Here is a 72,089-nt window from a genome sequence, read left to right on the forward strand (position 1 = left end):
TGCCTGGGACCGCATTTGTGATGAATGCGGGCGCGTTTGCAAATTCCAGACGCGTTTATGTCATGTAGGGACGTCTATGTTCCCTGGCCGCGTTTGTGCATGATGTAGGCACGTATGTGTTCAGAAAGGGTGTCTGTGTTACAGAAGCGCGTTTGTGCAGTCTATAAGTGCGTTTATGAGTTTAAAGCGCGTTTGTGTGTCAAAATGCATGGTTTTGGTCTTCTAGGTCAAATCGGCAGTTCTGTGATGAACATACGCTGTCGATTGGATAAGCTGCTGAGAGGATACACTCAAACAGGTCCTCTAGGAAGACTAGGATAGATCAAGGCACTTTGTGATGAACAGGGAGCACGAAGATAGGCAGCACTTTGTGATGAACAGGGAGTGCGAATGTGAGTAACACTTTGTGATGAACAGGGAATGTCACACACGTAGTACTTTGTGATGAACAGGGAGCACTACTAGGATAGATAGCAACACTTTGTGATGAACAGTGAGTGTCACTTAGGATAGATAACCAGATGCATTTAGATAGCAAGTAGCATTTTGTGATAAATAGTGAATGCCACAATAACTGACATGAGTGATTGGTTGACTGCAGGAGTACTTGCCGATGCTGGAGTCATGGGAGAGATTCCCATCGACTCAGAGGTTGCGACCAGAGTTGTCGATTCAGGACAGGATTGCTATTGAGGAGATGGGCCTCAGACATGTGCTATATGTGCCCGAGTTTCGGGCAAACATGGGTTTGCTAACTGCACTGGCGGAGAGATGGCACTCTGAGACTTGCACGTTTCACTTACCTATGGGGGAGATGACAGTGACGCTTGAGGATGTCTATAGGATACTGCATATACTGATCGATGGAGAGCTGATTCCATATGATCGAGATGGAGACAGGGAGGCGCTGAGACGGGTATTCCAGGATCCTGGTTTGGAGATGAGACCAGGGCACATGGCATGGGATACCATGACCGCGACAAGTTTAGCGTTACCAGCTATGATCAGAGGAGCCATCAGTGGTTTCTTATGTCCAGACAGGGCTACACGGGGGTTGGTAGTGGGCTGGGGAGGAGCACTGGAGACACTGGTGACTGAGCACACTAGATATGCATGGGGGCCATGTGTCTTGGCGCATCTGTACTATGAGCTACATCAGTTTGTCTATCACGGATCAGTAGGACTGGGCTGCGGAGTGACACTCCTACAAGTGTGGGCATATGAGCACCTTCCTATCACACGGCCTATTCATTTCAGGGGCAGAGGGCATGGACGGAGCTTTGTACATTTGTATGATATGATTACGTCACAGCCTCGGATTGGCCGGCTGGAGCACTGGAGGCAGGTTATAGATGATATCGATGTAGTCATCTGGAGGCCGTACCTGGGGTGCGAGGAGTGGGAGGATGATGCCATGGAGCTGCCATACACATTTAGGAGCAGATATCTGATTGGGCGGATGCCCTATATACTGGAGAGGCAGTTGGTTGACAGGGTTGGGAGACAGTTCGGCCGAATTCAGAGGATGCCACGAGGCTCGGGCATGTATGCCCGTACAGTCAGGGATCAGGCACAGTTCGGACCGTTGTTATCATATGATCAGGCCGTGACACAGCTGACAGAGATGATGCCACTACCTTGGGATATGTGGCCAGAGGTGGAGGATGCAGGGATGGACGCCGAGTATGCTGCGTATTGGGCAGAGCATCCGTTTCTGAGGTTGACAGATCCTGGAGAGCTGCTGGAGGGAGAGGTTGGAGGGGATGATGATGATGATGGTGGAGGGGATGGAGGTAGGGGCCGACGGAGGCGGAGGGGAGTAGTGGGGGAGAGGTGGGTAGCACCTCGGAGGGAGGGAGGACAGGAGGGAGCAGCCCAGGTGGTGAGGGGTCGAGGTGGATTGCCCCTGTAGGTACCAGCAGCACAGGGACAGAGGCAGGGACAGGTGCAGAGACAGGAGCAGGTGCAGAGATAGGTATAGGTTCCCCGGCATGTATAGAGACAGGCACCAGTTCAGGCACCTAGACAGGTACAGGGGGAGGCACAGGTACAGGCACCCGCAGAGGGGGAGCCACGGGCAGAGGCTGAGGGTGGAGATCCTAAGGAGGATGAGCTGCTAGAGCTAAGAGAGATCTGCCAGGGCCAGGCAGACGAGATTGCGGAGTTGGAGCGAGAGAGGGATCGCCTCAGGATCAGGCTCCGGGATACAGAGCGGGAGAGGGATCAGGCCATCCAGCGATATACTAAGGCCGAGACAGCTCTGAGGGCAGGGAGGCAGGCGGCAGAGGATGCAGGGGCAGGCTACGCATATGTGCTGCGAGCCAGAGAGGAGATTGGGTACTGGAGGGACCTCTACTATTGTGCAGTGCCAGCGGATCAGCAGGCGAGGAGCTTCCATAGACCATCGCGTATAGCGACAGCTACGGGAGGGAGTCGTAGGAGGCATGCATCTAGTGGTGGGGTCATGGGTCCTCCACCACCACCAGACAGGCAGGGTGATCCCGAAGCGAGTCCATCTACAGCTCAGCGTCCGTCGAGGCCAGGCAGCTCCGAGGGAGGGAGTTCATCATAGCCATAGAGGGCTCCCCTTTGTATCAGTATATGTACCATTTTTGTATTGTAGACACCTGCGGATGATTTTGTAGCCATATGATTTTTGACATCATTGTATCATGACACTTTTGATTATATATGAGATGATTCATCATTTTTGCGGCAGCTATATGCATGTGTACCTTATGTGATGAGATGTTCTTAGGTGATACATGTTTTATGATATGGATGCTTATATGATGCAATGCAATATATTTTTGTTCTTTTATGTTGTATATGTGATGCATGATTCAAATGTGAATGTATGTAATGCAAATGAATATGATAATGCAAATGATTATTTACATAATGAAAATGTGAGATGGGCCAACATATGTTGTATGCAGGATGTGATGCAATTGTGATATCTATATGTATGTATGAAATGCTTATATGTGGTGATGTAGGTGTAACTATATGAAATGCAAATGTTTTTGGTGTGTCATTATACTCAGTCATGTGATAGCGGGCTATGCGGACTCGAGAAGGACAATGGAAGTCAATCAAGAAAGGGGGATGGAAGACAGAAGATATGAACGTGAAAGAGCTTCTTGTGCGTTATCATCATTGAGCTTTATTATGGCAGAATAGGTTATGACAATCGAGGCATTTGTTCGGCCCAGAAAGTCATTGTACCTATTCGCATGGAGATAAGACAGTCACAAATAAGGAATGCCCTAGTTCATACTAGACTCACAGTGTCCTGATATCCTTGGACAAGTCATAGCATTACTAAAAGACAATCCATAGACAGCAAATGCAAATAGGTGACGATACCCCATCCTCGCCTTTCTAGTCAAAGACATCCTGGAAAAGCTAAAAGACATGTCACCAAAAAGATAAAATCAAAAGAAAATCAAGACTCGACACCAACATCCACTGTAGTCCTCAAGTTTAGTGTCTCTTGTCACTTGTATAAGTCTTATTCGATTGTGGTCACAATGTTCACTTTCACAAAAAGGATATGTAGCACTGAACCATATGTTGTCTGAGTCTGTTGAAAGATTTGATTTTGTTGAAGCTCATTGTTGCTGCTATGTCTCATTTGAAACTGACTGAATCCATGAAACTGATACTTTATTGTGGAGAAGATGGAACTTTATTGTGGACTGGCGATGCAGATGTTGCTTTATTGCGGATTGTGCGCGGATAGACTTGAAGGAAGCTGGAAGAAACTGTACTCCTCGAAACATGTGATGTTCTCAGTTCCACACCCATTACTAGACGTAGGATTTGCCTTAGCCACAGATAGGATCTGATTTATTATGGATGGAAAGGGAGTGAAAAGGGAGGGTTATGGATGGCTAACCAATCTTAGGTAGATCAATAACAAGCCATGATGGGAATGGGTAAGTTTATTGTGAACGAATAGGTTGTGAGTGTGTGCAAAGTGAAAGATGAAAGAGAATCTTGAAGGAGAGAGGAGCAAAGTCTCTACGCATGGCGCTAGTGACCCAGTTTTCACCATGGTACTTGCCCAGGGCGCCACCAAAGTGGTTTTCACCGTTGGACGAAATTATTTCTCTTTACTTTTTTTTTGATTTTTCAATTTTTTTGTGTTACAAGGCGCCTGTTTGCCAGGTTTTCACCAAGTAACGATTTTTTTGTTTTATAATTTTTTTTGTATTTTTGAATTAGGATGTTTCGAAGAGCTTATGTGTAGAACCTGCGAAGGTGCATGTTGTTGATAGGATCCTCCAAGGGTTCACCTTCTGTAGTTGAGAGCTGATATGCCCCAGATCCATATACCGCTGTGATGATGTAAGGACCAAGCCAGTTTGGTTCGAACTTGCCCTTCTTATCTCTGTCTTGTTGATTCTTGGGGTTTTCTCTGAGAACCAAGTCACCTACCTCAAATGTGCGAGGCTTGACTTTGTGATTGTAACTGCATTGTTCCTTGACTGAATGATGTGTAGCTTGAGTGACTGTCTTCCTGGATGAAGGAATTGAGATAGAATTACTAGTGTGTGGACTATGTAGGCCCATATGCGTGTCACCTGAAGAAGTCTGGGCATCCCTGATAGCAAAGTCCTTTGAGGAAGCTCCATTAAAGGTCCATGATGTATCACCAGAAGGAAAAGGATGTGTGGAACAAGTGGATGAGTTATGAAGGCTTATGATTGTGAAAAGAAGTGAAAGTAGGATAGCATGATGGAGACTTAGGATCAACAAGTATGCTTTTTGACTTGAAATTTTAGAACTTTTGCCCCCAGTTATTTTGATATTAGGGGAGATCAACTCTTGTTCTTTTTGCTTCATAAGATTTTTATCCTTGACTTTGATTTTTGCAAAGTCCAGTAGCTTTTGATTTTGATTTGGACTAAAGGATTTTTCTTTATTATTGACTTTTAGATTTTTCTGTTCATAGCTTGATTCTTGATCCCCAATTAGTAAGGGCTTTTGTAATTCTTGTTCATCCAAGTCTGGGAGTGGAGTGGAAATGGAATGAGTGGATGAAATGGTAAGGCTATGTGAGTTCTCAAGAGGGTCGGTGATACACTCAATAGATTCTTTGTTGGAACCACTCTTAGGACTATTGATATCAAGAGATGCTTGCACCACTAGAGGAGATTTGCATTCAGACTTAGTAGCCACAACACTAGGTGGTTCACACCCAATTCCTTGGTCTTGCATATTGCTTGTAGATTGTTCTTGTCGATTGAATGTCTTAGGAGATAATGGGAGTTGATCAACATGAAAGATATACTCACCACATCCCATGTCTTTAATCTTTAACTTTTCTTTTAGCTCTATTTGCTTTGATGTAGAAGCTTTTAAGGATTCTGGATCCACATATGCTGAAGATGGAACAACTTCTCGATTAGCTGGAATTGTTATTTCTGATCTAGGTCGCAAATTGTTGCAATATATGAATGGATTTGGATCCGCTTTGATAGTCACTTCAGCTCCATTGTGTGGGAACTTGATACATCGATGATATGTAGATGGTATTGCTCTCATTTCATGAATCGAAGGACGTCCTAGTAATATGTTGTATGTGAGATCAAGATCAAGGACTTGACAAACCACATCCTTTGTAACTGACCCAATTCTTAGAGGTAAGGTGACTGTGCCCTTGGATGAGCGCTCTTCATCATCATATGCCTTGATGGGAATTTGGTTTGTAGAATTCACAGCCTTGTCAGAATATCCCAATTGTTTAATGGTGCTCAATGTACAAATGTTTAGAGTTGCTCCTCCATCTATCAGGACTCGCTTTATTCGATGTTTATGTATGAAAGCTTCAATGTGTAAAGGTGCATTATGTGGCTGACTTATGGAGGCGTCATCGGCTTCTGTGAACGTAAGGGAATGTGGAATGGAAAGGTATCCCACCATGGTGTGAAACTGGTCCACGTTCAGATCAGTAGGAACGGTAGTGTCTCTCAAGATTTTGTCAAGGATAGCTTTATGAGAGGGGGATATACGTAGGAGCTCAAGGATGGAGATGAGTGCGGGTGTCTTCCCTAACTGTTCTACAAGGTCATACTCAGGTTTGGTTGATGAAGAAGAGGTATTTTTAGTGGAGGCACCTGGCAATGTAATTTTACCTTGACGAGTTGTAACATGACATTCAGAGGTATGCTCAGAAGAAGATCCCACACCTTTTAGGACAATCTTGGGTCTCTGAGAAGGATTCTCAGGATTTTTGTTCTTGATAGTAATAGTAGAGATATGATTGTCCATTGAGATGTGATTGATAATAGAATCATAATTGTAAGGTGCTCTAGTGTAATTGGCTTGATCATCTGTGACTTTGCCTTTTCCTTTGTCATGTTTTGGGAATAGTTCCTTAAACACCTCATGTTCTTGATTAGATGAATATCCCTCAATCTCAATATCACCTCTATCAATGAGATCTTGCACAATGTTTTTCAATCGATGGCAATTACCTGTCTTGTGACCCTTACTCTTATGAAATTCGCAATACTCATCATCATTCCACCAATTTGGTTTGACCTTTGGTTCATATGGAGGAAAATCTGGAACTGTGATCACTTTGTTTGCCACAAGCTTTTTGAATACTGATTCAAGTGGTTCTCCCAATGGAGTGTACTTCCTTCGTGGTCTAGAAGTTGTTTGAGTGTTCACCTAATTGTTGGTAGAACTTGATTCAGAAAAGACGAACTTGGGTCTTACTGTATTGGCATCAACAACACCATCATTAACTGTGTTCTTGTTCTTGTTCCAAAATTTTGGTTTGTCCTTTCCTTTAAATTCCTCTTTGTTTTCTTTGAATATCTTAATGACTCCTTGTTCAATTAAGACCTTTTCTGTTGCTAGGCCCTTTTCAATAACATCCTTGAATGTAGACAAACAAGCTTTCCTGAGATCATAGCCAATAGCCTTATTAACATTTTGAGTGAACATTTCTACCATTTGTTTCTGCGGGATTTCACAAGAACATCTGCTAGCTAGATTTCTCCATCTTTGTAAAAATGTTGCGAAAAATTCTCCTTCCTTTTGTTTCGTATTGCACAAGGTAGTAACTGAGACATCTATTTCTGTATTGTAAGAGAAATGCTGAATGAATGCCTCTACTAAGTCACCCCATGACTTAATACCAGGAGGTAATTGAGAAAACCATTCCATAGCTTGATCGCCTAAGCTCTGTGGAAACAACCTCATCAAGTATGTTTCTTCTGCCGCTACCTCAATGCAGGCTGTGAAAAATTGTCTTATGTGTGCCTTGGGGTCTCCTTTCCCTCTATACTTGTCAAATTTTGGCGTCACAAAGTGTGCAGGAAACGGAGGCATTGGAATGCTCTTATCGAAGGGATAAGGACATATATCTCTCATAGTGTATGTTGGTTTTGATGTACTCATGTCCTCCATTTTCTTTTGTAAATCTCTTATTTGTTGCTCCAAATTATTTTTGGGAGGAGATTGATTTCTTGTAGCATACCCCATGTTTGAAACACCCATTTGAGGAGGAGCTTGTTGCATGTATGGATGATATTGATCGTAGACATGTCCATATGGAGGTGTATATTGATGTGGCATATATGGAGCACTTGGCATAACTTCATGTTGAGGGACCCCATATCTATTTTGTGCATATATACCATATTCAATAGGCGTTTCATTTTCCATTGTGTTGCCCCCAATTTTGACATGAGGTCTCCTTGTGTCAAAATTTTGGGGATGCCTTTGAGTATCTACTTGTTTTGATTGATCCATACCTTGAGCATGTGATTGAGCATATCTGTCTGCATAAGGCTTCCATGATGGTCTTTGAAGGTAAGTATCATATGTTTGAGCTTGTGTATGTGGGATCTCTGGTTTTTGAAGCAAAACTGATGGTGACTCAGGCATCATATTCGGTCCTCTATTTCCTCCACTATTTGGTCTCCTTTGATCCATGTTGGATTGAGTTTGTTGTGAGGGTCGACTTTCCATAAGTTGAGACATGTCAAAGTCATGAGGTATTTTAACTCCACTTTGTGCCATCATGTGTAAAAAGTACTGTCGATCTCTCCTCATTATCTCTTCAACCAATCTATTGAAATGAGGATTCATTATGGAGTCTTCTATGTTTGCTGATAGTATTGAAGAGTTGTCCACATTGTCATTGTGTGTAGTATTGTTGTTTATAGTGTTTGCGCTTTCCACATTTGGATTGTTTCTATAAACATCCATGTCTGGTAATGTAGTGTGCTCAGGATTGAAGAATAGATCATTGTCATACTCATAAGAACTCATGTTTGCGGATTCTTGAGCTTCTTTAGCAATTCTCCTAGATTTTTGAAGGCGGGTTTCAACCATGAACTAGGTGTTTGACCAAGATGTGAGAGACTAGATGAAAATGGAAAAGGTATGGAAGACCAAGAGTTGTATGGAGTGTAAATGAATCTTGAGGTGTACTTGCAATGTCCAAAGTGTAAGACCAAGTATGTAAGTAGTAGAGTAGGTGTGACTTCCAAAGAGACGATCGTTTCTCTTGATGAGGTAAGCTGACCTTGACCCTAAGTAAGACCAAATGAGACCCAAAGGTAAAAAACCTTGATGAGGGACCACTTAGCAAAGTGTAGTTGTATGTAGTGTGTTGACAAAGTATGATGAGGACAAGCAAGTGACCTTTTGACTCAAGTTTGGACAATTGTGAATGTAAAATGAGATGTGAAGAAATGATGGACTATGTGAGACCCAAGGACAGGTTGAATGCTAGATGAAACCTGAAGAAACAACCTAGGAAGCTCAAGTATTCCGAAACTGATTTCTTTTGTTTGTTGGACTGTGAAATTTTTCCAATTTGTGAAGTTTTTGGTTGTGACCAAATCTGAATGTTTGACTATTTTTCATGACAAGAGGACACAATGTTGATGAGGACTCAATGTTTGCGAGTGTTTAGACTGACAATGACTCCAAGAAAAGTGTGTTGTTTGATGTAAAATTGTTTTGCATACACTTGAAGACACAAAAGACACAATGTTTTGCTATTTGGTCTTGATTGTTTGAATGTTTAACATAAGTCAAGCACAATTCTTATGGCTGGCCAAGACAATAGTTGTTGATCCCACATGGGGTTTTACCCCCGAGGCTATGCTATTCAGAGCGGATACTTAGATGCTTGACCTCACTGGCTCCACCCTCGGCACTCACTTCTCGGGTCAGCCAAGCATCAGTCCCCATGAAAACTCCCCATGGCAAACTTTGTATCTCTACTAAGAACAGTATGTGTGTGGGCCGCTACTAGAGGTCCGACCTCCTGCCCCAACAACTAGAAGGATTTGGGCTTCTAAAACAAAAAGGTGCTAGTAAGGGCATCCGCTCGTGTGGCCATACATGCGGCACTTTCAGCTCTGTAAATACAGAAGGCTCCTAGCCGATAGGGGTTACGCCCTACAAATGATCAAATAAATTTGATCAAACGGGTTTATGGGGAGACATAGTGTCGGTATGAACTAATCAGCACACGTTATTCATAGTTTTCACCATGAATACATTTGATTATAGTGGTTCGGAAGAGGTGGGTTTTCCTCGCTACCACTTGGGTCGTTCTCTTCTCACTAGTAGTCCTAATGACCACACGGGAAGACAGGCCCTCTAAAGATTAAACAAAAAGAGCCTATTGCTCAAGACACAAAAGACAATGATTCAATTTTAGTGCACCAATGGAAGTGTTTGCTAGTCTATGAAAACAAGGCACACAACAAAACTACAAAATCCTAGCTAAGGCCCTGCAACAAAATTGTTAGTAGTTTGGGTTGTTTCAAATGATAACCCCTTCCTGCAAGCACACAAGTTAGGTAAATTTTAGAAAACCCAAAAGACTTTGTGAAAAAGGGGCCTTCAACAAAAATGTTTTTGCCTCCAAAGCAAGCTGCACAAACCAAGTTAGCTAGATCTACAAGGGTTAGCCGAAAATAAACCAGATCTGAAACCCTAAGTACAAAATCCGAAAACCCGAATCAAAGAAAATTGAAAAATTTGCAAAACAGAAAGCACAAACGCTTCTATACCAGACACAGATGCGTCTGTATTACACAGACGCGGTTCTGTGATACACAGACGCGCTCAGGTAACGCAGACGCCTTTCCCGAACACAGACGCGATAAGATCGAGCACAGACGCGGTTCTAGAAACCTGCAAAAATAAAATCTGGCAAAAACACAGACGCAATTCACGATATTGCAGACGCTTCTGAAACACAAAAACGCGATCCGAATGCTCGCAGACGCGAAAAAAACCTAAAATGTCGTCAAAAATTGTCCGATCTGCAACTTCAAAACTGCGAAATCTGCAACAAAAATGTTAAATGCAAAGGGACAAGGGTCCCACCGGGCGTGCCAAAATGTGTATGGTGAAAATGGATAACAATAATAACAAAATTGAAAGGCTAAATGAATTCAACCACCAAACCCTAGCCTAACAATGAACAAAGATCCACCATAACATATGAAGATTACCTAAGACAGTGCAAATAACTCAAAATCACAAAGATTATACCATCACAATGTCCAATAGGGTTTTGATCTCCATTCTTCCTATCTCCATTGATCTTGCTTGATATATTTGCTCTCAGATTTTTGTATGCACAAGAGCTCAACAAAGAACGGAAGGTGGTTGCAAGTAGGATCGTAGTGTAGCCAAGTACTCCAAAATCAGTCATTAGGGTTTGACAATGAAGAAAGCATCTCCTTAAATAGAAGACACAATAAGAAATGGAGGGTTAAGATTGAGAGGTGTAAAAAGAGAGGTCGGCTAGGATTAGAGGGTAGGTAAAAGAAATACCAAAATAATGAAAGAGGTAGGTAGTGTATGAATTAAGAGATGAATGACATGTGTCATGTGTAGAAGAAGATAATGAATTAATTAAATAAATAAAGATTTATTTAATTAATAGAAGAAGTAGGAGAATTAAATAAATAAAATATTTATTTAATTTAGGAAAGGGATAATTTAAATAAATAAATGTATTTATTTAAATGAGAAATAAGGCTAGAAGAGGATAAATGAATTAATTAAATAAATAAAAATTTATTTAATTAATAGAAGAATTAGGCTTAGATAATTAAATAAATAAAATATTTATTTAATTAGACATGACAATTTTGAGTGTCTACACCCATTATCCTAGGAGATTTATGGTGAGTGTCTTGGGGGTAGATTCTTCCCCACCCTTGCACTGTGATAAAAACAAGTGTTTGGTTACTAACTTGGCTTGGCTTCTAATTTCAAAGGTGTTTAGATAGGGTTTTGTTTGAGTGGTCATAATCAGCACCGTCTTACACTACATTGAGGGAGGTCTCCCAATCTGTAGAATTTACGCTCTATAGATTTTAACGTACCATATAGATACTGAAGGAGGCATAACGTCATTGTGAAAACATGTAACACTAGTCGCACATGATTTTTATCACATACGCATTTGATTATAGTGGCTTGGATTACTTGGCTTTAGTTGTTGGTCACTTAGGTTGTTCCCCTCTCACCGGCCTTAATGGTGCCCTAAGGGCAACTCGGGAGGGCAGGCCTTCTAAAGGATTTAATTGCAGAAAATAAAGGAAAGCATGAAAGAAGAGAGTCTAGTTTTTTTATCACCCATTGAAGGGGAGAGCATAATACCTATCTCCTCGAAGACACAAAAAACAAAGTTCTTTTATAACCTTCCATAGTAATGATTTTCTATTCTAAGTGGAGATGTTACTCCACACAAACATGGTGTTCATTTTAACCAACATATCAACGATGAAAGTTGTTTTGTTCTTTATTAAAGCACCAAAAAGAAGTGTTTCTAAGCTACCCCTATAGAAAAATAACAATGTTAGTCAACACACGGTGGGCTATCCAGCCTAATTTGCAGGTTACTGATGAATAATGATGAACAATTAGTACCAAACTGGTACTGAGAGGGGGGGTGAATCAGTATAGACAAAAAACTTTCCCTAAACCGGTTTGACTACAAACACTACACTTAACTGGTAAACAGTAACACTAGTCTAAATCAAAGCACTACCGGTAAAACACAGTGAGAATGTGAAAGACATAAACCAGTAACTCTTAGATCTCCACACAGCCTAATATCTCATTTCCACTTCACCCTTAAGCTTAAGAAAGTAATACATCAGAAATACTTAAGATCATTGAATCAACTTGCATTACCACTTAACATAAAACACTAAACCATCACATGAAAAGCATCACCCATGACACTGATTTTTCACATGGAAACCCAACAGGGAAAAACCATGGTGGGGATGAATACCCACAAGTTGTTCTTTGAACTCTTCTGAAGTCCGCTCTGTTAGTCTAGCCTAGTCTGGTTAAAAACTTTTACAATAGGTTCTGCTAGGAACCGATCCTGCTAGGGATCACCCGGTTAAGGGATGGCTAAATACCCGGTTAAAGGTTTGAACCCTGTTAAAGGTTACCTCGCAAGAGGATTTGAAGAACTCATTGAATTGAGTCACCTTGTTAAAGGATTTACAAAAAATCCTATTAAAGCTACCCGGTTAAGGGATTTTCCAACTACTAAAATGGTTAGAAGTCAACAGGTAATACACTGATCTGATAACAACACACAATGCCAAGGCAAATCCTCTTTAGCTCCTTTTCTTCTGCAATCACACTCTGCAGGTATCAACATACTTCTCTGGTTTGGCAAGAATCAAGTATCTCTTCACTTGGATACACACATAACATTTGCCAACAACTTCAAAATGAAAAGCATCATCGACCTTATAGGAAACAGATAGGTTGATAGCATAAACCCTAAACCCTAAACATTTAGATTTAACAATTCAGTCGGTTCAATCCTGACTGTTAATCACACTGCATTGAATACAATAGTCTTGAACAGATCTCAAGACATTCTCCAACATTCATTCTTTGTCGCTTCAGGAAGCTGATAACCCATCACGCGCTCTCCACCATTTATAGAGACTTTGCACATTCCCGAGCTAGATAGGATCAATCTTCTTCATGCAAGATTCTCAAGGAAATCCTTCAGGTGCACAAGGCTGATGTGGCAACATGATCTGATCTTCATTACAATGCTAACTCATCACAAGATGTCATTGGTTGAATCACACGGGCTTGGAATGCATCAACTGGAAACCTTGAAGCTGAGACTACCAACCGGTAGTCATGCCAAATGAAACCCCGATACAAAAATTCCCATATACTGGTTCTCATTCCAACATACTGGTTCACCTGAACAAACATACCACTTCACTTTTTCATACATACTGGTTCACATCATCATATCGGTTCTCTTGCCAGTTTGCTTACTTTAATATGTCGGTTCATACATTAGCATATTGACATCAATGACAACATACAATATCATCATGTCATCAAGCTCTGCACATATGCCAACAATCTACCCCTTTGGCATTGATGGCAATATACAAAGATATCTCTCTGCTTCACATCTTCTCCCCCTTTGACAACAATGCCAAAGTGGAGGCATACACATCTATGTTCCACTATGTTGCTCCCCCCTAAGGAGTAGCATCTTTCAACACACCAATCCTGAAAAAGATTTATCAATGCAATACCTGACTGATGTGGAGCACACACCTTTAGTTCACCTCTTGAAGGGGCAGCACCCCTAATTCACCTCTTAAATAGGTAAATGTAGCCATTGGTAGAGGCTTGGTGAATATGTCAGCTAACTACTCCTTGCTGGAAACATGTTCTAATACAACCTCTTTGTTCTGAACCTTCTCCCTCAAGAAATGATACTTGAGCTCGAAGTGCTTGGTTCTAGCATGCAAAACTAGATTCTTGGAAATATTAATTGCACTTGTGTTGTCACAGAATATACTCACCGATTCAGATACATGAACTTTGAAACCACTTAATACATGCTTCATCCAAATTGTTTGGGTGCAGTTCATAAATGCTGCAACATATTTCGCTTTTGTTGTAGACTGAGATACAACTTTGCTTCTTACTCATCCATGAGACTAGTCTACCACCAAGAAAGAATGCACCGCTAGTTGTGCTCTTTCGGTCGTCCACATTACCAACCCAATCTGCATCTGTAAACACTTTGAGGTTGAAATCATTACTGTATGGATACCATAATCCATAGTCAATAGTTCCCTTTAGATATCTAAGAATTTGCTTGATTGCTACCAAGTGGGATTCTCTTGGAGTTTTCTGGAATCGTGCAGTAATGCCCACTGCATGTGCAATGTCTAGTCTAGTATGTACTACATAGTGCAACTTACCAATCATTGATCGGTATTCCTTCTCATTCACCAACACTGAGTCATCCACTTTTGATAATTTACAACCGATCACCATCGGTGTACCAACCAGTTTGTTGTCTTCCATACCAAAGGTCTTCAACACCTCTTTGACATACTTGGACTGAGTGATAAAGTTACCATCTTTCATTTGTTGAATTTGTAGTCCAATGAAGAACTTAATCTCCCCTATAAGTGACATCTCAAATTCCTTGTTCATCTCATCTACAAAATCATGACTCATCTTGTCATCTCCACCAAAAATTATGTCATCAACAAATACTTCACAGATCAGAATCTGATCTCCTTCTGACTTCAAATAGATATTGCTATCTTCACTTGTTATTTCAAATCCAATCTTCAAAAGATGGGAGTGCAAGCATCCATACCATGCTCTAGGTGCCTACTTCAATTCATACAAGGCTTTATGTAGCCTACACACCATGTCACTGTCTTCTTATAGGGAAAACCCATCTGGTTTCTCTATATACACCTCCTCTTCAAGTATTCCATTCAGGAATGCAAATTTGACATCCATTTGATATACTTTGAATCCCTTGAAAGCTGCATATGCAAGAAGCATATGAACTCCTTCCAATCTGGCTACTAGAGCAAAGGTTTCTCCATAGTCTTCTCCTTCTTCTTGAGCATATCCTTTACACACCAATCTGGCTTTATTTCTTACCACTGTGCCATCTTCATTCAGCTTATTTCTGAAAACCCATTTGGTGCCAATGACATTTTTAAGCTCAGGTCTGGGTACCAAAGACCATGTACCATTCTTTTCTATCTGGTCAAGTTCCTCTTCCATTGCCTTGATCTAGTCTTCATCTTTATGTGCCTCTTTAATAGTTTTAGCCTCAAATTCAAAGATCATGCAAGAATTTTCTCTGACCTTTCTTCTTGTAAGAATTCTTGCATCCTTATCTCCTATGATCTACTTTGGATCATGATTCGGCTTTACATACCTAGGAATGATCTTATTTGTTTCCTCTTGCTTTTCTTCGTCATCTTCATCTTCATCAGCATCAACATCTACCGGTGTAGGAGCACTCTTACTAGTACTAGGTTTTTTTGCAACCAGTTCTTAGAAGGTTACAATTGGTTCATCTCCCACTTGCTTACTGTCAGTTTCCTCAGGTTTCTCAGAGGTTTCATCAACTCTAACATTTATACTTTCAACAATTCTCTAAGTCCTATTGTTAAAACATTTGAGAGCTTTGCTCTTTGTGGAATAGCCTAGGAATATTCCCTCATCACATTTTGCATCAAACTTTCTCTGGTGTTCACTCCTCTTGATATAACACTTGCTACCAAACACTCTAAAGTAGCTTACTATTGGAGTCTTACCGGTCCAATACTCATAAGGTGTTTTATCCTTACCTTTCTTGATGAATACTCAGTTCATTGTGTAGACTGCAGTGCTCACCACTTCTCTCCAAAAAGTGTGAGCAACTTTCCCTTGAATCAACATCATTCTAGCAGCTTCAACTACAATCCGGTTGTTCCTCTCTGCTAGGCCATTCTGTTGTGGAGTTTGGGGTGCAAACAGTTGCCTTTTGATGTCGTTCTCTTCATAGTACTTGTTGAATTCACTGAAAGTGAATTCTCCTCCTTGATTAGTTCTTAGGCACTTAATCCTCTTACCACTTTCCTTTTCGACTAGTGCTCTGAAAGCTTTGAACTTTCTAAAAGCTTCAAACTTATCTTTCAAGAATGTGACCCACATCATTCTTGAGCAGTCATCAGTGAGAATCATAAAGTACCTATCTCCCTACACACTCCTAGTTTTCATAGGACCACACAAATCAGTATGCACAAGATCAAGTAAATTGTCTATAGTGAAAGATTTACCTTTGAAGATTGAGGAAGACATTTTCCCCAGTTGACACTCTCTGCACAAAGGATTCTTCAGTTTGCTCAGCACAAGCAATCCTCTAACTACCTTGATCTTACTGGCCTTCACAATATTATCAAAGTTTACATGGGAGAGTCTCCTATGCCATATCTAGCTATCATCAAACTTAGCCATTAGACACGTACTGATATTTGCATTCAGCTAAAATAAGTTACCTCTGGTCTGCATACCAGTGGCCATCAGTTCACCACTCTTTCCTTTTATTTTTCACACTCCATCTTTGAATCCCAAAGTGATTCCATTATCATTCAGCTGGGCAACACTCAAAAGGTTATGCCTAAGACCTTCTACCCAATACACATTATCAGGACTGCTTTTTCCATTTAGAGAAACGAACCCTCTGCCTTTTACCATACATGGTGCATCATTACCAAATCAGACCACACCACCATCATACTCTTCTAGAGATAGAAACTTGCTCTAGTCACCATTCATGTGGTGAGAACAACCACTGTCAATAATCCACTCATTGGAATTATCAAAGCGGGAGACAAGAGCCTTCTTGTCTGACACATCTTCCTTAACTGCTACAAACACAATGCCTTCATTTTTTTCATCTTCCGATTCCTCATCAGTGACACCTTCATCAACTGCTACAAAATAGTTTCTCCTATTTCCTCCTTTGAACTTCTTGAACTTCTCTGATTTGTCCTTATTATCACTATTAGGACAGTTTACAGCAATGTGTCCTATCCTATTGCAAGAAAAGCACTTCAAAGGAAGCTTATCTCTATATTTACCAGTTCCCTTAGGAAGTCTCTTGGCAAGAAGAGCTTCAAATTCCATCAGGATCTCCTCATCATCCATTTCTCTGCTTTGTCTTGGTTCACAACTGGTACTAGCTTCTTTTCCCTTTCTAGATGGTGCAACAAATGCTCTAAAGGCTGATTCGGTCTTCTAAACACTGCCATCATAATTATTTAGCTCATATGTGGTCAACTTAGCAATGATGAAATCTAGGGATACCTTTGTCTTGTCTATAGACCTCAACTCCTGAATATTAGCAACCCTTATTGCATAGACTGGTAACAAGGATCTCAAGACTTTGCAAACAATAATGGAATCATCTATTTTACCTCATGCACTCTTGATGTCTCCAACAATAGTTTTCATTCTTATTCCATATTGTTGAATGGTCTCTCCTTCAACCATTTGCATGTCTTCAAACTTTCCCCTAAGACTCTCTTCCTTAGCTTGTTTCACATGCTCATCACCATCATAGATATTCTCCAGAGTATCCCATACTTCTTTGGGATTGTCTTTATCCTGAACATCAATTAACTCAATGTCAGATAAACTATTGATTAGCGCTTGCATGACGTGCCCATTCTCCTGAATCTCTCTTCTTTGATCATCAGTGAGAGTACCGGTAGGGATAACATAAGCATTCTCAACATAGCTCCAGTGTTGTGCACCCATGCTTCTAATGTATATCTTCATTCTATCATTCCATATCTTAAAGTTATCTCTGTTGAACTTTGGAACTTCCCTCTTCATCATTAGAGTAGGATCTTATCCTTAAGCAGTTAAGCTTACAACACAGAGGACCTGGAGGATGCTCTGATACCAATTGATGAATAATGATGAACAGTTAGTACCAAACTGGTACTGAGAGGGGGGGTGAATTAGTATAGACAAAAAACTTTCCCTGAACCAGTTTGACTGCAAACACTGCAGTTAACTGGTAAACAGTAACACTAATCTAAGTCAAAGCACTACCAATAAAACATAGTGAGAATGTGAAAGACATAAATCGGTAACTCTTATCTCTCCACACAACCTAATATCTCATTTCCACTTCACCCTTAAGCTTAAGCAAGTAATACATCAGAAATACTTAAGATCATTGAATCAAATAGCATTACCACTTAACATAAAACACTAAACCATCACATGAAAAGAATCACACATGACACACTGATTTTTCATGTGGAAACCCAACTAGGAAAAACCATGGTGGGGATGAATACCCACAAGATGTTCTTTGAGCTCTTCTGAAGTGCACTCTATTAGGATCCTAGTCTGGTTAAAGACTTTTACAATAGGTTCTTCTATGAACCGATCCTGCTAGGGATCACCCGGTTAAGGGATGGCTAAATACTCGATTAAAGGTTTGAACCCTATTAAAGGTTACCTCACAAGAGGATTTGAAGAGCTCATTGAATTGAGTCACCCCGTTAAAGGATTTACACAAAAGCCTGTTAAAGCTACCCGGTTAAGGGATTTTCCAACTGCTGAAATGGTTAGAAGTCAATAGGTAATACACTGATCTGATAACAACACATAATGCCAAGGCAGGTCCTCGTTAGCTCCTTTGCTTTTGCAATCACACTTTGCAGGTATCAACACACTTCTCTGGTCTAGCAAGAATCAAGTATCTCTTCACTTGGATACACACATAACATTTTCCAACAACTTCAAAATGAAAAGCATCATTGACCTTATAGGAAATAGATAGGTCGGTAGCATAAACCCTAAACCCTAAACATTTAGATTTAACAATTCAATCAGTTCAATCCTGACTATTAATTACACTGCATTGAATACAACAGTCTTGAACAGATCTCAAGGCGTTCTCTAACATTCATTCTTTGCCACTTTAGGAAGCTGATAACCCATCACGCGCTCTCCACTGTTTACAAAGACTTCACACATTCTCGAGGTAGATAGGATCAATCTTCTTCATGCAAGATCCTCAAGGAAATCCTTCACGTGCACAAGGTTGACGTGGTAACATGATCTGATCTTCATTACAATGCTAACTCATCACAAGATGTCATTGGTTGAATCACACAGACTTGGAATGCATCAACCGAAAACCCTGAAGCTGAGACTACCAACTGATAGTCATGCCAAATGAAACCCCGATACAAAACTTCCCATATACCGGTTCTCATTCCAACATACCGGTTCACCTTGAACAAACATACCACTTCACTTTTTCACATATACTGGTTCACATCATCAGACCGATTCTCTTGTCAGTTTGCTTACTTTAATATGTTGGTTCATACATTAGCATATTGACATTAATGACAACATACAATATCATCATGTCATCAAGCTCTGCACATATGCCAATAGTTACAGAGCGTTGTCTTTTCACAGACAGAGAGGTCTTCTAGTAAAAACTAGAACTGTAATAAAACATAAAACAAACAACTAAATCTATCAAATGTGACTAACCTACTAATCAAATGCGAATTGATATCATATCAAATGCGACATGATGAACCATCAATTGTGAATTACTATGTAAGCAATTGTGACATGATGACTAATCAATTGCGATATGATGTGATAGCAATTGCGACTTCTTTTTTTTTTTTTTTGAAAAAAAACATCAAACTTTTAAGAGAAAAACGTAAGGAAAAGACAAAAGATAGAAGAGTTATTCTGCAATGATGTCGTTCCACACTACGCGAGCCAACACATCGATTTCGTCAAAGAACTTGTACTTGGTTAAAAAGTGATGGATGGTTCTGTGATACTAAGCGATCTCTCTTTCTTCGATCTCACGGAGCTCCTTTTCAGCCTTTAGAAGTCTCAGATAAGCTTTTTGTTGTCTCTTTTTTTTTTTTTTGCCTTCCTTGCACCTGAAATTCGGAATCTCACCTTTCATGCCATTGAATTAGATACATTTTATATGTAGAAATCAAATTTTTCAGAATTTGATAAAATTTCAAGGTTAGATGCGCAATACAAAATCATGCAAAAATGACACAAGAATTTTTTAATTATCAATCTTTTAGGGAAATTGTGATCTATTTAGGAAATTGCAACATCCAGTCTGATCAATTGCGACATGATGTCAAAGCAATTGCGACATCCAATTTCCTGTGTCCGTACGGATCTACAAAACATGTCAAAAACAAAAATGAAAGGTCAGAGTGTTTCACGTCGAGTTCACGAAATGTTTTCAATAATTGCATAAATCAGATTATAAAAGAATGAATCACAACTCTAAATCCAATTACTACTCCTTAATAACAATAGAATAAAGGTAATTATCAATTGAATTGAAATGATCTATCTAAGACTCCCTCAATTGACGTAGCATGGCTTCCATTGCTCTTCTCCAATTTGCGTGGTTGATGGCTCTCAGGTATTGCACCAATTTCTTGCATACAAATGTTTTGAAGACTATGATTCTAGACAGAATTGAGGAAAGAGGTTGAATTTATAGATTTTTAGCACAAAGGGGGTGAGAAATTGAACTCAAGTGTTGATTGATAGATAACTGAAATTGATTGATCAGTGAACTCAATTGATTGATTTGTTAACTGAATTGATTGAGAAGTGAATTGAATAGATTGGGGAGATGACTGAATTGATTGATTAGAAGACTGAATTGATTTTGAGTTAAAAAGGATGATTGATGTATTAATTAAGTTAGCTGATTAGACAACTGATTTGATCAATCAGTTCTGATTTTAGCATGTATTGTAGGAATTTGAAATTGAATTTGATTTTCATTTTCAATTTGGATTTGAATTAAGACTTTCGAATGCTAAAATGCACATGAAATTAACTGAAATTCAGATTTGGGGGAAAAAGTGAATTTGATGATATGAAATTAGATGAAATTAGATGAAATTAAATGAAATTCGAATTTGGGGAAACATGAAATGAAATTAGATGGAATTAATTGGAATTATAATTTGGGGATTTGGAGGAATAAGTTAATTAATTTAAATAATTTAAATAAAATTATTTAAACTTAGGAAATAGAATTAATTAAATAATAAAGATTATTTAACTAAGGAAAATGTCATAATTAATTAAATAATTGATATTTAATTAATAATTGAGATATGGTTAATTGATTAAAAATATTTGAGAATAGAACTAGAATAATTAGAAGTGTTGAAGGGCGATGATTAGAAGAAATAGTTAGTTTAATCAAATAATTAAAGAATTACTTAATTAAATAAACAAATAATTAGTGTAGAATTAATGAGACATTTCTAAGTGTCTACATGATGGTCACATTTAATGTTGATGATTGTAGAACAAACAATATTTTTTTTGCAACTCAAAAAGATTTAAATTTTCAATCAATAGGAAATAAAAGCTAATGTGCAGATGAAATTACTGAAGATAGATATCTAAACACAAAGAATAATATCTCAAGATGGAAAGGATGCAATTAATAATGGCAGCCATGAGTATGTGGGGTAGATGTAGAAGATCAAATCTTTGTGTACCTCAAGAAGAGAATTCAATTAAGACCTTGGCAGGGGAATCCCATGTGTAAAATACTATCAAAACATGCTTTAAAGAAAAAATTGAATTTTTGATGGTGTATGTGTGCTGAATAGTAGAATGCAGAAAAGAAAAATAAAAAGAAACATAAAGAATGAAAGAGAGAAGGAAACACAAAGAGTGTGTATTAAGTGTATACCAAAGGTAGGGAAGACAAAAAAAAATACACACAGAGTGAAGCAAAGACAGACGACAAAGAAAAAAGAGTTTAGAGTAGGAAGATGAGAGTTGAGAGCTGAGGACAGAGGACAAAGGACAAAGAACAAAGGGTTGAGAGTAGAGAGTTGAGACCAAAGAGTAGAGAGTTGAGTTAGAGAAAATTTGAGTCAATCTCAAGTTCAAAAAACAATTGTATGTTGCAAAACACCATTTGTAACAAGGTAGTTAAACTGTATTTGTAATTTAACTTTATTGTAAATCATTTGAGTGGATGCTCAGAACAAGGGTTGGTGCTCCTTTGGGTTGGCGCCCATAAACATTGTAATTAAAGTATTTTTATTGTGGGTTAATTAAAGTAGTAGACTCTAGCAGCATTTCTCATAGAGGTTTTTCCCCATTGTGGGTTTTCCTCGTAAATATGGTGTTATGTGTATGCCTTGTGTGTGAATGTGTTTAATATCTCTACTTTGATTCTCTTGATTTCAATTATTAGTGCTTTGTTTAATTAGTAGTTCAAGTTTTTATTACCACTAGTTCACCCCCCCTCTCAATGGTCCATTTGTGTTCTTTCAAGATCTAGATCTTGATCAAATCCTAACGTTTTCAGATATACCTCTTCTTTCCCTTTGATTTGATTTGATTTGATTCAATTGATAATGCTGAAATTAGGGTAAATATACTGAAATTGAAGCAAATATGCATAAACAATGAGCTACAACCATCAGACAAAACCACAAACCTAGAATTGAACAATATGTGAATGTTCAAATATGTTCCCAAAAGGTCACCCTAAATTCTCAGGACTAGAGTGTCGTTCCTCTAGTCCTCCACACTTTTTTCCATCCAAAGGGGAACCTATTCATCTCTATAAATAATGATAATTCTGAGAATTGTAGCTATATACCTGTTCTTGCACACAATAGAGAAGGGAAAAGGGTTGGGAATAGGGGTTTGCCTTACATCAAACCCCAATTTTGGAATAAAAATCAAATATAATTGAAGTGTTGTAATGAAGATTATTTCCTTCTAAGGGAAATGTTGAAAATGCTTGAAACACTAACGATATACCTTTTTATGAACTTCAGTAAAGACGACGATGAGCAGGAGCGGGAGTGCGGGAGCTAGGGTTTCAACTGTGGCTAAGGAAGGGGAGGAATTAGACGACGATGAGGACAATTGCTTGGGAGCCTTGGCTATGGGTATCACTATCTGGCTTGACCTGGATGATTCACGATGCCCCCTTCACTCCCTCTTTCTGGTGGATCGGCTTCTGGGGTCTCTCGCTAAGGTGGTTGTTTGGGTTGCTACTACTGCGGGCTTAGTGGCTCAGAACCAGTGGGGATTTCTTCTGGTAGCTCTCTTCCTCTCATGTCTACTGGGTTGGCCTTGTTAGGCCGTTTTGCTCTACTTTGGCTTGTGTCCCTGCTTTACTCCCTTTCCCCTGTTGGGTCAAAGGATTTTATGCTTGCAATGCTTCTTTTTTCATTTTCCTCCTCTTGGGCTAGGATTTGTGGAGCTCTTTTGATGCCCTTTGGGTGGAAATGCCTAGGTTTTGGGGAATTTCTCAGCACCCTTCCTCTCTTTATGTGCCTGTTAAGAAGGTTTTATCTCCTATAGAGGTGGAGATATCTTTTGCGGAAGGAGTTGGATGCTCTTGTTCTAAGGCGGCTTTGCTGGGCATAAGTTGTTCTGGTTTTGGGCTGCAGTTGGTGTGATCGATCCTTCTAAAGAAACTTTGTTCTCTCCCTATTGAGGTGGGGGTTGTTTCTTTGCTATTGGAGTTTGGTTACACTTTTGGTGGTCATGTTTCTTCTATGCAGGCCCTCGGTGCTTCCACTGTTGGTTTCCTTTTGAGGGTTTTTTCTCTTACTACCCACTCCCATGGAACTCTTCTTGAGGCATTGTGCCCTTCTATGGAGGTGGAGTGGTTGCTTGGTGTTTGGGTGGTTAAGGGGATTTTTGGTGCCTCCTCTCCTAGTTTGGAGGACCTTTCTCTTGAGGCTGGTGATTATTTGGTTGCTGGATCTTTTCTCTCAAGCTCTTTTCTATCTTGTCTTATTAAGGTGGAGAGTGTGGTGGTGCTTGTTTGGATGGATGCTTTCTAGATCGGGCCTCTATTTCAGCTCAAGGTGGTTGAGGGTACCACTTCAAAACCCTTTGAAATGGTTATGGTAGCCATTTCAAAAGCCAGTTTTAAGATTAGGGAAGCCTTTCAAAATCCCTTTATCTCTAGGGATCTTGTTTTATTTGCCCTGTCTTTTCTTATCTAGCTGGTTGCTGATAGTTTTCAAGGGCCCAGTCCAGATTGTGGTTGTTTTTGGTTATGGGCTAGTCATGATTTTTGGTGTCTGAAGTCTCTGTCTCAGGTCAAGGGAGGCGGAAACATCCCTGTTGTTTGGCTGAGGGTGCATGCCAACCCTCATCATAGTTTGAATCTTTATCCTAGTTGGTGTAGCCAACTTGATTTATATTGATTATATCTTAAGTGTTTGGCTGGTTCTTCCTGCTGGTGTTTGTTGGCTTTTGCTGGCTTTTGTCGACTCCGCTTTGTGTGGGCTGCTGGTTTTCTTGGTTAATTTTCTTTGGCAGTGTTGTTCTTTTGGTTCCATATCCTTGTAAAATCTGAGGGTTTCGGGTCCCTCCAAAACCTATTGTAAGGGGTTTCGGGTCCCCTCAAAACCTGTTTTTCCCATAATCAAAAACGATATACCTTTTTATGAATTTTTGTTTGTCTTCACAAGGAATTAGGGTTTCATGTGGTGTTCATAAAACATAGAACATGAATGTCAACACCAATGCTTGAATCTTGACCTTAGTTCTACTCTAATGCTTGAAAGAAGACTGATTGCTTATTCACTTGAATTTGAATGAATGCATGATTGATTGAATTTGTTAAGAGTGGATAGATATCAAAATGGGAGGGGTAGACCTCCTTTTATACTTTTCAATCAAAAAACAACTTAATTTTTGGACATGAGACTGGGATCTAGGTTCCTATGCATTTTAAATGACCATTAAGAGGCCCCAGATTGGGAGGACCAAGGCGCCAATGCTCTAGTCCCTAAGGACTAGTGCACCAGCGGTCTGATCCTAACCAATCAAGGACTTGGAAAATTGTGGGAGGAAGTGTGCATGTTGAAAAAAATGAGTTTGGTGTAAGCTGTGAGCAGAATCAATGCTCTGATTAGGCTTCGAGAGATGGGTGTTAAGGTGAGGGCTCAAATGAAGATAAAATTATAAAGGAGTACAATTTAAGATGCTACACACATATCCTTATATTGAAAAACATCCAAAAACAACATTGACTTGAATAAGAGTGCCATGGCCAAGGAAATGGCATCCTAGTCATCATCATCATCATCCTATAACATTATACTTCCATCATTAACATATCAACACCTCATAGTGAATGATATTAGACACCAAGAAGGTGGATATCCACAACCCAAAGCAACTAAAACCATCAACCATTTGTAACAGCTTCCTCAATCATGACAACAACCTCAACAAACCATAGCAACATAACCTCCACAATATCAATGAGCACAACATAATCTCCACATAATACCAACAATCTCCACAACATCAATGACCATTGTTGTCATAAAAGTTTGCACCCTTGTTGAACACTAATGCTCAACAACCTTGTGAAACATTGAAACAACCTCCAAGTGTAGGACCTTACGCATGTGAGGTTGAATATCCAGAGAAGGTTGGCTTCCTTTCCAATCAAGGTGTAGTGTTGGACCAACCCAACACTTGTAAAACCTACTCCTAAGCCTATTCTACCACTTGTAGAGGGAAAGGGAGTAGGATTGTTGAAAGGGAAATAAGAGGTGATGCACTAAGATTGAATTGATCTTTCCCCTACCTATGATTGCACAAGACATCAATGAAGCAACCCAAAGCATATATAGGTTCCTATCCTTAATCAGTCCCTAAGATGCATATGAGATCATAAATTAATAAAGTATTGGGAGGGATTGAAACATCCATAGACAATACTCGCAATAAAAATTGATACAAAATATAAATCAAAAGAAGAACAAATTAAGAACACATTCATCACAGAGGCAAGATAGCTTGCACAAGGTAAATGAGCTTAGAAAGAGGTAAAATAGTTGACTTTATTGATGTAAAGGCAAAGTATATTAAAGTTATAGAAGAGACTTCTATAAGAGAAAATGAAAAAGGACCCCTTGAATATGTTACAAAATTTCCTTTATAGACAAGGTATAACTTTGGTTTACATCAAGTCCAAAACCCTAATTGACAAGGGTTAGGTTACAAAAAAAAAAAGAAATCAGATTGGATCTGATTGTTGTGTCTGAAAGTATCCTATAGAGCTGGGGATGGGACCTGGGATGCGTTCGCACTTCGAAAAATTGACAATCTCTCAAAAATCAAGGAAGCTTTGCATTTGGATGGCATCTAATGTCCTCTATTAGACTCAAAAGTCTTCCTTGTGCCATAAATGTGCATGGGTGGCCCTAGGAAACATCTATAAAGTCTAGCAAGAGTAATGACAATCATTCTACATTGATTAGGCTGGTTGGAACACAATCAAATTAGATTTGGCGTATCATCGAGAACTACATTCAATTTTGACTTGATAGGTTGGTAGCGTATCATCGAGAACTACATTCAATTTTGACCTGATAGGTTGGTAACCACCATGACAACTATTTGAAACCTAATGTTCATCCGCATATTTGAATCTTGCCCGTTGGATCTTCCTTTTGCATGCAAAAGAATAGTTGAGATTCACCAAAAAAACCCCTTAGAAAGATGCCCAACGATCAAATAAAACACAACCGCCAGTCTTGCCCCAAGTGAAAATTAGATGGCCATTGTTTGTTTGTGAACAATTGTTGATCCTGCCATCTAAGATGAACCCATCATCTCACTAACAAGACTGGACACATGTAAAGATCTCGCAGGATCATAGGTTAACCCAAAATAATTACATAAAAGTCATGATGATGTGACTTAACATTGTTTTAACCATCAACGACCAATTACATAGAAGTCATGATGATGTGACTTGACATTTTTTTTAATCGTCAATGGCCAATCATAGAATCACAACCTAGAATAGCACGTCCTTGGCCATTGCAATGATGCAACTTGACATCCGATGGTAACCCTTAACGGTCCATCACAACATCGCAAGGTTAATCGATTGTTCACCTTGACCATTGCAATCCTACAATCTAACATCTGACCTAACCTTCGATGGCTCATTTCAGCACCGCAAGATTAACCGACAATTCACCTTAACCGTTGCAACCATGTGATCCTACATCTGATGTAACAATTCTCATTGATAGCGAATAGAGCAGGGTTATGGGATGAATAAGGGACACTCCAACCGGTGGCACTAAAGTGATATGATTGCCTGAGCTAGTTAACAACAAATTAGAACAAGGCCGAAAAAGACTAAGGTGAACAATGCCTTATGGGTTTAGGGTTAAAGCCTTGGGAAGGTATGCAGGGTTTTAGCCATTAAGCTATCTTAGATCGATTTTTTTCATGGCTAAGGTTGACACAAAAAATGTCAACAACCACATCAACATCAGTACTCATCAAGGACAAAACATATTAACAAGCATCAGGTAGACATCAATGACAACACCTATTTCCAACATGACATTGCTAGCTTGCCTATCAAGAGCTCATTATTTGTCATTCATGGTGGTACAATTTTAGGTGTAATCATACTTGGGTAGCAACATAATGGCTTACTTATTTGTGTCCCTACATTGGGTGGCAAGAATAGTTTTCAATAATTCCTCCTTTCCAACGATCCACTTTCACTTTGTTAAAGTTGCACCTTTTATAACTTGATGTCCTTTCTTGCATAGAATTTCCCTTCATGTGAATACTCTCCTTGCTCGGACATGTGTTTTCCTTGATTATGACCTCTTCCTTGTTTGAAATGGTGTCTCTTTTATGAATGATCTCTCCGTAATGATAGAAAATGTGCAATCCTTCACTAAGAATCCACTTTTTCTAGACAATAGGGAAGGTGTATATTCTTGTTCTCCTTTCCCTCTCTTATTTTTAAAAGATGTCATCTTTATTAAAGATCTCCTTTCTTTTTCAAGGTAGATATCTTTAGTGGTGCAGTCATGATTAGGAGGGACCTCAATGAGATCTATCTGGATCATGCAGCAAGAATAAAACACAACAGAAAAAAGACAAGATGATGGAGCCAATGCAGAACTGAATGATTTAGATCATGAAAACTGATTGCAAAAGGTCAGTAACATCTGAACTGCAAGATTCGGCTCACTGGCTTGCTACATACATGCTTAATTACAGAATTGGTCAACTCTGGACCTCTAAATCTTAAGATATATCTTCTATGTTCTCTGGAATAAATTATGATACTTAATTATATTGATTTATATGCTCAAGAGATATTTGCGTCACCCCAAGAGGAATCAAACAACGATGAACATGATGAAATGCGTAAAACCACTATGTCGGCCTCCACTAATGAAAATCCTTTGAAAAATCCAAAGGAAGAAGTTGTTAGCAATTGACACTCATTTGGTGGATACTGAAGCTTGATTATTGGTTTAGGGTTGTCATTGATGGAAAACTTTCATGAAGATTCGATCTGATAGCCATAATTCTTCTTAACTAGAAGTGGATGTGAACCAGTAACCAGTTAACCGATATTTCTGAGATTAGGCAGAGCAGTTTTGATCCGGAAGCTTTTCGGTGATTGTGGTGTCATGAATCATGCATGAGATGATAAGGCCAACATAGAAACATCATTTTACCATCATTTGGTTGATTCACATTTGTTTTTGGTGATCCGATCAAGCCGACTCCGTTCTACACGTTACATCTCAAAGTCGATTTGATAATTGACTATTTTGTGATTGTGGATATATAAGACCAATGCATGAGATATTTTTGTGTACTAAGGTGATGTGATATGAGCGAATTGAGATCAAGAAACACTTTTGGTGCAGTTTCACTTGCACATTCTTGATCCGGTAGCTGACTGAGATAGAGAACAGAGCAGTGCATAGTCAGACACTTTGCACTTAACTGGAACTCATCCAACCATAGTATGATGCTATTTTAGATTTTATTCATTGTAATCCATCTATATAAATGTTTTGTAAGGAAACGAGCCTTCTGGGGTTATATCACTCGTTATATTTGAGCAGTGAGCTATAGGAAGTGTACCTGAATGCATGTGCATTCCCCATTTTTGTAATATTGTTTGCTACTGGCCATAGTGGAATAATATTGTGGGTTCAAATCCCACCATGGTTTTTCCTATTTGGGTTTCCACATAAAAATCTTGGTGTTATGATTTTGTGGTTGATTGCCTTGAGTTTCTGCATTTCGGTTTCATGTTTATGCTTCTGGTGGTTTAAGAATAAAGCAAAAATTTGTGTACCGGTAGATCACTAATTCACCCCCCCCCCTCTCAGTGATCCTTGATTCCAACATAAGTGCAGATCAATGGGAAGGTCGGCCACATGCCAAGGAACATAGGAATCAAAAAACTGGGGCTCTACAAGCTATGGAAAGGATCTGCAAGATTCACCAATACCAAATAGGTCCAAGTGGCTCTGATGTTCAAAGCCATAAAATTGTCTTAGAATTTGGAAGAGTTAACTTGGTGGAAAAAGAGCCAAACGTCCCGTGGTTCAAGAATAAGGAAGATAATCATGATTACAAGAATAAGGAAGATAATCATGATTATAAAAAAAATTCAGCTCTGCAAGATCTGGTGAGAAAATGTAAGAAAATGCAAAAAGAAATGTTGAAACTGCAAAACTGAAAAGAAATGTTTTTGGTTGATGCAAGATTTCCAAGAACCAAGGATGATCCTGCATCAAACATCTGGGGTTGTTAAAAAAAGTGAGTCCCTCACTTTGATGGGGTCGAAGAAAAACCAAGGTGGTCCACATCTGCCTAAGAAATCCAAGATGAATCTTCAATTGGTTTGTCATTCCATTTCACAAGATACTCCTTGTACTAGTTGCTCCGGGTACTACGCCCAATCCTACTATCCAAAATGTCTTCAATCCGATCTGGTTCCTTCCGAGGCAATTGCTTCTCCAAGTCTAAAATATTGACTTTACTGAATTCTGATTCATGATACTGATGTAGATTTGCAACATTGAATTTAGGTGATATACTCAAACTATTCGGTAGCTCCAATTCATATGCATTTTCGGAACTAAATTTTCTCAAGATCTTGCAAGGTCCAAACTTCTTCATCTGCAACTTGTTATAGGTTCTGACTGGAAATCTTTCTTTTCTCAGATACATCATCACTTCATCCCCAACTTCAAATTCCTTATGTCTTCTCTTCTCATCTGCTTTATCCTTATACTTGTTGTTCATATCCTCCAAATGTTGCTTAACTTGAATATGTAAGGCCTTCATATGATCTACAAATTCCTTTGCTTCTGCACTCCTCTTGTCTTCATTACTTATATTTGTTGGTGTAAATAATTATTCATCTTGGATATTATTACACTATACTTAAGTTTACTTAGGAAATGCATTTCATAGTAGTTTGGGTATGAGACACTTGGGTGTTTGTGCCACATTGGGATAGTGTGTGTAGGAGAATTTCCACCTTTTATGGTGTTGATCATATCTTGTTGTTATATTCCACCTCATGTAGAATATTATATTATTTCTCCTACCTACCCACACCTATTTCCTATCTATCCTTGTTTCTTATTGAGCCACATGTCATGTTGTGTGCTCACATATCCATTAGCCTTGCCTATATAAGCAGGCTCATCTACATTATTTGTACGGGCAATCAATCTATATCTTGTAATGATCCAATTGATCATATTTTGCATCTTGATAGAATATAGTTTATTCCTATCATCTATTTTGTCTCTCTTATTTGCGCTTTCCATTTCCTCTAGATCTTGGCAAAATCTCACATGGTATCAGAGTCATTAGAGTGCCATTAGTTTACTAATTGAGAGAAATTTGGGGTTTGCATTTTTGGGAGCTTTCTATTGCAGGTTTTTATTGGAGCTTGTTGGGTTAGATCTGAGGTCACCATTGGATTGAGGAGGTTCGAGCAATTAAGAATCGCCTTTTATTTTGTCCAAATCCGACATCCAAGGCCAAATCTAGAGCTATTTGAAGGTGGAGGGTGGTGACTTGTCCCAACACCGATCTGCAATTTTGGAGCAGTTTTGGTTAAATCTGTCATCGCCATTGCACTCAAAAGGCCTAAAAACCCCAAGATCGACTGTCAATTCATCGAAATTGGCCTCTGTCACCCCAAGTTGAAAAATTCTCCCCTCCTAGTCTACCGTACGAACTTGCAAGTACATGTCTGAAAATATTTTTTTTAATTTTTTTCGGTTTTTTTAATTTTCAAAAAATTAAAAAAATAAAATAAAAATTAATTTTTATTAGGTGCAAAGGGGGGGGCTTTTTTGGTTTTGTTTCTTTTAAAAATAAAAAATAAAAATTAAATTTTCGGGGGGGTCACCGCAGTACTGCTGGTGACGCAACCTGCGGTCACCGCAGTGTACTTGCGACCCTGCAGTGTACCTGCGGTGGTCCCGCAATTGTCTACGGGCCCCTCCCCGTATGGTGGGGGGGTAAATTGTTTTTTTTTGTTTTTTTTAATAAATAAAAAAATCTTTTTTCTTATTTCTTTTAAAATAAGTTTTTTAATATTTTTTAAAAAAAAAATCTTTTTTTTCTTATTCAGTTTAATAAGTTTTTTTTTTTTCATAACAAAAAAATAAAGTTTTTTTTCTCTTTAATAAATTTTTATTAAAGTTTTTTTTCATTTCATTTTTTTTGCATAGGCTTTAATGGATTGTTTTTATTTAGATTTTTAAAATCTTTTAAAAACACAAACATCATTTAATAAGTCAAATTGGGAACACTTTTTCCTTGTCACTTCACATCTGTCTTGCAGTGCTTCCAACCGGCAGTCAAGGGGGGTGGGGGGGGGGTTGATTTGCTCCTTTATATCTCTTGGCCACATCCCAATCGGAGGCGTCTTTTTTTGCAGTATTCTACAGGGCTTCTTGGTGGCAGCATCTTCATGTTTCCAGATTTGCTCTATCATGTTGTATGCTCTTGCATGAGCAATGTTGTACTCGCACTATCATAAAGTGCCACACCTCTTTGTATCTTGTCATTGTTGACATATTTGATGTAATCCTCTTGTACACATAGATTAGGAATATCTTGTGAGACTTGGTGCATGGCTCCAGTTGAGACTTAGATTGTACACATTTGTGCATGGCTCCCGTGAGACTTGGATTGTATCAATATTTATGCTATTTCTGAGTGTCCAGATGATGCTCACAACAGGTTGTCTCCATGCCTGATCTTCTTTTTGTTGCAGCGAGTGATTCATCGTCGTCGACTTGGTACCTGGTTTTGTCACACTTTGACATTATTGGTGCAGCATTGTCTCTCTATCTTCCTTATGGGGAGGTATTTTGGTCATCTTCATTGGACCATCCTTGCAGGAGATTCGACATTGAGGGGGGGCTTCATGGTCTCTTCTTCTCTCTTATGGGGGGGACATAGTTTTGTTCTTCTCATTCATCATTGAGAGCCTTGTGTTCTTTCATCATCTCTCTTTTGGGGGAGGGTTTTTTCCCATTGGGTTTTTCTCTCTTTCCTCGCTTTGTGGGAGATTGCATTTGTATTTGCATTTGTACATGGGTACCTAACATGGCCTAGTAGTCGAGACCCATCTTGCATGGCTTAGTTGCACTGTAGACTTAAATGCATTCCCCTAATTTGCACTTAAGGGGGGGTGTTGGTGTAAATAATTATTCATCTTGGATATTATTACACTATACTTAAGTTTACTTAGGAAATGCATTTCATAGTAGTTTGGGTATGAGACACTTGGGTGTTTGTGTCACAATGGGATAGTGTGTGTAGGAGAATTTCCACCTTTTATGGTGTTGATCCTATCTTGTTACATTCTACCTCATGTGGAATATTATATTTGTAGCGTCCTAAAATTGTGACACTTGCAATTTCGACTGCATTTCGGTCTTCACGATGGCGACGCAACGCGCAACCTGAATGGAGACCCTGAAACTTGCTCACGACACTGAAAACTGCATTTTTCAAGCACCCTGGCCTGAACCTCCTTGCACCTTGCTGTCCCGGGAGGTGGGACCAAAGCGCCCAGCACCCTAGTCCTTCAGGACCAGGGCGAAGGACCAGGGCGCCCAGCGCCCTGGTCCCTGGGTCCTATTTTGGGCCCGGTCTCCTAAGGGGTCTCGAGTCTTTTTGTTTGCAAATTGGAAATTAACTTTCCTGGTCGGCCTAAGGTTAGGAAAATCAGTCTATCAGCCCTAATTGACAAGTATATAAACTACATTTTTCTCTCTCATTTGGCATGAGGAGGATATGTGTACAAGGCGTGGAAACTATACTCAAGCATTCAAGCATTCAAGCATTCCTTCTAAGTCTCCATTCAAGGCTAAGTGTTGCATTCAAGACAAGGATTCAACCATTGAAGAGGAGATCACATACTACATGCTACATACAACATACTACTACAACATACGACATACAACATCTAAACCTTCGCACATAAGGATACAAACATCCTTAGAACAAGGTATTAGTACTTGTTTTACATACATTTACATTTACAGCTCTTGCTCATTTCTTGGTTAATTCCAAAACCGGGGTTTGACCTAAAGGCAAACCCCTAATCCCTAACCCCCTAATCGTCTTCACTTTTCTGTGTGTAGGTTGCAGGTACGCGGCTGAAATTGAAGATCTGGAATCCTTGTGCAGAGACGAACAGATCCCCCTTTGTTTCGCGGATTTTTCGGAGGACCGTGGCGCCGGGCGCCATCGTCCCAACAACTTTTGCTCAAATTTGCAGGACAGCACCGTATCGACATTTTACTGCTAATTCCAGGTCCGCAGCTTCATCCTATAACCCGAACTCATTTTATAAGCGAATCTTTATGACTTTCTATGCATTCCTAGCTTAATTTCCTTAACAACATTCTTTACAAAAGAGGGTAGCCTTGCTTTCCTAACCCTTGAAATTCATTTAGCATCCAATCTTACATTGTGTGGGATTGGATCTTATGAGTTTCAACCCCTCTTTTGAATGTAAAGTCTCTCCCCTAAGTGAAAAACCATCGAATCCTAGCGAACCTCCCTTCTCTCTCCTCGGAGTCGGAAGAGGGGAGAGCAACTAGGGTTCGATCGTGATTTTTCCGCTTTACATTTTGGTGAACCCGACGTGAACATCCTTTCTGATTTTTCATGCTTAGATCTGAAAAAAAAATTGATTACATTTCCATGTTTGCTCTTTTGCAAAATTTTACAGGTGATTGCATAAAAACCCTAAAATTTCTTTTTAGTAATTAAACTTGTGAAATATTTAATTGTTAATGCTTGTTTCAGATATGTCCTTCTATTACAAATTATCAATTCATATCTATGTTTTAATTTTGAAAATTAAGTGGTTAAGTGTCAAAACCCTAATTTTTGAAACCCTCTTGATTCAACCTTTGTTTGACAATTTCACTGATCAAAACCTCTCCAAATCAGCTATAACTTTGGATTCCGCAATAAAATCACAATATCTTTCATCCCTGAAAATTTGGAAAAAAGTTGTGAGGACCGTGGCGCCGAGCGCCATCGTCCCCGACATTTTTTCCGAAATTTCGGGAGCGAGATCTTACTGTATTTTCCTGCTAAAATCCAGAATTTTGGCTAATTTTATCAATTTTAACACCTTCAAAATAACAGTCAAAGTTGGTCTTGTGATTGCTTGGATTAAGGCTTCTAAACATTTAAAAATCATTGAAATTGAAATTTTGTGTCAAAATTGTGTTCTTACTGTCCTAAATCTGAAAAGTGTGTTTGCATTCATTAAAAATTTTAGTGCTTTATTCAAGTTCTTGCATTTTGTGACTTTTGAAATTAAGTGCTTAATTACAACAACTTTGATTTCTGCTTTCAAAATTGAATTTTGCGTGAAATTGAGTCAATTTTTGAATTTCAAAATTTGCATTGCTCTTGACATTCCCTCTAAAATCATAACATTCAAAATTTCAAGTTTCCCTCTCTTTTCAAAAATTCAAATTTTGCATTTTTCGACAATCTTGATAGGGTTCAATTTTGAGATTACAACTTTAATTTGGCCTATCTACAGATCGTAAAATCACTCAATTTTTTCAGATTAGCTCTAAAATCATCATACCTTTCATCCCTGCAAATTTCGAAAAAAGTTGCAAGGACCATGTTGCACTCCGGGCGCCACGGTCCCGGGCATTTTTTCTGAAATTTCGGGAGACTGTTGTGATTGCATTTAACAGCTTAAATCCAGAAGATTGGCTGATTTTACTGAAAATTGCTACCTCTAAATTCAAAATCTTCTCTCTCTTTCTAGTGCATGAGTTTTACAACAATAAGCCCTACTTACACTATTCCCGTTAGACGAAGCCGTAGAATTAAGTCTTTCCGAGGTTTAACTACTGAGGAGATGGAACCTAATTTGAATAGCCTTTTTAATGAGGACATGGGTAATTCCTCTAATCCTCCTAATGATGAAGAAGCTCTCCATGAGGTTTCTGAAGAACAACTTTTGAAATTGGATAACCAATTTGATGATTTTCACCAATGGATGTCTCATGAGTATCTCGATAGTCAAGCTCTTCCTTTAATTGAGGGTCTAAAACGTATGCTTCAAAGTGATAAGAATGGAATTGATATTTTGCGTGGTATTGCACACATTGTGGATTCGAATGTGATGCCTATGAAAAGTTGTGCCGAAACCTTAGGTTATACACAACCTCCTACACAAGTCAATCATTCTATTCCTTTGACAACTCCTATTGCTAGTATACCTACCTTTACATCAAACATAATGGCTACTTCTATACAAGATATTCCCCCTGTGATTACTAGTCATGGGAGCAACCCTTCTTCTTCAATTAACCCTCTTCCTTCATTCAATCCGATTTCTTCATTCGTCCCTTCAATGAGTGTTCCTATTACATCTCCACAAATGAACATGACGCAAGGGGGTAATTCATTTAATCATTCCATTCCTCCTTGTAGTGTTCCTCCTGTCCAATCACCTCCTATGACTAATTATCATAGGGTCCCACCACCTTACTCTTTGCCTTCTTTCAATAACATAACACCTCCATCTCAATCTAACACATCCAATACGAACTCTTCGACTGAAGCGACCATTAACAATCTTGCACAAACTGTCTCTTCTTTACAGCAACAAATTGCCTCTATGAATCAATCTAAGTTTAGTGTGCCCACATTTGATGTTGCAAGCCCACTTTCTCTTGACATTGTTCGAGCTATCCCTCCTAAACATGTTGAAATCCCGCATTTGGAACTTTATAATGGTAAAGGAGATCCTCTAACACATGTTAAGACTTTTCAAACAATTTGTACTGATTTTGCTTATGACCAAAGGTTGCTTGCAAAACTATTCACGAGAACATTAAGAGACAAAGCCCTACAATGGTATTGCTCGTTGCCTTCCTATTCTATTACTTCTTTCGAACAACTTGCAAATGCTTTCATTCAACAATTTCAAAACAATATAAGTCCTAAAGTTACTTTGATTGATTTAATGCATTGTAAACAAGGTGTTAAAGAAAAAGTGACTGATTTCATTGGTAGATATAAGCATTTGTATGCTCAAATTTCTTTTCCAGTACCTGATAATGATATTCAAAGAATCTTTATTTCTAATTTACAAAAAGATATTCGAGACAAACTTCTGTTTTCTGAGTTTACTTCTTTCCAACAGTTGTGTGCAACTCTTCACAATTATCAACTGACTATGAGTCAAATGGAACAATCACATCCTATGGCTCCGAGTGATAAGGGTGATAGCAGTCAACAACCATTTGGGAAGTTTAAACCGAACAGAGATTCCATCAAATTCAATGAAAACATCATCAACAACAATGTGAATGCAGCATCAGGTGTGCCTCCTATTTCTAAATTTTTCAAGAAAGAAAGAAAGTATACTCCTTTGAATGAATCATTGCATAGTATTATGAATAAGTTATTGGAACAAAATGTGCTTACTCTTCCTCCTATAAGACAAATTGATCCTGCAAAGATTACTTCACCTTATTTTGATAACAAAGCTTTTTGTCAATTTCATCGTCAGCCTGGGCATGATACCGAAAAATGTTTTTCTTTAAAGGGTAAAATTCAAGATTTGATTGATAACAATACTATCTCTGTTTCTGGAGTAAATGATAAAGGCAACACATCTGTAGCTCCTCCTAACCAAAATCTTCAGGTTTTCACTGATCCATTGCCTTCTCATACCTCTAATGCAATTGAGGCTAATGATTCCTCTCTCTCATCTGATGGTCTTGTGTCTATGACTCCGAATGTGATTAACTTTGTAGAGCAGCAAGAAATCCCTAAAGAACCTTCCATCACATTTGATTCCAGTGAAACCATTAGGGCACCTGATGGTCCTTTATACATAGTTGCAAAAGTTAAGAATACACCTTGCCGTGGAGTGCTTATTGATCCTTCGTGCATGGTTAATGTTATTACTAAAGAATTTCTTTTTACTTTGCAATTGAATCAAGTGATATATGACAAAACAGATGTGATTGTGAAATTATTTGATGCATTTTCTTCTCCTGCAATTGGTTCTATTACATTGTCTATTGAGGTCCATAACAAATCTCTTGATGTGAACTTTGCTATTATTCCATCTTCCGAACAATTTCGTGTGAAGCTTGGCTATCCTTGGCTATCTTCCATGAAAGCTATTGCTTCTCCTATTCATAAGTGTTTGAAATTTCCCCATAATGGTGAAGTTGTTACTGTCAATCATAGTCTCTTTAAACCAGCTGAAAGAACCTCTAGTGTTCCTATTGATTACTTTTGACCTAAACAATTCCAATCTCTTCCTCCACGAAGTGATCATCTTTTCAAATCTTATCAAAAGTGGAAAACAGATATGATCCTATCTCTAAGTGAACCTAGAGCACCTAAACTTGATATTCCTATCATTCTTGAGAAGGAAGTTCTTCCTTTGAAAGATAAAACTAATGTCTTTCCTCAAGAAGATTCTCAACCCATCCCTATGGATGTGACTATGTCTATACCTAATAAACTTCCTAAGAGTAGACCTATACCTCCTCGTCATGATGGACTTGGTCTTCTCCCTAAACCAAAAATTCCTCCTTTATATGGAGCAGTTCCTCCTCCTTCTTTTTATAGAGAGAAGAGACCTTCTTCTTCTCCTATTATCCAGCCTAAGAGACCACAACCTAAACACCCAAGTGCTAAGGATGAGAACATTCCTCCTCCTCAGTCTTCTCCACTTCCTACTAAGACTAGACGAAATCGCTCTGCACGTGAACGCCGGCGAAAGCGTCGTCTTAGAGCTCAAACTTTGCAATCTCCAAAAACACCTTCAACAAGCATTATTCCATTTTCTCCTCAGCCGGACATTGAGCCTAAATCTCCTAAACATAAGATGCATGATGGTCTTGATCCGGTGCGAGTTAAAGATCCTATTTTTATAAATCTTGATGATGATATGGATGAAAATGTTATTCATGATGAAAATGTTACTCCTCTTGCTTCTGATAGTGAATATGAACTTGTTGATGTTGATAACCATTTATCTAATGAATTTTCTAAAGCACTTATCCTAGCTCCTAGACAAGAACAATGTGGCTCGGAACATGAACATAGCCCTTGTTTGGATCTTGTGATAGCTCCATCTGCTGTGTTGGATGTTCCTCCTCTAGCGTGTTCCCTGCCTTCCCGAAACATTGATCAGCAAGATTGGGGGGTAGATGACATGCTAGACTAGTTACATTAGCATAGCAGATTCTCTCCTCCTCTCTTTTGTTACTTCTTCTATATGTTATTCTCATTCTTCTATTTGTTGTCCTTGGTGTTGTCTACTTGAGGACGATGCAAAGCATTGAGATCTCTCGATCTCTCTCATGTTGACTCAAAAGACACATGTGTTCCCTTCTTCTAGGTGACCTTCCTTGATTGGGGAATGAAGAACAATTATGCATACATACATATGATATATATACATGAATTATCATACAGCATACTGACCCCGAGGAAAGCGAAGTCACCTTGTGCTTTGTTTTTTGTGTCTATTATCCTTGGGTTTATCTCACACTTGGGGGCTAAATCCTTGCGATAATGTGCTCCTTTCCTTTCTCATTTCTTATGTGTATCACTACGTTAAAACAATCACCCTCGGTGAGGCGTGTGCGATCACTTTAACGTAGGGGGGCATACATCCCGTTCATATCTTTTCAAGATACTTGAAAATTTCTTGGCAAATTTAGCCTTGCCTTGAAAATTTTTGATATCTTTCTTGCATGACTCATAGTGAGGGAGCCTTACTACTGACAGTCATGGTTCTTCCTCGCGATCTTCCCTTTTACTTTGTCAATCGAAGTCGTAAGATCCTTAGTCCACTGGGGGCTTGGTGTATCTTGCCTCCTTGACGTGGTGAAAGTCTTTCAATGTTGTTTCCTTGTACTTTACCGGAAGTATGAGCATACATACTCCCGCTAAAGTGGGGGCTAAATGTAGCGTCCTAAAATTGCGACACTTGCAATTTCGACTGCATTTCGGTCTTCACGATGGCGACGCAACACGCAACCTGAATGGAGACCCTGAAACTTGCTCACGACACTGAAAACTGCATTTTTCAAGCACCCTGGCCTGAACCTCCTTGCACCCTGCTGTCCCGGGAGGTGGGACCAGAGCGCCCAGCGCCCTGGTCCTTCAGGACCAGGGCGCCCTGGTCCCTGGGTCCTATTTTGGGCCCGGTCTCCTAAGGGGTCTCGGGTCTTTTTGTTTGCAAATTGGAAATTAACTTTCCTGGTTGGCCTAAGGTCGGGAAAATCAGTCTATCAGCCCTAATTGACAAGTATATAAACTACATTTTTCTCTCTCATTTGGCATGAGGAGGATATGTGTACAAGGCGTGGAAACTATACTCAAGCATTCAAGCATTCAAGCATTCCTTCTAAGTCTCCATTCAAGGCTAAGTGTTGCATTCAAGACAAGGATTCAACCATTGAAGAGGAGATCACATACTACATGCTGCATACAACATACTACTACAACATACGACATACAACATCTAAACCTTCGCACATAAGGATACAAACATCCTTAGAACAAGGTATTAGTACTTGTTTTACATACATTTACATTTACAGCTCTTGCTCATTTCTTGGTTAATTGAAGATCTGGAATCCTTGTGCAGAGACGAACAGATCCCCCTTCGTTTCGCGGATTTTTCAGAGGACCGTGGCGCCAGGCGCCATCGTCCCGACAACTTTTGCTCAAATTTGCAGGACAGCGCCGTATCGACATTTTACTGCTAATTCCAGGTCCGCAGCTTCATCCTATAACCCGAACTCAGTTTATAAGCAAATCTTTATGACTTTCTATGCATTCCTAGCTTAATTTCCTTAACAACATTCTTTACAAAAGAGGGTAGCCTTGCTTTCCTAACCCTTGAAATTCATTTAGCATCCAATCTTACATTGTGTGGGATTGGATCTTATGAGTTTCAACCCCTCTTTTGAATGTAAAGTCTCTCCCCTAAGTGAAAAACCATCGAATCCTAGCAAACCTCCCTTCTCTCTCCTCGGAGTCGGAAGAGGGGAGAGCAACTAGGGTTCGATTGCGATTTTTCCGCTTTACAATATTATTTCTCCTACCTACCCACACCTATTTCCTACCTACCCTTGTTTCTTATTGAGCCACATGTCATGTTTGTGTGCTCACATATCCATTAGCCTTGCCTATATAAGCAAGCTCATCTACATTGTTTGTATGGGCAATCAATCTATATCTTGTAATGATTCAGTTGATCATATTTTGCATCTTGATAGAATACAGTTTATTCCTATCATCTATTTTGTCTCTCTTATTTGTGCTTTCCATTGCCTCTAGATCTTGGCAAAATCTCACAATATCCCTCAACTCTGATATACCTCTAGGGTATGCTCCGACAACAATCTCAAAAGGTATTCTTCTGATACTCATGTTCACTAAATTGTTACCATAAACCGGAGGACAACTAAGAGGGGGGGATGAATCAATTGTCAACAGATTACAGAACTTTAAGCATTCAAAACCTCACTATCGGAACACATAAACTTAATGTCGGAATGCATAAACCAAATACCAGAATAGCAGATATAACAATTAAGTATAAACATAAATCACAGAATAGTTACCATCCATCCATAACACATGACACCAAAATTTGTATGTGGAAAACCTAGTAAAGGGTAAAAGCACGATGGGAAGCCTACCCACAGTCAGATAATACTCTGCTAGTAGTTCTAGCAATGAAAAGGAATGGATATTCTTGGCTATCAAGGAAGATGATCGAGTACTGGAAGGGAAGGAACCTAAAGAGAAGGCCCTTGCTGCTAAAACAAACATTCTCAAGTCCCATTCCATCCAAGAATTTCCTTCTATCCACCAAACAGATTCTGATATTCGTACAGATTTCACTTTTCAAGGGCTCCTTCGAGGGTAGCAAGGTTTGTTTCATCCCATTCACCACAGTAGTGTATATATTCTTTCTCCCATCATGTATTGCCTATCTATCAAACTGCCAAGGTCTACCCAACAAAATGTGACAAATATCCATAAGCATAATATCACACAAAACTTCACCATGATAATTTCCAATTTTTAATTTTACCAAGCTTTGCTCACTTACTAACAACTTATGATCGTCTTGAATCCATGCTATCTGATAAGGCTTAGGGTGTTTCAATCTTTCCAACTTCAATTTATTCACCATTTCTTCTGAAACAAGATTATCCGAACTACCACTATCAATAACTACTTTGCAACACTTACCAGATACCATTTATCTAGTCTTGAACAAATTTCTCCTCTACAAGGGTTCTTCATCCTCTCTGGTATGACAAAAGGCTCTCCTCATCATTAACAATTCTCCATCTTCCGGTTTGTTACCTAATCCAGTGGGGCTTTCTTCTACCAAGGCTATTCTCCCAGTGTCCTCTGTCTTCTTACATTTGAAAGCATGATGTCCTTCTCCTCCACACTTAAAGAAAGTTACTCTAAACACTCTCTTATCTTGTCTTCTGTCATATTTTTCATAACTTTCATTTCGGTAACTATCAGGTTCTCTTCTCTGGTAGAAATTTTCGTCATCCTCTTGGTATGAACTATCATCTTTGCTTACTTCCTTATCCTTATTCTAATCTATACAAGTTCCTCTTCCTCCGGAATATCCTCTACCTGTTTGAAATCTTCCTCCAGAAAACCTTCCACCTCTACTCCTCTATCTCTGCTCATGTCTTTTGTTCAACTTCTCTTTTGCTTTCAAGGCATATTAGTAAGCTTCTTCATCACTCTCCAACTTGATCAAATTGAGTTCATCTTGTATAGGCATCCGCAATCCATTCAAATACCTAACAACTTGTTCAATCTCATCATCGACATGTGTGGATCTGATATTCAACTTGTAGAATGCTTCGGTATACTCCTTCACACTAGATTCTTTCTGCTTCAAGTTTTGTAACTTTCAGAACAGATTTACTTGGTAATTAGCTAGCATAAACTTCGATTTCAACTTGGCAACCATCCGCTCCCATGTTTTGATCTCCTCTTTACCTCTTCTCTGACTATCAACCTGCAAAAGTTCCCACCAAAGAGATGCATGACCTTTCAACCGAGTACAGGCATATTTCACCTTTCTTTCTTCTACGATGTTCTCAAAATCAAAATATTTCTCCATCTTTGAGATCCAATCCATTCATTCATGTAAATCCAACTTTCCATCATACTCTAGTGGGGTAAAATGTGGTTTAGTGTTCGCCCTACTTAAAACCCTCAAGAACCTCTCTTCATCCAGATCAATCTCTGATGGGTTTGCTACTTGTTATGATGGTACTTCTTCTTCATCTTCGCTCATATCTTCAATATGTCGACCTCTTCTCTAGGTTGTTTCAATGGCTTCCAACCGGGCTGCAATTCCTCTCAACATTTCCATCACAATAGGGTTTGCATTTCCATAGGCTCCACCATTCCTATTTCCTCTTCACACCATCCTCAAGCTAGCCCTCTGCAATTGTAGGTCGGATCCACAATCTACCACCCTACAACAAATTATTCAAGATAACATAATCTCCGGAATGAAATCTCGCTCTAATACCACTTGGTGCAGTCACGATTAGGAGGGACCTCAATGAAATCTATCTAGACTGTGTAGCAAGAGTAAAACACAACGGAAACATGACAAGATGATGGAGGCAATGCAGAACCGAATGAATTAGATCATGAAAACTAAGTACAAATGGTCGGTAACATCCGAACTGCAAGATTCGGCTCACTGGCCTGCTACATACATGCTTAATTACAGAATCGGTCAACTCTGGACCTCTAAATCTTAAGATATATCTTCTATGTTCTTTGGAATAAATTATGATGCTTAATTACATTGATTTATATTCTCAAAAGAGATCCACGTTGGCCCAAGAGGAATTAAACAATGATGAACATGATGAAATGTGTAAAACCACTATGTTGACCTCCACCAATGAAAATCCTCTGGAAAATCCAAAGGAAGAAGTGTGGATTAGTGGAAAGGTCAGCCACATGCCAAGGAACATAGGAATCAATGAACTGGGGCTCCACAAACTATGGAAAGGATCCGTAAGATTCACCAATAGCAAATAGGTCCAAGTAGCTCCAATGTTCTAAGTCAAAAAATTGTCTCAGAATCTGGAAGCGTTAACTTGCCGAAAAAATATCCAAACATCCTGCAATTTAGGAATAAGGAAGAGAATCATGATTACAAGAAAAATCTAGCTCTGCAAGATTTGATGAGCAAATGTAAAAAAATGCATAAAGAAACTACAAAACAAAAAACAAACTGAAAATAAATGTTTTTGGTTTAATGCAAGATTGCCAAGAACCAAGGATGCTCTTGCATCATTTAGACAAAGAGCTCTTCCTCCCCCTTTGATTGTCATGTATCCTTGAAAAGCATCCCTTTACACTTGTGACAAGATATCTCTTTTAAAATTATCTCTTCATTAAAGAAACATGTCCTTTACAAAGATCTCTCTTCCTAGCTTGGAATGCCTACATTTTTGGTTAAAGGGTATCTCCTTTATGCTGAAGGTGTTTATCCTTGATTTCAATCTACCTTAAGATATCAACATGGATGTATGTTGACATCTTAAGGGGGGGAATATAAGGCCTCCCTTTTATTTCTAATAATTCATTTGATGTGCCCCCAAAGTGGTAATGTTGTGTTACATAGTGCCCCCTAAGGCACGGTTATCAATATTTCAAATTTTGTTGGTCACCTAGTATAGCATAGATTTCTAGTGTGGTAATTGTTGTTGTTTATGCCTCCATTCATGTTGATCATTGTTCTTGTTTATGCCTCCACAAGTGTTGCTTATCTTTTGTTTGTGTTTGGTGTCATTGCGGCACCCATTTTGCAATAGAGTTTTTAAATTATTTAGAAAATAAGACATTTTGATTTGTAATCCTCACTAGCATGGACCACCTAGCATAACACAACTTGCTAGCCAGTGGAATCCATGATGCATACATTAATCAATCAGTATAACATAGCTTGCACAAGGGGGGAGAGGGGAGGGAGGGGGATTGTTGCAAGGTGTGTGCCCTTGGTCTCCTTGTGTTGTGTAGCATAGTGCTCAGGTTTGTGGCATGGCTTAATCATCTCCTATGGATTCTATAAGTCTAGTGGTTGTATCGGGCATTAACAAGTCGATATTTTAGTGCAACAACATCCGCACTTGTAACACCCATAGCATAACACACTTTGCTAGTTGTTGGATCTTGGTTTCTTGTCCCCTTAATTGATGTACATCCTTGTTCTTTCTATAATTTTGCTTGTGCTATCGCAATAACATAACAAGAATGATATCAGTCATTTGAGACATTCTGATGTCAAGGTCTCTTCAACTAATTGACATTGACTTGGAACATTTTGTTCAATACTTACATTAGTTGCTTTGTGCATATTTAAAGGTCATTTACATGGATTGATAGGATGCTATGCTTGGGGGCTTCCGCATCCCTCAAAATTAATGTTGTCCTATCCATAGGTTGTCTTGCTCTAAGATTCTCTTTCTCTTCATTTCTACTTTAGACTATGAGCATAAGTCATACTCCCACTAAAGTGGGTGCTAAATGTAGTGTAAATTGTATTCCTTTAATTAATGAGTCCTAACACTCATTTTAATTGTCTCATTCTTCTAAGCATTTTGGGACCTTTTATCACAAAAATAATACTTAATTCAATATTATGAATCCTATTTTACTTTTGTAAAATTTGGCTATGAATTGGCTATGAAGGTAGCCACCCAAGACCTAGAGGTCTAATGGAAAGCATAACAACAAGAGAGATGTAATATGACAAGAATGAATTGTATTCCTATCAATGATGCAATAGGATCAATCAATTAGATTGAATTAGAATGAATGTGCATACAAGACCCCTTAGTTATATAGACCAAGGTTATACATAAGACAAGTGTTGTAATCTTATGACATGAGACAAAAAGAGATAACCTAATCCAAGGTACAATGTTGCATATGTAGCCTAATCCAAGCAAAAAGAAGAAATATGAGGCCAAGTTGGTCCTAACTAAGACAATAGGTGAATAAATTTTTTGGATGTAACATTAAGATTAATATCAAACAAATCATTACACTCTTCAAATATGTTCACAACAATACAAAAAACATTATGTATGACAAATTTAAAATTGAAAATTTATACTTTTATCCTTCACACATTCCAAACTACACAATTCTAATAAAAATACTCTTGAAAAGAAAATCTTGCACCAACAACATTTCAAAAGAGAATTGTTTTATAAACTAAATTTGAAAAGAATAAGAGAATCTTTCACCATCTTTAAAGGGAAAAATTAAATATTTCAAACATTGTCATTTTATAAACTAAATTTGAAAGGAAAAGAGAGAATCATTCATCCACGTTGTTGTATAACTAAATTTTAAAATATAGGAAAAATAAACAACAAAAAGTCAAATGCTTTTTATTTTTTAATTTTTAATTAAATTAAAAGTAGTGAAAATTACAGAATTTCAAGCATATCAATGCCGCTCGACAGTTGCCAATTTAGCCGCATCTTTGTCCTCCCTTTTTGTCTGGAAACTTAAAATTAACGTTTTAGACGACTTCAAGACTTGCATAGTTGTTTTTGTTCCTCATTGACAAACATAAGTTCAATATAATATTATGGCCAGCCTAGACAAGTTAGCATTGACTTAATTGTGGTGACTGGTCAAAAGATTCTGACCTTTGGATTAGTTCATTTGTTTTGGGCTGTCATTTGAGGTAGTCCAGCTCACACATTCAATTTCTGATTTTCTTACTGCTTAGATGAGGGTCCATTACACCTCGTTGAAGAGGTTAAGGAGAGATCGCTCATTTGTAAAGAAATAAGCTCAATTTGCTGGATTAAACTTCTGATTCCTCTCAGTTAAAGAAAAAAACAAGTCAAAAAATTTCTCCATCAGTAACGTCCCCACTACATAGTGTATTTTGTATAGGTTTATCTTGCTTTGTATTTTGTTTCACCCACCTGCTGTAGTCTGCAGAAAAGATCATGGCATCTTCCTCATCTCGCCAAAATAATGTGAGAGATGGTGCTTTCTCCCAGACTAGTCCTGAATCCAGAAGGGTAGAGTCATCTACCTCACCCAGATTGTTTGATGTCTTCATCAACCACCATGGCCCAGATGTTAAAGCTACTTTGGCTCTTCATCTCTATAATTCTCTTCAATCTGAGGGATTTCGAGCATTTCTTGATTGCAAAGAGATAGAATTGGGAGAGTTGTTTCCTTCTACCATTGAGAGTGCAATTAGCTCTTCTTTAGTTCACATTGCCATTTTCTCAAAAGGATATGTACAGTCCGATTGGTGTTTAGATGAGCTCACTCTCGTGTCGAAAAGTAACGCTGAGATTATTCCTGTGTTCTATGATGTGATCCCTTCAGATCTCCGGTGCATCGGAAAGACAAAGGGAGTGTATGCAGATGTATTTGCTGAATACGAGCATTCTGGAAAACACATTAGAACACTTGAGAAGTGGAAGGAATCCCTTCTGTTTCATTCATTAGTGATATGAGCTCAACAAGCATGACAAGTAAGATTTCCTCTTTCTTTTAGCTGTCTTTCAGAGGTTTTTAATTGAAAGGGTCTTTAATTGTATCAATTTTGGAGAAGATTTTTCCCTTTAGCTCTCCTCGATAATTTTTTATATTAAAAGACAATGGCTACATTTAAATTAAATTCTTTAAGCTTTGACTTGTTTGGGTGCCTTATCTGAAATTATACTCATTCTTTCAGTAAGACCCATCTATTAGTAAAATCTATCTACTAGTATGATTTCAAAAAAACCACTTAAATAAGTCAAAACATAGAATGTATTGTTTAAGTCAAATGGAATAGTATCACTCCTAAGAGTAGTACTGATCAAACGTATCTTTCATAAATGTCTAGAGCTAGTGAAGGTTTGAGCTTGGGTGAATTCTGTTTACACAACTGACTGGTTTTTGTCCTTTTTTTCTGGTTTCCTGTAAATTTTAGCAATATCGAGGAGCTATGTAAAAAGGTAGTATCTACTGTTGCGAAAGAAATAGAAAAGACAAAGTCTTTGAATGTTCCAAAACATCCAGTGGGAATTGATGACATTGTAGAGGATTTTGAAAGGCATTGCACAGAGAAGAGAGAAGAGAAAGCAAATATCATTGGCATTTTTGGCATGGGGGTTCCGGCAAGACCACTCTGGCCATAGAAATATTCAATCGCAAGCATTTAGAGTACCATGGATCATGCTTTCTGTTTGATGTAAGAAAAGCTTCCAACAAAAGCGAATTGCCTTCTTTAGAGGCTAAGCTTCTCAGAGATCTGGTCCAAGAAAAATATCACAAATTTCAGAGTATAGAGGAAGGGACCAGTGCACTCACACATAATCTAAGAAGAGCTCACTGTTTTTGCTTCCTAATTATTTTAGATGATATTGATAACATGGACCAATTAAATGCTCTATTGGTGGCAGATGTGCTGAATTCTAATAGCTTGGTAATGGTCACAACCCATGATGAGAGGGTGCTCATAAAGGCAGGAATTAGTCAGCGTTATTATAAATTGAAGGAAATGAACATAGATCATAGCAAGCAACTCTTCTGTTGGCATGAATTCAGTCAATCATGCCCCTCAAGTGGATATGAGCATTTGGTTGACAGCTTTGTAAAAGCATGTGCAGGTTCACCCTTATCTCTTAAGGTGTTGGGAGGACATTTATTTGGTAGTGCTGACAAACAGTGTTAGAAGCTACAACTGGAAAATGTTTATACAACCTTAGATAAGGATGTAAAATACAGGCTTAAAATTAGCTATGATGCACTTGACAGTGATCAACAACAAATCTTTATGGACACTGTATGTTTCTTCATCGGTGAAGAACAAAGCATGGCTATTAGAATATGGGAGTCATCCGGATGGAATTCTCTGCAAGCAATTCAAAGGCTGGAAGATAAATGTCTAATTGAAATTGTTGACGGTGGCATGCTACCTCTTTTCCAAGTTTGGAAGGGTGATGAGTACACCCCAATGCTGTCTTCAGAATGCATGACCACCTCCGTGATCTGGGAAGAGATCTGGGAAGAGAAATAGTAGAGAAACAAGGCCCAGATGAACTGAGTCCTCCTCTTCGCCTATGGCATCCCAACCATCTTAGATATTTGGTGAGCTTCTGATTCATATAGATTCATCTCTACTTTCAATATCTTAAAAATAATTTTGAACATGCAACATTTTGTTTGTATCTCTATCCAATTCGCTCTAACTGAAGTACAAATTTGACCATGAACTGAGTGCAGGAATCAAGAGGATGCCAAAACATTCTCACTGCAAGCAAGGGCCGTAGCTTGTGGTGTTTCCATAGTTTTTAGACCCCTCCATTTGTTTTAATATTTCATATGTTTTAGGAAATTCAAACGATTGCCTTGATGCATTAACGGTTCTGCTATGGCTTTGTCTTGAACCGATGAGTGGTGAACGCACAAGCATTCCTCCATGGAGTCCTATGCAAAATTTGCAGTGTTTAACAACTGTTAAGGGAGTTTTCAACAAATTGGGGCTGAACAATGCACAGGTATGTTTTTATCTTTATTTAAAATAAAACTCTACATGAACGACAGGGCTTGTATTTAGTTCCTCTTTATTGCAAATGGTAGTCATTTTGATGTTAAGAGCACTATTTTGGAATATTTGTTTTGAAGATTTCCTACCATTGAAAAAATAACTGATCGCTTTAAATTAATTCAAAAATATTTTTTCACGTCCCTTTGCAGTTGAAAGAGCTCGTTGTTTGATATGGGTGAATTTACTGTCTCATTAAATCAGTTTCTAAAATCACTGGAAAAGTTGAATCAGTTGGAAGATCTAGTCCTGCATGGAAACACCTTGAATTTCCCACTAATTGAAGTGGGATCACTACCACAGTCCCTTATGAAATTTACAAGCCTTAGAAGATTAATTTTGAGCCAGTTCAGGACAAGTACGAGAATTTTCTTTCAACCATAATGATGAATCACCTACTTTTAAGCCTCAGACTACTAATCTTACAAAGATAGTGATTACACAAGGAAAGCATGTATCCAAGATCTCAATTTGTGGAGATTACTATCCCAGGCTTAAATCTCTTCACATCCTTGAGATGCCATCTCTGAAGGAAGTGGATTTAATGCAATTGGCATCACTTGTCTTCCTTGAATTGAGATACAGTTACGATCTAGAAGAGTTGTCATGTCTTTCTATCAGAAATAAGTCAGAGAATTAAATATTTTAATCTTTAATTAATTTTTGTTTTCATAAATGTAATAACCTTTCAATATTGGATTGTCTTTTCGATTTCCGATGTAAACATAAATGTGGTGGCTGTTCAGCTTCTTTGAAAGCTTATAAATAAGCCCAATTCGAATCCAATTGCAAGGAGTTGAGAGTTATGGAGTTACAAGTTATAGGCATACGCTCCTTCACAAGATTGCCTAAATTGTACAGGCTCAGGCATACGACTCTCTTTTACAGAGTTTGCCCAAATGGGATAAATTCAAGGGCACACAACTCTCTTTCACAGAGTTTGCCTTACAAATTTTCAATGAAATGAAATTTTATATGATTTGTTATGTGTTTACAATACCACAAATTCTGCTTTCTGCTTTGGGTATTGTCCTCTGAATTGACAAAATAATTCAGATCACTTTCACATTTGAGTTGTCTAGACAGGATTACCGTCGATGGATGTTGGGAGCTTGAAGAGTTGTCATGTGCACATCTCAGTTGCCTGGAGAATATTACGATTAATGGATGTTGGATGCTGCGGAATATAACAGGTTATGAAAGGTTGGATCAGCTGAAATATCTGCAACTTTCAGCAATATACAATGGAGGCATCATACTGAATTGCATTAAAAAAATTCAGGTAATTCGTAATGCAGTCTCAATAGAATATTATATTTTATCATTTTAGTACGAGACCAATTTTGCCCATTGGTGACCTTGTGGTAATTTCAAGCAAAAAAACATTATGTTCTAGAAGAGACTCAAATTGCCGTTTTCCAAATTATCAGACTAAAGACTAAATCAAGTAAAATTGTAAGCGATATGCGCTAGAACTACCATTTATTCATCTTTTAAAGGAATGATGTACATAAGACCCAGTGGAAACTTTCCACCAGCTATACTTTGTTGTTCAATCATTTTATTTTTGAATTTGAGATAAAAGGGTTTTTGAAAGAGCCCCTACCATTTTATGTGGTTTCACAACATAAATCAAGAAAGGAACAAAATGGCTTTAAATAGATAAGGCTACAACCTAATAGTATAACTGTATAAGTACAGCTTGAAAGTAACACAAGAACACAACAAAACATTTAGAATCAGCACCAGAGTAGACCATAAAATAGAGAGCAGAAGGTAGACCAAGTGTATGGAGACCATTCAAAGTAATCACGGCCTCTCACTTTTAAAGAGCCTGGAAATGAGAACTAATATCCTCCATAATCACAGTGATCTCAACCTTTTTACCGCCTCTGGTACAAGCCAGAGGGTCCTAAAAAAACTGCCTTTGCTAGGTTTTGACTGTTTCATTGACGGCCTTTAGGTTGTTCAAGGAATTACCAATGATCTTCTGCATGTCTCCTTTGATCTCCTCAATGCCCTTCTCCAGCTACCCCAGTCTTTCATCCCTCATAATCAGCTGTTCATTCATATGGAGGAGCTCCCCTTGATTGTTCCATTCTTAAGAGGATGCTCTGTATCCTATTTCTGTTAAATTCAACAAAGAAGATAGGCTCTACCCCCATGATATTTTAATCATTTTTTTTGATAAAAGACAAAATATTAATTAGAATAAAAAGGTTGCCATGATCTATAAACCTGTTCGTTATGGCAATAGATTGTGAGTCTTTTTAATTTAATGTTCAAAGAAGGTTTAACCATTATATCATTAAATTATTCTCTGGTGGTTTAAACCATTCCATAAAATGGGGCATTAGTAGAAGAGCAAACCTAAAGTACAGACACTGGGGTTAGCACAGAAATGCAAGGAGCATCTGAGAGACCGAGAACATAGAAGCAAAGAAAGCACCAAAAAATAATGTGATTTCTACCACTGATACCAAGATAACGTACTATGAGAAAGAACAAACTATAGGATATAACATAGAAAAAAGAGCTGTATATGACCCTCCAGTTCATTCTTAATTGAAGGGTCCTTTGTCGCCTCCTCAGCATTGTTTTGAAATCATCATCCATTATAAAGCGTTCCAGAGTCCACACAGGCCTTGCAGCAGGTGTAAGGAGGGAATTCAAACCTTCATCTTACTGAATGCAGTCTTTCATAGAATTGGAGGCTAATTCTTGTCTCTTAGGGCAGTCTCTTAGCAGCAGCAACAGCTTGCTGCATAGCGTCCTGGAGTTGTCTTGTCTGTTTTGCAGGCCTCAATCCTTTTTGGGAAGTTTTTATGGTTTAAGTCAAATAGTTTGGGCAATCCATCAGCTTGTCCTTGCTCTTATAGAGGTTGCTGAGATAGTCAGATAGCTAATGTGGGCAATTAACAAACAGTTCATTCGGACTACCATGGAAATCCTTATCTTTCAGTTGAGCATCTAAGGTCTTGGCTACTTGCAGTATGTCCAAATTAGCATTTGCCAGCACTGTTTGAAGTTGTTCTTTAAGATGAGATTTTGACAACCATGTGAATGCATATAATATCCACATTGTTGCCTTTTGCCATCCTAATCCATTATTCTAATCCTCGTTTTCGTTGTAATAATTATCAGAAGAATCTACCCTAGCACCTTTTCCATATTTTCTAGTTTTTTAAGCCATTACACAAAATAAGGCATTAGTAGAAAACCAGAAGAAGACGCGATTTCTACAACTGATAGCAAAGATGATATATCATATAATAAAGAGCATTAATTGAAGGGTCCCCTGTAGACTACTCGGCATTGTTTTGAACATCAGCATCCATGTATACAACGCTTCAGATTGAATTCGCAGGCCTTGCAGCAGGTTTAAAGAAGCAGCACAGAGCTTCAGTTTACTGAAAGTAGTGTTTCATAGAATTCGAGGCCAAATCTTGTGTCTTAGGAATTCTCTTAGCAGCAGCAACAACTTGCTGCATAGCATCCTGGAGTAGGTTTGTTTGCTTTGCAAGCCTCAATCCTGTTTGGAAGGTTTTTATGGTTATATCAATATGTCAAACAGCTTAGGCAATCCATCAGCTTGTTGTTTCTCTTTTGGAGGTAGTTAGTTGATATAGTCAGATAGCTAAGGGCAATTAACAAATAGTTTATTCAGATTACCATGCAAATATTTTTCTTTATGTTAAGCATCTAAGGTTCTTGGCTTCTTGCAGTATGGTCGAATCAGCATTTGCCAGCAATATTTGAAGTTGTTCTTTACGCTGAGAATTTTAAAACAATCTGAATGGAAATAATATCTACATTGCTGCCCCTTTGTCATCCCAATCCATTATTTTTAAACCTCATTTTGGTGGAAATAATTATCAGAAAAAAAATTCCTACCAACTTTTCCATATTTCCTAGAATGTTTTTGGCTCAGTATCCAAGTTGCTGTATTGCTGCCTACACATTAGAATTGTCGTTGACTCACTAACACCTGTTTTATTTTCTTCTTCACATTCAGAGGCTTCCATCAGAGTCTACAATTATAAGTGGACATGCCGTGGATGGAGCCGAGTCGATTTTAAACACAAATCTTTTCTTCAGTCAGATCCTTAGTTACCAGAAACGAGAAACGAGAAACGCAACGGCAACGTGACGAGAAACGAAATATTTAAAGGTTGCATATAAGAAACGTATATATATATATAAAATTATAAAAAATTATTTTACATAAATGAAAAAGCATGGAGTTTTATATATATTTTCATTAAAAACTTTATTTCACATAAATAAAAAATATGAAGTTAAAGTTTCTAAAATACAAAACAATAGATATATATGCATGCAAGTTTAAAACATGACATAGAAAACTATAATCTGCATCTACTAGTTAATCCAAAGTTAAGCCATGAAACATGCAATTTCACATGCCAAAAAAAATCAGTGTGTCAATGTTAAATCAATAATAAACAATTACTTTACTGTCAAATCTGTTTAAAACATTTACTTTACTATCAAACCTGTTAAAAACAATTACTGTAACATTTAAAACATTTACTTTACTGTTAAAAACAATTACTTTACCCCACTTATAATGGAAAACAATTATTTGACTGAGAAATCAAAACAATGGAAAACATATTACAAACGAATTTCGCTGCAGAAACGCCGTTAGAAACGAGAAACGCGTTTCTCCCCTTGAAACGCGAAACGACGGGAGACCGTCGCGTTTCTGGCAACTAAGGTCAGATCGATGCCGATGCAGTAAATGAAATTGATAGGAATGAACTGGGTGTGTTTGAGGTATCACTAAACATGGCAAACTCCTTGTGTGCAATCATCGTATGCAGTGTGATTCACACCCAAGTTGGCGATCAAATACAGATAACCCTTTGCCCTGCCAAATCAATAGTAACTACTATTGGCACAGGAAAATCAATAATTACAGTTGTGATTGCCGACCAAAACGAATTACACCATGCTCCACATTATCTTGCTCAATCCTATTGGATGCCAGATATGACTTTGCGTTCTGCTAAGTTTGGTGCTGCTCAAATAAAAAAACAGTGTATATTGTCAGTACAGAAAGGCAGAGAAGCAAAAACCCTCCTCCTATTGAACAGAATTGGCCTGCTATATAAGTAAGGAAGAATACTACACAATTGTTGCTATGGCTTGTACTAAAGGCTTCTTTTTGCAATTAAGGCCACTTTGGTAGTCATTCCTATCAAGAAGTTGAATGCTGCTTGTTTTTTATTTTATTTTATTTTAAATTTAACAACATTATTGATTCTAATTAGAGAGTGCTTCCAACCTTTAAATGTATTAATTGATTATGCTCAAAAAATCTCATTCTATTTCAAAGGTTTTGTGGTTTAATGCTAAAGAAAAGCACGGGTAAAAACAAGGAACCCAAGTTTATATGATGACATAAATTTCAAACCAAAGAAAATGAAACACATCTAATTTCTAAATAATGACTGCAGTGCAGCAGGAATCACTGCCATATGCAAGCATACAACCTAATCCAAGATACATATTTATAATTTATGTGACCCAGAATACTGAATCAGTAATTGTATTTGCTTCCAGAATGCATTTGTGCCAACTCTGGAACAGGGGAGTCCCTGAAATGACTACAACACCCCTCAGGCAAATATACAGATTTTCAGACTTCGACACTATGCAAATCACAGAACCAATATCTATTTCAAACATCTACAAGTAAATAAGAATAAAGATTAATGAATGGTTGAGAAAATACATCTCTAAGTCTCTAAGTCCCACATAGCCAGAGTCCGCAATTCACCAAAAGTACATTAGTGAGTCCATAATTTCTGGCCTCAAGGTGTTCCATGATGCACCGAGCAGTATATCCTATGGCAAAAATGTTGTGTAAGTTATTTCAAATATCAATGGCCTGTGTGAAGACAATTATATAAATTGCCATTGCAGATTTTTTTCCATTGGCAGAAATGTTGTGTAAGTTATTTCTAACCTCATCCTCATTTAAGATATAGTTTTCTGCCGCCAGCTTTGTTCGAGTTGAGTTATAAAAGTTGAAGAAAGTCCTGGCAAGCTGTAGAGAACATCAAGCTCTGGGGTAGTGAACAGGTTATAATGCTCTGCCATTTCACGCCACAAAGTGGAATAATCTTCTTTGTACAATGAACGGAGATTTTTGTCTAGAGAAACATCTCCTTCTTGTTCAAGAAAAATAAATTACAAAATGACTCCATAAAACAATGAATTCATACAGATTCTTACAGGAATTGATACATATTAGCCAAGAAAATTTCAGCCTCCAACTTCCAAGAACCTAATTTGACTTCAAAACAAGTTGAGAGCGATTTTTGATTGTTTTGGTACTCATCGAATTGGAACTATTTCTCCTTACTTCTGTTAAGGAGAAAATCCCATAACAGGGATATTAATGTTAGCTTGACCTTATTCTCTAAGGAGAAAATCCCATAACAGGGATATTAATGTTAGCTTGACCTTATTCTCCAAGAAGTATTCTTGTTGATATTTTAAGCTCTAATACTAAATACAAATAATTTAAAGATAACGAAGCATTACCTGTAAACTCAGTAATTTGCATTCCTCGAGAGGCTCAAATTTAGATGTTAGGTTTGCTATAGCCGCGCCATCCATTCCGAGTACATTATATCTCCCACCCACCTCCGGCAAGGTGGCCTAACTATTGTCGGGTGGAGGGAATCATAGTCGCGGCTATTCTGGTTCTAAAATGGATCTTTTGTACAGCATGATAGCTACGTGTTAGTCAATCGCAATCATTTATTGCAAAATCCACGATGTAAAACATGTGACTAACAGTGTTAGTCAATCCGTACTGCCATTTTGAAGCCAGAATAGATACATCTGAAAATCATAAGGTCCTGGAGTTATTGCTTCTTGCTCTCAGTTCGCACCATAAATGATTGATCGCGTTGATTGATAGCACCATCCATCGAATGGATAGCCTGGTTGTTGCTAAAGTAAAGCAAAGAAGGTTGATCTCGATCTATAGATGTATCCTGGCAATAATAGAAACTGTTTTGATTCGAACCGCTCGTGAGCTCACCCGCATATGGATATAGAAGGGGAGGCGGGTGGGAAATGAAGGCTCAACTCGACCTATCGTGTTGTCCCTATTCGAACCAGTCGCTCGATCCATCCATTCGATCGATCGAACCAAGGAACCATGTCTTTCTTCCCTTCCCTAACATAGCATACGTTGTCTCTGAAAATCTTGGTGCAGCTGTCTTGCTTAGTGGATCTGGTGTCACTGACTTTGGATTAAGTTTCCTTACCATGGGAGGAGGTTTAGAAAAGTTCCTTGGATTCTCAGAGGCTGAAGCCAAATCATTGGAAGCTGGAGATTTCAGGGGCTGCACATGTACCTACCACTAAAAAAGCAGCAGTTTGCAGTTGATTTGAACTTTCAAGATTTCAGACACTGGCATGAGTGAAATAGTACTCATACATCAGCAAGAGAAGACAACATCTACGGATACCAAAAAGACTTATATTAAAAAACAAAAGCAGCTCTCCAAAATTCAAACTCATGTAGACTTGTTTGTATCACAGAGAAAACCCGGCATACTTGTACATATTGGGGAAAAGGAACAAACAAGATATATGCCAACATCAGCAAGAGAAGAAGACATCTATGGATAAAAAGAAAACTTATATTAAAAAACAAAAGCAGCTCTCCAAAATTCAAACTCATGTAGACTTGTTTGTATCACAGAGAAAACCCAGCAGTCTCGAGGTAGATCCTAAGTAAATAAGCATATTATCCACTTGATGGACATGGTTTAATTAAAACAGAAATAATGTGATATGCTCTCAGTGAAAGCAGGTCAGTTATATTACTGTTCAAATTGTCAGTCGCATTTTAGGATTTAAGGGATTATATTTTAAGCAAAACCAACCTGCAAAGAACGGTGTTGCAGATAAAGACTTGTAAAACGTTCAAATCCTAAGTTTTTCTCCATAGTAGTAGATGAGAAAACACTAGCGGAAATCAATACAAGCCCTACAACAGACACTTGCCTCCATAGATGCCCAGCAGGGAACCTTCGAAAAGATTTGCAGCCCTAAAGAAGAGACAACCAAAATTAGAAACCCATCATAAAAAATCGCTGCTCGTTTTTCATTTGTCAGAAGATTTTTTCCCAAAATTTGTAAATCGAAAAAGTCAATATTATGGATCGAATGTGTTTTTGGTAGTTTTGCTTATAGGCTATGAATACCGTTAAGATTGCTCTTTCAAAAGTGTATAATATTTGAAATATTTAAGAGGCGGCAATTTCGTCTGAATTGAATGGAGATATTTTTTGAATTATTTTAATTTATCAATCATAGAAGAGAGTTCTAGTATTGTTTGGCTTAAGTGTGATAGGGGAAGGGTATCAGGTGGACATAGCTAACTTTGCGTACATAGAAGGATCTTGCTTTTGGGTAGTGATGATGTACGCTGTGGAAATCGTTATGTATCGAAAGGTCAAAAAGTGGTCATTTCAAAGTGTCTACCCATACATGAACTATGTTATCTATTGGTACTCTTCCCCTAATAAAGGGCAAAAAAGTAGAAAAATTATCCAGTATTGGTACATGTGATATTCACTACTTCTTTGGGTTCTTTTAAAATCTCCTCGGGGGTTGGGTTGACAAAAAGGTGTCCACTATTGAAACTATGTCCACTCCCGGCCTTGTATAAGGCAGAGATTAATGTTTTCAATATCACTGATCTGAATTAATTGCTCTTTTACAAATTATTGAGACAGTTTAAGCTATAGTTAAATTATAATTGTATGTTTTTTATTTTATTAAAGTGAATTTTTGAAAAAATTTAAGCATTTTCTGATTGGTTGTTGGAATTTTGCTGGGGTTTTTTAAATAAAAAAATAAGATTAAAAAATGATGAAAGAATGACCTAAATTAAAAGCCATGTTATAATATTTATTAATATATGTACAATTTCTTAATAGCAGCATTAACATCGCAGCTGGGATTTAGGAATGCCAGCTCACTCTTAATGTTTATGGCATGTTCATTAATTTCAGCCAGTGTTTCTTCATTCTCGTCTGCACTCTTAATGTTTGTGGCAATCGGTGTTAATGTTTTTGATGTGCATTAATTTCAGTCAGTGTTTCTTCATTCTCCTTTGACATGCTTGCTCAAGGTTTTCACATTATTTCTGTGGGTTTTGCTTTCAGTTGTTGTAGGGATTTGAAATTAATCATAGGTAAAACTTATCTTTGATATTTTCTTAAATATAGCTTTTTTTTTTTGGTCGGTAAAGGCTAAGTCAAATTTTATATTAATTTTGAGAAAATATATATAAGCCAAATTTTATATTAATTTTGAGAAAATACATATGATTATCACAGTATTTCAAAGGATTCAAAAAAGCTCTGTAATTTGTTTCATTTTCAAGATTTTCTAATTCTTTGATCTCTATGATCTAGTTTTTGTCAAAGCCACTGAATGCACAAGTGCAGAGAGAGAACAGGAAAATATTAATAGCAGAAATAACTAGTCTAGAGTCTAAGAAGATAACTAGGTAAGCATCAAAACTCTAACATGTTTTATCAAACCTGTAATATAGACCTTAATACGAACCACCTTTGAATCCCTTAAACAATGAGGTTTATTATATCCTTTTCAGCTCTGTACTTTTGAGCTTTATGTTGCTAATGATTGCTTGTTAGGATTTTATTTTATTGCTTGTTGTCGTTGCCATTGCAGTTTGTGTTTTGTGGCCGGAATGTTCTAGAACGGCTCCATGTTCACCATGTTTTTGGCCAATGTTTGAATTCCAACAAATTAGGCCGAAATTTGAGTCTGGATATTTATTTGCCCATCATTTAACTTGAGTTTTTTAATTCTCGTTCCTCAACAACTTTCGTCAAAATCGAATCTGTAACTACTTTCGTACTGAAAAAGCATGTTAATAGAAGGCTTTGATCGAAACTGTTTGGAAGGTCCAATACCACCAAATATTAGCTCGTTACTAAACCTAGGTGAAATGTAAGATTCTATAATTTGATATTTGGGAGGTGTAATTTGTAACAACAATTAGGAATTCTCTAATTAGTAGATAATTTTTTGTTTTGTTTTTCACATGTTTGAGGCATCTTTAGTTGGAAAGAGTTTTTCTCTTTATTTCACCTGAAACGTTCCCCGTTTTTTATTGCGGTTTCTGCTATGTTTTGTTATGCTCCTCCACAAGATACATGTGATGTCTCTATTGCAGAACAACACATGCCAAAAACGGTGATAAAAAACCTTCATAAGCGACCAAATCGTATGGCTCGTGCCATCACAGCCTGTTACCACACATGCTCAACACTCCATTACCCACCTATATTTTGTAAATCTCTATTTACAGACAAAAAAATTGTTTAATATTTTGTAAATGAGAGTAGATAAATTAAAAATATTTGTAAATGACAGCAACTTTGATTTCATGACTGAACAGGGAGCTCTCACAAATTTGAGCCATCTTGAAATCCCCACTTACTTTGACCGGCCACCAGAATACCTTGAGCAGATACTCAAAACGTGTGGCCTGTTGAATATTGACATTATGAACAGGGATTCAGGGGCCTCGTTTCTATTTTCGCCCAGTCTGGTCCCATTAATGGCCCAAATTTACAATTCAAAAACTATAACTACAGAAATCTTAGAAGATCCATAATAATGTCTTCAACGTTTCACAAGTCTTACTATGTTTTTTGATTTTGGATAGATTCCACCAATGTCAAGGATCCTTATGTTCCCTAAAACTGAAAAAAAAAAAAGCAATTCTCATACGTCCCTGATACCCATCCTGCGCTCCCTGCAACAGTGTATCAGCTTAAGTCAGCTTAAGTTCTTTTTTACCAATAACTAATGGGTACTTCAAAAAATGTTTCCTTTTATAAAAACTTCTACAGAAGCATAAATTTTGTGACATTAGTTTTAATGCAAATCTACAATAATGAAAAATAATTCCCATAAGTATAATCTGTATCCATCAAAAAGAACACAATATGCATTTTATTACCAAAAAGATTCTGCAATGGGTATATAAATTGTATCGGATTTCCAAACTAACCCTAAATATCTAACATGGATCTAGTTATCCAATTTGAGCAACCCTTCATGAACTAGAGGGTACATTTGCTTGTCAACCCAGGAATGTGTACTTGAAAAGGGTTGGCATTATGTGTGTACTATGAGAGACTCTAAGATATTCTATCAATTGTGTATAGGAAATAAACTCAAAGAAATAAATTAAATTGAAAGCATAAATGTGCTAAAAAGTGAATCTAAGTATAAGCAGTTGTTGAAGGAAACTATGTAAGTGGCCTTTGCTTGGGTAATACAATCTGCTACTTCTATTAAAATCTTTATTGCTACATTCTATCAGTTGTGTATAGGAAATAAACTCAAAGAAATAAATTAAATTGAAAGCATAAATGTGCTAAAAAGTGAATCTAAGTATAAGCAGTTGTTGAAGGAAACTATGTAAGTGGCCTTCGCTTGGGTAATACAATTTGCTACTTCTATTAAAATCTTTATTGCTACATTATCATGATACAACTTTCTAATAATCTAATATATATGCTAATTGACTTTCTAGAACAATATATAATATGTGTCCTTTCATTTTTCTAAACAAAAAAGAGGATTATTCTTCTAAGTGACTACAAAACAATGACTAGGGAGTAGAGTCTTATTACAACTTGTCATCTTACTAATTGGAAAAGAGTTTGTTTGGACTCTTTTATGAAAAAGATGACTTGTTAACTCCTTTATCAATCTAGGTTCAACAATGTGACATTTAGAAAGTACAAGAATGTAGATTTAAAATATATTATCCAAAGGGTTTACACCCTTACATAGTTCATTAAGTTAAATTGTGCCAAAGGGATCCATTAAACTATACAATGTTCCTATAGGTCATGGATAAAATTATCAACACAAAAATAATATATTGAACCCACATGAGTTAAGACTCTATTCAAACACATGCACATATAATAGTATGAACTCTAAAGAAATCAAAGTCCATTCACTTCTCTTAAATGATATTCAAAAACACATTATTGATTGGATAGAAATTATTTTTTCAGTAATAATACAAAACAATATCAAAATCTTAAATTTACCTATCATGTTTACATAATAATAATCATAATTCTATCATACAATTATCTATCAAATAGATATAAAGGCAAAAAATTGCATTATAATTAGTAATTGTCATTTAATTGTTCTTAGTTGGCAAAGATAAATATCATAACTAATTCTATCTTTAACTTAATATATATCTAAACACATATTTACAAAATCAAATCATTATGACTTAATTGAACATCATCATTAGATACAAAATTAGTAATATTTTTTAATTTGTTTAGGGACATGTTATGGAAAATCTTATCATGCTCTTATTTCTTCTAAGAATACACCTCACAAGGTCTTGGGGGAAACCTATAGGCTCTTATACTTATCACTACTCGAAGACATAAGACCATAGTTCTCAACACACAAAAATCGATTATTTTTGTTTATATAAGTGTAGAGCTATTCTCATGTACATTAACACCAAGATAAAGCGTGATGATTGAAACTCTAAATTTTCAACTACATTTGTAGCTCGAGAAGGTAGTATTCATGATGATGGATCACTTTTTATTGGGTCAAATTCATATAGTTTAGATATATTAATTGGAGTGTGAGCTCAAAACAATCTAATTTGAATTCAACCTCAAGATAGAAGGTAAAGGCGATTTCTCGTACATACGAGAATGCGTGTATGGGAATACGTGTACAAGAAGAAGATTACGATAATATTCCTTTAGGGTTAGGGTTATTCTTTGTTAGCCAACTTTATATGTTGCCCTATTATTACATGTTATAAGCGGTTGAAATGCGTAAGGCATTGTAATGGTGTTGTACTGATTTATTGGATAATAAGAAAAGATTGGATGACTATGTTTTGTGGATGTAGCTCATCTTGGGTGAACCACGTTAAATCTCTGTGTTATTGGTGTTATGCATTTTTCTTCATCTTTTGTGTTTGTATATGCATATAATTGTTAATTTATATTTGCTCCATATCTACTAAACCCTAACAATTAAAATATGGATGGATTTGCATGAAATTCTTGTTCTGATTCATGTCACTATCCTTGCTGACATAAGTTCTAATGATGTAGAATAATCCCAAGATAACCTTTTTTTTCTTGTTATAGCCACCTTATATGCCAATCATTCATTGTTTAGGTGGCGAACCTTTAATTTTGGTGTTAGATGCACCTTCTCCAATTCCAACTCATACTGCCCCTTTCATACACTTGGTTTTTGAATTCTTTCTCCAGTTTTCGTCTTTGGTTTCACTACGTTAGTTGTGGGTGGAGACATTTTGCAAATAAAGTTAGATAGTTCCAATGATTTCAAGAACAATGCAAAGTTGTGGTTGAAAGTGGTGAAGGGCAACCTTGTGAATTATGTGGAAGTGATGCAAGGTTTTGACCATGGGGACTTCATTGGCTAGGCAATATTATATCACGTGCATTTATATTGGGGAGTTTAATATCCCAAAAATGAGGGTGCAATATATTGCCTATCGGTGAAAATAGGGGGGTTTTTAATTCCGACTATGAAAAAGTAAAATATTTGGTGAAAATACAGGGCTTTTAATTTAGGTTGTGTATTGGGAGGTGGTGTCAAAAAGGAGTTCAGGGCAATAGTTTTAAAAAATAGGGGGATTCTTTAGTATGCCATGAACGTACATGCTATAACGCAGGTTCACTAAGTGAAGGCCCCATGGTTTTGACTTGGCCTTCACTGAACAATTCACCCAATTGTGGGAGAAAGGCGAAGTTAAAATTGGGGGAAGTGGTTTTTACGCTATCTACGAAGACTATTGCTGCTATGATTGATTTATCCTTAGATGGAGTGACTTTCCCCCAAAAGTCAAAGGAGACCTATAAAGGCAACTTGAAGAGGTTTTTTAAAGCAAGCGAAGGTGTCTCGAGACTTTAGAGTGGGTACAATAGTGAAGAACTACTTGGGGTTTTGAAAGATGTGACACTCATACTCATGAAGTATTTCATGTTGGATGGGAGATTCAAATGCTTCCACACCCAACTCTTTCCCATGCTGAACCATCTCAAGTATGGCATCAAAATGAATTGCTCATTCTAGGTTTGTTGCATCTCTTTATCCCATTCAATTTTTTTATCTAAAGCCAAGAATACTCTCCATCTTCACTAGGGTTTAGTTTTGAGGATTTGTAAATTTCACTTGGCTTTGACCCCATCTAGTGGGACCCCATTGACTTCCTTTGGGCCCATGCCCGATGACTCTAACCTAGTTGTGGATCTTTTTGGAACCCCTATTGCAAAACATTGACCCCAATGTGGCCTCCTCATCCAATACTAAACTTATCCTGATCAAAATGAATTTCCCGTTCTAGGTTTGTTACTCTTTATCCCAATCGATTGTTTTGGCTAAAGCCACAAATATTCTCCCTCTTCACCAAAGCTTAATTTTGAGGCTTTATAAATTTCACTTGGCTTTGACCCCATCTAGTGGGACTCCATTGATTTCCTTTAGCCCCATGCCCAATGACTCTAACCTAGTTGTGGAGCTTTTTGGAACCCCTATTGCAATAATTGACCCCAATGTGGCCTCCTCATGTCCAAGATTAAACTTGTCCCTACCTAGTTCAACCCTATTTGTGGGGCCAAATAGGAAAACCCCCTACTCCCCCTTCCGAGGAAGTTGATTTGGTGGACTTTGAGAAGGAAGAGGAATTAATGGATTCTAACTCTTCGTTGTCTATAGGTTCAGACGATTCTTTAGCTAGTTCTGTGGAGAAAGCCCCCTTCACTCCCTCATTAGGCTTCCCTTCCCCAATCCATTGTGTTTCAACTCTCAAGCTTGATTCCCCTACTCTAGCTGATAAAGTTAATAGGCTAGCTAAGGTTGTTGACAAATAGGACGCGGTCATTTGTTGGCTCCTCTCCCAGTTCAGTGAGGCCAAGAAGAAGATTAACAGGTTGGAAATAATGGTAGAGGTTGAGGCTCATGGTGACAATTGGCCATTGGATGAAAGTGATGAGAGGGTCTAGAAGGCTACTAATGACATGGCTAGAAAACTAGAAAATTGGGAGACCATGGAGGAGAAGCTTAAGGAAGTAAATACAAAGATGAATTAGAGGGATGAGAGGAAAGAAATGGTTGAACTAAAGGAAAACCATGAGTCTTTGAAAAATTTTTTGAGGAGATGATTGTGTCTGAGCCAAGAAATGGCAATGAATTTTTTTGCCTCTCTACATCCAATCTAGGAAGAGATAGAATGAAGGAAGGTGAAGAGGAAGAGAAATCTGGAGTCTCCTTCTATGGTGTTAAAACCCCTCAAGTTTGCTATCAAGGCTACTTTGTTCATTCTATAGCACTAGCCTTTGGGAAAGATTCTAACAAAAACCTATTTTTTTTTATAAAGTTAAAGTTTTATGCCATGAATGAAAAGATGATAATGCCCCCACTCAAAAGTCTATTCCTTTGTGTCTCTGGTGGGTGGTTGGTTGTTGGGTTTGTTTTTTGTCTCTTTGTGTAGTGAGTATGTTTTGGTTGTCTGCTGGTTTTTATGTTTTTTGGTCTTGGTTGTAGTTTTTTGGCTAGGTATGCACTCCTCATGTACCCCAGGTAGTTGCTCTTAAGTGGTTATGTAAAAAGGTCCGGGCCTATCCCACTTTAATTAATCAAAACTTTGACCACCTCAAAATGACATTTATGTTTTGAATTTTAAAATGATGTAAATTAATAAAATGTATAATTTTTAATGTAGTTTATGTTTATAATCCTTTAAAAAAAATCTCTCTTTTTTTCCTCACATATATGACTTAAAGGTCTATTACATTTTTTAAAAAATGAACTTATTCAGATGATTATAGTTTCCATGGATGTAAAACTTCATCACTTTTAAAAAATAGATTACACCTCCTTAGAGAGGATTATCTCCTCTAGTGCACCATATATTTTTCAAAAAAATAAATAATGCGCTTTAATATATTTTTAATTTATAATAAATCTAGTGTTTGATTATAAAAACCTACTTGCAATAAATTATAAATAAAAAATAAAACTATTGAAATATATAAAAAAATCCAAACTCTAGACTCTAAACACTAAAAAGGGAATTTTAGATTTTATAAAAGCACTTCTTATTAGAAAAATATACATTGAAGTCAATTTTTTCCCTAAATATGGGTTAATCTACCTTATAGATAACTTCAAGCAAAAGGGTATTGACCAAAACCTTCTCAATCAAAAGTTTTTCATGAAAATTACATATAAATCAAGTATTATTTTAACTTTTTACTTAAAAAATATTTGATGGTTTTAGGCAAAAAGGTTTCACTTGAAACCATCTGTGCCACATTGATGTCATGTTCTACTTGAAAAAATTCATAAGAAACTACTTTGTTGGTCGAAAGTGTGACATGCCTGTTGTTGGAGTAATTAGGACATCATATAATTAGTCATCTAATTATATCCTTTATTACTTAATTCACTTAAGCTAAACTTATGATTTCTTTTATCTTTTTCTAGATAGAGCCTTATCTAGCACCTGTTGTCTCATTCATTATGATGTCAACACTTGTCAAGATCTCTTTTAATCTTCCTCTAGGGTTTAGTCTAGTGTTGCAATCATCATTCTATAAGAATTCATTGTATTCATTAGTATAATTAATAATGTAGGGGACTCCCATACATTATATACCTCAAACACATGATTTGTTCCACTATATGAGGGTTACACCACCCAAGATTCATGCATAGCATAACAAAGAGAATAACACACATTTGCAAGAAACAAATTTCCTTCTATTACTCAAATGAAATGAATTACAATTTCATCAACTATAAAATATTAGCCACTTGGGCTTTAGAACTCTATGTAAGTTGTAACTACCACTTAGCTCTCAAATGAAGGAGAATTCTTCTCAACTTTAAATGATCACTCAATTCCAAATGATTTAATCGATTCTAAATGATCCACTCAACTTTGGATACTTAACCACTACCCCAAAGCTCTCTTTATATCATTCGTGTGCCTCTTGGAAATCCCACACCCTCTCTTGGAGAGAAACACATGGACATCAAGAAACACAACACACAGTCAATAGATGACTCTTCAACTCCTTAGGAGGGCACCTAATGTGACATCTCTTCAATTTTCCAAATTGGGCACCTAAAGGGGTGTGTTTTCCCATTATTTTTTACACCCACCAAGACATGTGAATGCATGACTCTTCCCCTTCCCCAAATCCACGCCAAGATGAGGTTTTTCTTGATTTCACATTAGAAATATTAGACAAATGGGTCCACTCTTGAAAATTACAATTGCCCTTACACATTGGCCACAAATATTAAATAATTTCAACCCCATATGTCCCCTTGAACAATTTTCTGAGTCACATTTAACTTCAAGAATAAAACACACAAAATAACTTAGAATTCTAAGAAAGTTTTGTATTTCAAACATTGTTATTCACCTTTGAAAGAAAATCAAAAGAAATACAAAACTAAAATCTCATAAAATTGTTGTTGAAACTCCTATAATGAAATTATATGCTATGGAGAAGCATGGCTTACCTTTAATAGCTTCCAAAATTTCAAAAACTATTGCTAGGACCGAAGTTAACACTTCTGCCTAGATCAAACACTGTATATTGTTGATGCCTCATAGACTAACTTCATTAGTAAAACATTACTAATAACTTAAGAAATTTTGTCTATAAGACAATCTGATCCATAACAGAGGATATATTGACAGTCCTTTAAAAATGATTTTTGTGATTATTTAATCTATCATGGTTGGGTATTTTTATAAAAATCTATTTATATTTCAAACTCCCAATTCTTTAAGTTATAAGCTATAGAGATATTATAGATGAGTAGCAAGACTCTGGCCTACTCATGAAGGGTGAGATCCAACAACATGACCTACTTCACTTTTTACAATACTAGAGTTATTTGTAATGAACATGAATCTGGTTTGGAAATAATATTTTGTCCTGAATAAACAATTCAGAATGCATGCTTTGTTCAGAGACACTATCTCAGGCAATATTTACTGAAGGATGCTCTGGACCGTGGGTATGAAAGTGGGTGTACCAAGCGTTGTTCACTGGTCAAGGTTGATCATCTGGTTGTACTCAATTACGAGCTTTGAGTCTCAAACGAATCCACAGGGTGCAGTTTATTTACAACTATGCAACCTAAGTAATATCTTCTTATAGTTCTATATATAGATGTTGCTTCATGATTCAATTTTGCCTGTTAAAACTGTTTTATAACCAATTTAATTGTTTCTTTTATATTTAACTGTGTCCATGGTTTCCATTTTAGGAAATGTTTAATATTTCTTTTTTCTTATTAAAGAGGTCAAGCTTTTACTGCAATAACTAAAGGGCTTTCAGTAACCACTGGAACATTGAATCTGGGTTAGAATTTTTAATAATTAATGCTTTCAAGTTTTTACTCCCATTATCAAGGGGCTCTCAGCCTAACCGTGTTTGATTCTATCTCTTTGCTCTGGCCCCGTTCCATCTCAACTAGTTGACTGACACCCTGTCATATTAATAACTATTTTGCACAGTAACACATTGACAAAACAAAATCTTTGGTAAAGATTGCTTACTTTCTAGTCCAGTAATTCTTATGCTGTAAAAATATTCTATTGTGAGTATATTTATGTTCCAAGCTAGATAAAAGACATGTTTGCCCTTGAGATATATTTCAATGAAGACAAGCTTAAAGTTGAATCTTTCTTGTTTTTGTGTCTATCCAAGCTAAAGTCCATCATTTGTGGTTAACCATTATCAATTTCACAATAGTGATGTAACCAATTCGACAAATGACACTAAATTGAGGAAACATGGCACTGAATGGCTTTGGTGTATTATGGTGGTTGTATGTAAGAATAAAACAAATAATATTACTTAATTCAGGGAAAGAAATGAAGATCAAATTAACCTCAGCTCCATGATCCATCCATTAGCTGAAAGTCATGACCGCCTTGCTCACTATTCCATTCCTTTGTCATATAGCTGGGTAATGATTCTTTTCCATATATGCAGGGTTTTACATTTTTCACCCAAGTTCACTGTCACTATATATCCCTTCACAAATCTAGCTTGAGTGACTATTCTTGGAATCCAGAAGGATTGAGCAATATAATTTTGGGCATGGCTTACTCTTTCTGGGTCAGTAACTCCAAGGGTGACTATCCATTGCCCTTTTGAGATAGTGCTCTCTATCCATTCATTAACAGAATGCGGAATATTTATAACTCCCACATTTTCGTAGCTGTGAATCACAACACATACAATGATTGCACTCAACGACTGTGGTGTTTTTAATGATGCCTCAAGCATTCCCTTTTCATTTATATCAATTCCATTAATTGCCTCTGCCCCAATCAGGTCAGAAAAGAAATTTGCATTTAAAGTTGAGCACACTCCATCGACTGCTTTCCCGATTACACTAGTCAGCTCTGTTGGAAGTCTCTGAGGTGGTAAGAGAACTAGTCAGCAGATTTTAGAGCAATTGATAAGAAAATTACTTCCTCGGAGCAAATTACAGAGAAACCCATATAAAATCCCATCTAGGGTGGGCCATTTTTACAAGTACCAAAACAAATTTAAGATCACACTTAAGAATAGAAAAAAATAGTTCTCCAGTAAACATTACAAAAGTGAAATATTTACCTGCAGCCTTTGAATGGAATTCAATAGAGCTCCACTGACTTTTGAAAGGTGCAAGCATTTCAATTGTCCCAATTCTTCAATGCCTGTTATACTCTGCAGCTCCCCACATTCATCAATGGTGATTCTTTCTAGGTAGTCCAATTTTGCAAGACTAGGCAACTCTTCAAGCTGGGGACATTCCATTATATTTAATGTTGAGATCTTTTCCAGATCAAAGCTCCACAATATTGTTTTTAATATTGGACAGTCTTTCAACTTAATACACTTCAGTGCTGTTGTCAGTGTTATATTCACTTGGATTAGATCTGGCATAAACTCAATGTGAAGAGATATGAGGTTGGGACAATAATCTCCACAAATTGATACCTTGGATACAAGTTTTCCTTCTCTAATCACCATCAACCCAAGGCTACTCATCTGAGGCTTAGAGACAGTTGACATTCCACTATTACTCAAAGAAAATTGTCCAGTACTTGATCTGAAATCACTCAATACTAGTCTTCTAAGATTTGAGAGTTTTCTAAGGGATTCAGAAAAGGATTTCCATTCAATTTTCATGGGATCGTCCCCTCCTTCTAGGACTAGATATTCCAATTGAGTTAACATCCCTATTGAATTTTGAAACTCTTTTAGTGAGACTGCATCAAGCACCAACTCTTTCAACTGAAAAGGGGCCTGAAAAAGAATCCGTAAAATTCATTCCAAAGGTAAACAAATTCCATGAAATAGAACTACAGGGAAATGCATGGTTTTCCATAAAAGAAGACCTAATTTTCAATAAAAAGAAAAGAAATACCTGTGCATCGTTCAGCCACAGTTTTTCGAGATATCCATTTATAATTGTTAAACAATGCAGATTTTGCAAAGGAATACATGAAGGAATGCTCGTCACTTTACGCCAATTCAGATCAAGCTTAATCCATAACAGAGCTGTTGATGCTTCACCCCAATCGTTTGAATCTCCTACAAAGTATGTCACAACAAAACTGGTGGATGGGTCTAAAAATGAGTGTAAACACCTTAAACTATGAACTTTGGTTTCGATGAGGGTCTGTTGAAATCCCTTAGACTCCTGCATTCACAGATCAAATTTATATCTGGGCTGCAATTGGAATATAATTAGATAAAGCTACAAAAAAAAATAAAAAATTGAATATCAGCATGTGGAGCATAAATCTCTAGGAGGTAGAAGCACACCAAAGATTTGAGATGTTTAGGATGCCACAAGCGATGATGGGTGCCCAATTCATCTGCCATTTCTCTTCCCAAATCACGGAGATGATCATGCATTCTGAATTGAAGCTTGTCGCCATATTCCTCATCCTTCTGGTCATGAATTTGGCACTCAACCATTTCAATAAGACACTTATCTTTAAGGGTTTGAATTGCATGCTCTGCCCTCCATCCAGAAGCCTCCCATATTCTCATGGCCATACACTTCTCTTTGCCGATGAAAAAGCATGCGATGTCCATGAAAATCTGTTTCTGTTCACTTTCCAATCCATCAAAACTGATTTTAAGTTTGTGTTTTATATCTCTATCTAATGTTATACGAACTTTATCCAATTCCAACTTCCAATATTGTTTGTCAGTGCTACCAAAAACATGCCCACCCAGCACTTTGAGAGACAGGGGCGAACCCCGACAGACTTCCACAAAGCTCTGAACCAAATTTTCATATCCATTTGCAGGATAAGATTGGTGGAATGCGTGCCAACAGAACAGCTCCCTGCTATGATATGCATTCATTTCTTTCATCTTGTAACGAATATTAATTTCAGCACGTATTAGCACTCTCTCATCACGGGTTGTAATGATTACATAGCTATGAGGAGGCAGGAAATCTCTAACTAAAAGAGCATCTAGCTGGTCCGTGTGATTGATGTCATCTAAAACAATAAGGAAGCGCAACTGGTGGCCTCTTGAAAGACGATTCCTAATACAGCTTGTTCCCTCATCTATGCTCTGAAATTTGGGAGGATCATTTTCTCGTACCAGATCTTTTAGGAGCTTAGTTTGCAAAGAAAGCAATTCACTTCTGGAAGATGCTTCTCGCACATCAGATAGAAAACATGAACCATGGTACTCTAAACGTTTGCGATTGAACAATTCTTTGGCTAGAGTTGTCTTGCCAGATCCACCCATTCCAAAGATGCCAATTATCTTAACTATCTCCTCCTGTCTGCAATGCTTTTCAAAGTCTTCTACAATTTCATCTAACCCCACAGGATGTTTTGCCACATCTAAGAATTTTGCCTTTTGTAGTTCTTTTAGGACAGCAGACACTACATTTTTAAGCAGCTCCGCATGATCACTGAAAAATTACAAGAATATGATCAGAAAGATGTTATGTTCAGGCAATTTTAAACAGCACACTTTTAAAGTTGGGTTACTATGAATGGAAGCCTTCTAAAAAAATTCAGTAGATGTTAAGATGTTTTAGGAATAATTAAAAGTTAGTAGTTTCATGAATTTAAAAGTACAATTCAGTTTAAAAGTTTAAATTTTAAAATTGAAAGAGGTTGGTGGAATGAACTGTAACTACAGAATTGGAAATGTATAAATAAATATCATGTTTTCTTATTTCTATTTCTGGTAGGAATCTAAAATTTTATATAATTGATAAATCCTAGAAAAAGTTGTAAACTGGTGGGACAATTTAAATAAATCAGCCAATTTCACCACTAAATCTACAGCACCCCCAAAAATAGGAGCTGTTATTATTCAAGAAAATATTTAAATTCTGGAGCATTTTTACTTTATTTTTCTGTTTCATGAGTTATGTTATTTGAAAATACACTGAAACCTTCTTTGAGACTCCTGCCTACATTTTGAATTAGATGGTTTGAATCTGAAATCACACTAGCTTCTCCAATAAAACCTACTTAAGAATGTTATTTTAAATAAACCACTTAAACAAATCTAAAACCAAAATATTATAATTTTTTTTTAAGAGAAATGCAACTCTTCATGGTAAACACATAGATAAAGTCTTACTGATCATGTTTGCTGAATTCGTATCCAGTGATGAATGAGACAAAGTGAAGGGCTTCCTTCCACTCTTTAAGCTTGTCAAGGTGCCTGCCCTTCTTTTCATATTCAGCAAATGCATTTGCAAAAACTCCCTTTTCGATGTGACGGAGATCAGAAGGCGCCACATCATAAAACACTGGTATAAACACAGAATTAGTTTGTGACATAAGGGAAAGCTCAGCTAAACACCAAGGAGAAGTTGCATATCCTTTTGAGAATATAGCAATTTGAACTGAAGCAGAGCTGATAGCGTTACGAATGGCAGGAGGAAACGAGTCTCCCAATTCCATCTCTTGTGAATCAAGAAAAGCCTCAACTCCCATACCTTGAAGAGAATTGTAAATTGGAAGAGCCAAACTAATTTTCAC

General features: G+C 37.5%; 4 protein-coding genes across 4 annotated transcripts in view; 3 read left to right on the forward strand and 1 right to left on the reverse strand.

Moving 5' to 3' along the window:
* The first annotated feature begins 46,240 nt into the window (after nt 1-46,240).
* LOC131056243 (uncharacterized) lies at nt 46,241-54,200 on the forward strand. The gene is made up of 6 exons (XM_057990602.2): nt 46,241-46,850; nt 47,294-48,453; nt 48,589-48,863; nt 49,997-50,192; nt 52,926-53,007; nt 53,649-54,200. Exons 3-6 carry the CDS (start codon nt 48,856-48,858, stop codon nt 54,047-54,049), a joined length of 687 nt encoding a protein of 228 aa, XP_057846585.2. The 5' UTR covers nt 46,241-46,850; nt 47,294-48,453; nt 48,589-48,855; the 3' UTR covers nt 54,050-54,200.
* On the forward strand, nt 46,311-46,832 carry LOC131856385 (probable 2' cyclic ADP-D-ribose synthase BdTIR). Its single transcript, XM_059208155.1, has one exon. It carries the CDS (start codon nt 46,311-46,313, stop codon nt 46,830-46,832), a length of 522 nt encoding a protein of 173 aa, XP_059064138.1.
* On the forward strand, nt 47,735-48,382 carry LOC131856386 (disease resistance protein RPP2B-like). Its single transcript, XM_059208156.1, has 2 exons — nt 47,735-47,972; nt 48,072-48,382. The coding sequence occupies exons 1-2, from the start codon at nt 47,735-47,737 to the stop codon at nt 48,380-48,382; spliced, it is 549 nt and encodes a 182-aa protein (XP_059064139.1).
* A 13,268-nt stretch (nt 54,201-67,468) lies between the features above and the next one.
* The window catches only part of LOC131856387 (disease resistance protein Roq1-like), a 4,852-nt gene continuing 231 nt past the window's right edge, over nt 67,469-72,089 (reverse strand). Inside the window, exons 1-6 of the mRNA XM_059208157.1 lie at nt 71,686-72,089; nt 69,886-71,002; nt 69,485-69,760; nt 68,689-69,363; nt 68,176-68,487; nt 67,469-67,549 (exon numbers count right to left, since the gene is read on the reverse strand). The exon at nt 71,686-72,089 is cut by the window's right edge and continues 231 nt beyond it. Of these exons, the coding sequence (XP_059064140.1) occupies nt 67,469-67,549; nt 68,176-68,487; nt 68,689-69,363; nt 69,485-69,760; nt 69,886-71,002; nt 71,686-72,089 (2,865 nt within the window). The remainder of the gene's footprint in view (nt 67,550-68,175; nt 68,488-68,688; nt 69,364-69,484; nt 69,761-69,885; nt 71,003-71,685) is intronic.

Source organism: Cryptomeria japonica, chromosome 7, assembly GCF_030272615.1.
Source record: "Cryptomeria japonica chromosome 7, Sugi_1.0, whole genome shotgun sequence".
In the NCBI taxonomy this organism is placed as follows: Eukaryota; Viridiplantae; Streptophyta; class Pinopsida; order Cupressales; family Cupressaceae; genus Cryptomeria; species Cryptomeria japonica.

Bases quoted from the DNA above. Each gene is read 5' to 3' on its own strand.
- LOC131856386 (XM_059208156.1), top strand. From the start codon at position 47,735: ATGGACCAATTAAATGCTCTATTGGTGGCAGATGTGCTGAATTCTAAT. The intron at 47,973-48,071 runs GTTCACCCTTAT...ATACAACCTTAG, and splicing joins CTTTGTAAAAGCATGTGCAG to ATAAGGATGTAAAATACAGG.
- LOC131856385 (XM_059208155.1), top strand. From the start codon at position 46,311: ATGGCATCTTCCTCATCTCGCCAAAATAATGTGAGAGATGGTGCTTTC.
- LOC131056243 (XM_057990602.2), top strand. The intron at 50,193-52,925 runs GTAATTCGTAAT...CTTCACATTCAG, and splicing joins ATTGCATTAAAAAAATTCAG to AGGCTTCCATCAGAGTCTAC. The intron at 53,008-53,648 runs GTCAGATCCTTA...CTGGCAACTAAG, and splicing joins AAACACAAATCTTTTCTTCA to GTCAGATCGATGCCGATGCA.